The 68878-nt window shown below is 48.1% G+C and overlaps 10 protein-coding genes; 5 read left to right on the forward strand and 5 right to left on the reverse strand.

Annotated features, from left to right (window-relative positions):
• Positions 1-13213: 13213 nt before the first annotated feature.
• GSTUM_00006483001 (uncharacterized protein) lies at positions 13214-17063 on the forward strand (the record flags this gene model as incomplete). XM_002838678.2 has 13 exons in its annotated part: positions 13214-13431; positions 13556-14173; positions 14230-14453; positions 14553-14910; positions 14969-14985; positions 15037-15055; positions 15129-15846; positions 15928-15947; positions 16026-16146; positions 16333-16527; positions 16663-16758; positions 16815-16917; positions 16969-17063. Exons 2-13 carry the CDS (start codon positions 13833-13835, stop codon positions 17061-17063), a joined length of 2307 nt encoding a protein of 768 aa, XP_002838724.1. The 5' UTR covers positions 13214-13431; positions 13556-13832.
• Positions 17064-17073: 10 nt separating this feature from the next.
• GSTUM_00006484001 (uncharacterized protein) lies at positions 17074-18519 on the forward strand. XM_002838679.2 has 3 exons: positions 17074-17181; positions 17257-17305; positions 17359-18519. Exons 1-3 carry the CDS (start codon positions 17155-17157, stop codon positions 17958-17960), a joined length of 678 nt encoding a protein of 225 aa, XP_002838725.1. The 5' UTR covers positions 17074-17154; the 3' UTR covers positions 17961-18519.
• A 556-nt stretch (positions 18520-19075) lies between these two features.
• On the reverse strand, positions 19076-20992 carry GSTUM_00006485001 (uncharacterized protein). XM_002838680.2 has 5 exons: positions 20934-20992; positions 20838-20868; positions 20435-20753; positions 20365-20381; positions 19076-20319 (listed from the first exon to the last, which is right to left on the reverse strand). The coding sequence occupies exons 1-5, from the start codon at positions 20951-20953 to the stop codon at positions 19147-19149; spliced, it is 1560 nt and encodes a 519-aa protein (XP_002838726.1). The 5' UTR covers positions 20954-20992; the 3' UTR covers positions 19076-19146.
• Positions 20993-21605: 613 nt separating this feature from the next.
• GSTUM_00006486001 (uncharacterized protein) lies at positions 21606-23000 on the reverse strand (the record flags this gene model as incomplete). XM_002838681.2 has 5 exons in its annotated part: positions 21606-21880; positions 21943-22048; positions 22101-22382; positions 22440-22461; positions 22492-23000. The coding sequence occupies 5 exons, from the start codon at positions 22998-23000 to the stop codon at positions 21813-21815; spliced, it is 987 nt and encodes a 328-aa protein (XP_002838727.1). The 3' UTR covers positions 21606-21812.
• Positions 23001-24105: 1105 nt separating this feature from the next.
• Positions 24106-26828, forward strand: GSTUM_00006487001 (uncharacterized protein). XM_002838682.2 has 2 exons: positions 24106-24381; positions 24467-26828. Exon 2 carries the CDS (start codon positions 24731-24733, stop codon positions 26501-26503), a length of 1773 nt encoding a protein of 590 aa, XP_002838728.1. The 5' UTR covers positions 24106-24381; positions 24467-24730; the 3' UTR covers positions 26504-26828.
• Positions 26829-27217: 389 nt separating this feature from the next.
• GSTUM_00006488001 (uncharacterized protein) lies at positions 27218-29104 on the reverse strand (the record flags this gene model as incomplete). XM_002838683.2 has 3 exons in its annotated part: positions 28272-29104; positions 28036-28178; positions 27218-27975 (listed from the first exon to the last, which is right to left on the reverse strand). The coding sequence occupies exons 1-3, from the start codon at positions 29042-29044 to the stop codon at positions 27218-27220; spliced, it is 1674 nt and encodes a 557-aa protein (XP_002838729.1). The 5' UTR covers positions 29045-29104.
• A 269-nt stretch (positions 29105-29373) lies between these two features.
• GSTUM_00006489001 (uncharacterized protein) lies at positions 29374-29650 on the forward strand (the record flags this gene model as incomplete). The annotated part of the gene is made up of 2 exons (XM_002838684.1): positions 29374-29447; positions 29506-29650. 2 exons carry the CDS (start codon positions 29374-29376, stop codon positions 29648-29650), a joined length of 219 nt encoding a protein of 72 aa, XP_002838730.1.
• Positions 29651-30038: 388 nt separating this feature from the next.
• On the reverse strand, positions 30039-32329 carry GSTUM_00006490001 (uncharacterized protein; the record flags this gene model as incomplete). XM_002838685.2 has 1 exon in its annotated part: positions 30039-32329. The coding sequence occupies exon 1, from the start codon at positions 31917-31919 to the stop codon at positions 30039-30041; it is 1881 nt and encodes a 626-aa protein (XP_002838731.1). The 5' UTR covers positions 31920-32329.
• A 274-nt stretch (positions 32330-32603) lies between these two features.
• Positions 32604-35752, reverse strand: GSTUM_00006491001 (uncharacterized protein). XM_002838686.2 has 9 exons: positions 35433-35752; positions 35206-35275; positions 34903-35138; positions 34729-34845; positions 34352-34670; positions 33981-34288; positions 33815-33920; positions 33547-33753; positions 32604-33480 (listed from the first exon to the last, which is right to left on the reverse strand). The coding sequence occupies exons 1-9, from the start codon at positions 35480-35482 to the stop codon at positions 33004-33006; spliced, it is 1890 nt and encodes a 629-aa protein (XP_002838732.1). The 5' UTR covers positions 35483-35752; the 3' UTR covers positions 32604-33003.
• A 16194-nt stretch (positions 35753-51946) lies between these two features.
• GSTUM_00006494001 (uncharacterized protein) lies at positions 51947-55644 on the forward strand (the record flags this gene model as incomplete). XM_002838687.2 has 6 exons in its annotated part: positions 51947-52326; positions 52400-52445; positions 52761-52864; positions 53104-54467; positions 54535-55048; positions 55121-55644. Exons 4-6 carry the CDS (start codon positions 53178-53180, stop codon positions 55642-55644), a joined length of 2328 nt encoding a protein of 775 aa, XP_002838733.1. The 5' UTR covers positions 51947-52326; positions 52400-52445; positions 52761-52864; positions 53104-53177.
• Between the last annotated feature and the right edge of the window lie 13234 nt (positions 55645-68878).

A 68878-nucleotide genomic window follows, 5' to 3' on the forward strand; every position in this document is an offset into this window, starting at 1 on the left:
GCCATGTGCGGAAGCATCACAAATCCCACACATAACTAATCATATAACCCGAATAGGTCATATGCGTGAAACGATAACATACCTGTGACCCATAACCATGTGTCACGTGAAAACCCTTTCCTCGCTAAGCCACGTTCGTGACACGAAGTCTTACTGCCTACTCTATCATACAACCTCAGCCTAAAAGCCCGTGGAAGTAGAGATGGGAGGTGATATGGGCAATACTCCAGGTTTGGCAAACCGCTTATCGGACATTGAAAGGAATAGGAAGGAGGCGCTATGCATTGGTAAAGAATAAGTGGAGTCAATTTTACAACAGGTATACGATTGCCATGGCCATTTTGCTGGTGGAGGTTTATTGTGAACACTCATTATTCGATACTATTGGCCTAGTCGTACAAAAGATGTCAATCGTTACTGTATGACATGCCCCAGTTGTCAGCTTGTGGGACCACTAATGCCCTCAGTTAGCCCAATGGCAATTGTTCACTTGCAACCCTTAGACATGATGGGGTTTGATTTTGTTAGTCACATTCCGGAGACACCACGAGGCAATAAATATATTGTCATTGGTGTTGATTACTTTACCCGCTTTCTGTTTGGAAATCCTGTTCTGAATAGTCAAGGTGAATCAGCTGTGGCACTCTTAATAGAAATAGTCAAACAGTTTGGATAGCCCAGAGTAGTATATACTAATAATGGTGGCCACTTTGTCTCTGGAGAATTTGCCAAGTCCCTACGCAGTATGTCTGTTTTACATCTACCAGCACCAAAGTGACATCCTCAATCAATGGGACTGGCAGAATGTTATATTAAACTCTTGGTAGATGGATTGAGAGTTACAATTAAAAGTCAAGCAGCTCCGCAAACTGACTGGGATTTGTATATAGACTCCATTATTCATAGAATTAATACCTGCATTCTCAATATCCATAGATTTAGTCCTGCAGAGTTACTCCTAGGATATAATCTAAACAAAACTGGGTAGGATATCACTGCAAGCACAAAGAAGGCTGCTGCAATTGTGTCTATGACTATTGGAAGTAGAGAAAACCCATGAACTACAGAGACGGACCTAGCCGAATGCCAGTTGGAAAGACTTGTTCGCCTTGATCACAATCGCATAGAAGCTGCAATACAACTTGTCCGACAAGTAGATTTGCAAGATGTCAATCAAAAAGTCCAATGATATAAAGCACCAAAAGAGGGAGACCTAGTCCGGTTGAGGAGATTTCTCTTAGACCAGCACCGGGGAAGCAAATTATAACTACGGTAGGAAGGTCCGTACATTTTATCAGACCTTGCTTGGTATAGTAAGAGCAGTCGACTACTTGATATCCATAGAAAACAATTGGTTCGAGTCAAGAAAGGTTGTTAGGAATACCAGAACCCGATACCTAGGAACCATCCTAAGTAGGGTAACCCCACTCGAAATCGGAATCTCTGGTCTCCAACACCCCCCTCCGGCTCCCTTATGGGGCCCGCGCGTCATTATATATATTAATCTCAGTTGTGTCCTGTGACTATATTACCACAGAAGTGAAGGTGTTAGAATAATACCATATACATCGTCGCCGTCTGTCCGACCGGATCCTGTTCACGTGATATATGAGACGGGACCTTCGGCTAGGCCTGAGAAGTAGAACGGAGTAATTCCGTCAACTACTCAGAGAGTTACTTGGCTTCAAAGACATGACACCTTTGGCATGGGCTGTATGTAACAGGACGATTTCGCACAAAGAGATGATACCAAATGGTAAAGGATCTCTGCTAGAGACCAATATATTTACATACACCAGAAGAGTCTAGAACTCCAAAAAACACTACCAAAGAAGCCAACAAACTTCACAGAGTGTTGCAACTGGGTTTCGGAACACGTCGTAGTCATGGAGTGATTCCCAATACTATAATGATTACTGAAACCTACTACCCAGAGGGCAACCAAGCGTTGCCGACCAAGGGATTAATTACCAATCTGGTGGAATAGCTTCCTACGAGTTAATAGGAAGTCATCCAGAGAAAATCTATTGGTTGGGTATGAAGTTACAAAGAATTGGAGTCAGACGACCTACGATGGGTGTAATGACGACTACCTTTACAGATATAGCCGGGGATAAAACTGATCATTTTATCAATGGCGAAGACAATTGGAGCCAACTCAGTTTGACTTAAGAACTAGGCCATAAGTCTAAAGACTCTGCTAATCGGGATATTACTATTGGGGGTAGCACGCTTCCTAAGAAGAAATATCGTAATTACCGAATTGGGTGTAATGGTTTTCAGGGTCCACAGGTATTCGCACCTTGGAAGAAAACTTGATGTCGCAAATTACGATTGAAGAAGTACAAAGTTGTATGATAAATAGATACAGTCCGCGAACACTCAGACACGGAATATAAATATTGAAGTACCTCCCAAAAGCTTTAAACATCATCAAGCAACGGAGAAGAGACCATAGCAATATAATATTATTTTTACAATTCTACCCTACTTTACCTACTTTACTTCGCTCCTAGTAGTCATAAACGAAAGGAGCTAAGTCCGAGCCTACCTAGACAATCTCCGACTACAAAAATGAATCTCAATTGGCTTAGACAATCTTGAAGTCTATCAAGTTTTCTCCGCCTGGCAAAAGGTACTCTCAGAAATTGTGTCCACTTAAACGATCTAAAAGTATACTTGTAATGTCACTCAGAACCAGATCCTTGTGTGAAATTGGTGGACATTATGGAGTATGAGAGGAGAGTGAAAGAAGGCACGATACAACCAGTGGAGGTTTATAATTTGAATAAGAATATGGAGAATCAGAAGAGCAAGGAGAATTGGGTCTACTTGGAGATGCTAGATAGAGTAAGGGGAGTTAGATAATGAGAAAATAGTTGAAGCAATAGCTGGTCACTATGGGTTATCTACAAAAGGGATAGAAGGAGAAGGATGGTAGATAGATATCATGTTCAATAGCACTGTCTTCTTGGCCTTTGGGGGTGAAGGCAAGTGGAAGGAGGGATCCTTGAGGGTTTGTGAATTAGTAGGAGGAGTAAGGTCCTGTATCTATGGGGTGTTTGCTCCATAGAATTTCTTGTCACAGAAGGGGGCGAGTCGTGGAGGGAAAATTTGTCCTCTTAAGCACTCCTGCCCTCCCCACCTTAGTTTAGTCAAGCTACCCACACAGAACAACGTAATAGACAACACTTCCACCCTTACTTGAATGGGTCCACTTTTGTGTTCTTTTCCTGTCTCTTTACTTTCCTAGCAATACTACATACCGGCGAGTCAATTCCCTGTAACATTATCCTACAGTTTAACAGAAGGTCACAGTCACGATAATTTGCAAGTTCAACTACTGCAAGATCCCACAGTCGTCGGAGGTTTAGTACGAAAGAAATTCCACACCGGTACGATATTTACTTGTACTTGTACTTGTGTATTATAATCCGCTATCCCATATAGCAGCTCAGCGAGGCGCTACCCTCAACGAGGCTTGGCAAGACTTGGCATTACCAGAAGTGCATGTCCAGTACTATTCCAATAACAGTTTCTTTTTTTCTTTTCTTTTTACAAGCAATACGATAACGCTAAACACCATGACAATATCCAATACCACAAGAGCCCTCAATCCTACAAGAAAATCAATTATAACAACCACATCTCTTCCTTCATATGCCAAATTTCAGGAAATGTTAGCTTGAAGGATAGAGGAATATCGGGTTTAGAAGGTGTGGTTGAGGTTCTTCAAATAGTAGTATCAAAGTGGTGAAGAGATACATCTATTCATTTGGATAGAAGGTGGTCTCGAGTGGAGTTTTGCCAAGACAAATGAAAAGATCAGAGGCCTCTGTCTCCAAGCTGTACCAATATCAAGGACTTGTCAGAGGAAAATTGACAAGTCAACCTGTAATGTTCCTAAGTCTCTGTTAATATATAGTAATTGGCAATAATATCTTTTCTTAATATATATATCTCTTCTTTCTTCAAGAGTTCTTAGACCCTTTAGCCTATGTTACTAACACATGCTTGGATAATGCCTATCATTGTGACATATAGAGATATTGCCTTTTGGCTTATGAGAAATGTAAAGGATAAAGAGTGTAAAGACATCTTATTTGCTATTAGGCAGAGACAATCTGATAGACATCAGAGGTGTCTAGACTAATCAAGATTTATTTGCGTAGACGGAGACTGTCTAGGATGGCTTGGATTATACTCATTTTGTTTATAACTACAAAGAGCAAAGTAGAATAGGTAGAGTAGAATAGAATTATGAAGACAATATTATATTGTTAAGGTCTCTTCTCCGTTCCTTAATGATGTCTAAAAACTTAGAAGACACTTCAATATTTATATTCCGCGTTGGAGTATTTGCAGACTACATCTATTTATTATACCACTATGTATCTTGCTGATTATAACTCGCAACGTTGGTATTCTTGAAAGGTGCAATCTCCTGGAGACCCTGAAAATCACCACACTTTTTTTAGTAATTACGATATAACTAACTAGGCACCATACTGTTTCCAATAGTAATTATCCCATCATCAAAGTCTTTTGAACTTAGAGTCTAGTTCTCATGTTGAGCTGAGTTGGCCCCAATTGTGCCCATAATTGATGAAATGATCAGTTTGATCTGCAAGTTGTCTCTGCAAAGGTGGTCGTAACTGCAACCTTCCTAGGTTTCTTGACTTTAAGCCTTTATAACTCCCTACCCAACTAACAGATATCTTCCAGAAGACTTCCTACTAATTTGCAGGAAGCTATTCAACCAGATTGATAGATAATCCCTCGGTCAGTAACCCTTAGTTGCTATAGGTAACAGGATTTCAATCACCATTCTAGTATTAGAAATTATTCCTGCAGCTACAATGTGTTCTGAAACCCAGTTATAACCCTCCATGAAGTCTATTAGCTTCTGTGGTAGTGTTCTTCTGAGTTCTTGTTAGGCGGAGACAACCCGATAGACTTCAGAGTTGTCTAGGCTGATCGAGATTTGTTTTTATAGACGGAGATTGTCTAGGAAGGCTCGGACTTCACTCGTTTCGTTTATGACTACTAAGAGCGAAGTAAAGTAAAGTAAAGTAAAGTAAAATTGTAAGAACAATATTATATTGTTAAGGTCTCTTCTCCGTTGCTTGATGATGTCTAAAGCTTGGGAGGCACTTCGATATTTATATTCCGCGTCTGAGTGTTCACGGACTACATCTAACTAACATACAACCAGGTACCTTTTTCCAATATAACTCGCAACGTCGGGTTTTCTTCCAAGATGCGAACACCTGGAGACCCTGAAAATCATCACACCCTCTTTGATAATTATAATATGACTATTTGGAAGTCATGCTGTTTCCAATAGTAATTATCCGATAGTGAGAGTCTTTTTAGACAAATGGCCCAATTCTCAAGTCGAACTGTGTTGGCTCCAATTGTCTCCCTTGTCGATGAAATGATCAGTTTCGTCTGCGGGTTACATCTGCGAAGATAGTTGTTATTACCGACTTTCTAGGTCATCTAACTTCAACTCTTCATAACTCCATACCCAACCGATAGATCTTTTCCGGAGGACTTCCTACTTACCTGCAGGAAGCCTTTCCATAGGATTGGTAGATAATCCCTCGGTCGGTAACCCTTGGTTGCCGTGGGTAACAGGATTCTGGTTACTGTCACTGGTTTGGGAGTCACCCCCTCAGTTTTAGTATGTACCGGAACCTGGTTGTAACACTCCTCGAACTCCATTGGGTTCGATGGTAGTATTCTCAGGAGTTCCAGACTCTTCTGGTTATCGTAGGGTGGATGTGAATGTATTGGTCTTTCATTAAGATCCTTTACTATTCATTATCATCTCTTTACGCGAAAACGTCCCGTTACCTACGGCCTATGCCAAAGATATCACGTTCTTGAAGCCTAGTAACTTTCTGGATAGTTGACGGATTCACTCGGTTATACTTCCCAGACCTGGCCAAAGGTCCCCTCTTATATATCCTGCGAACAGGATCCAGTCGGACGGACGGCGGCGACGTATACGGTATTATTTTAACACCTTCGATTCTGTAGTATGATACTCACAGGACGCAACTTAGATCGATATGTATCATGACGCGCGGGCCCCGTAAGGGGGCCAGATGGGGGTGTTGGAGACCTGAGATTTCGATTTCGGGAGAGGTTACCCTACCTAGGGTGGTTCCTAGGTATCGGATCTCGGTATTCCTAACAGTTCTAGACTTTTCAGGTTATTTTAGAGTGGGTACGAATGTATTGGTTTCTTATTAAGATCCTTTATTATTCGATACCATCTCTTCTTACGAAAATGTCCTATTACCTACGGCCCATACCAAAGATATCACACCTTTAAAGCCTAGGTACTCTCTAAGCAGTTGGCTGATTCACTCTGTTCTACTTCCTAGACCTAGCTGAAGGTCCCCTCTCATATATCCTGTGAACAAGATCTGGTTCGACAGACGGCAGTGATATATACTGTGGTATTCTTATACCTTCAATTATGTGGCATTATAGTTACGGGATACAACTGAGGTTGATATGTATGATGATGTGGGGGCCCTGTAAGGGGGCCAGAGGGGAGTGTTGGAGTCCCGGGATTCCAATTCCAAGAGGGGTTGCCCTACTTAGGTTAGTTCCTAGGTATCAGATTCCTGTATTCCTAACATTTGTATAATATAATAAGTAAGGAAATTACTTAGAACAAGGCATGAGAAGCCTATCTGTTAGGTAGAGACAATCTGATAGACTTCAGAATTGTCTAGGCCAATCGAAATTTATTTCTGTAGACAGAGATTGTCTAGGAAGGCTCAGGTTCACTCTTTTTATTTATGACTACTAAGAGTGAAGTAAATTTGGTAATATAAAATAGAATCGTAAAAACAATATTATATTGTTAAAGTTTCTTCTCCATTGCTTGATACTGTTTAAAGCTTGGAAGACACTTCAATATTTATATTCCGCATCTGAGTATTCACGGACTACATCTATTTATCATACCACTATGTACCTTTCTAATTATAACTTGTAATGTCAGGTATTCTTGAAAGGTGTGAACACCTGGAGACCCTAAAAACCACCACACCCTTTTTCCTGATTATGATATAACTAACTCAGAACTATACTGTTCCCAATAGTAGTTATCCGATCTTTAAAGTCTTCAGACTTGTAGCCTAGTTCTCAAGTTGAACTGAGTTGGTTCCAATTGTCTTCGTTATTGATGAAATGATCAGTTTCATCAGCGGGTTGTATCTGCAAAGGTAGTTGTAATCACAACTCTTTTTTGGTCACCTGTTAGGTGGAGACAACTTGATAGACTTCAAGATTGTCTAGGCCAATCAAGATTCGTTTATGTAGGCAGAGATTGTCTAGGAAGGCTCGGACTTGGCTTGTTTTATTTATGACTACTAGGAGCAAAGTAAAGTAGGTAAAGTAGGATAGAATCGTAAAAATAATATTATATTGTTAAGGTCTCTTCTCCGTTGCTTGATGATGTCTAAAGCTTGGGAGGCACTTCGATATTTATATTCCGCATCTGAGTGTTTGCGGACTATATCTATCTATCATTCAATTATGTACTTCTTCAATCGTAATTCGCAACATCGAGTTTTCTTCCAAGGTGTGAACACCTGCAGACCCTGAAAACCATCACACCCTCTTCAGTAATTATGATATTTCTTCTTAGGAAATGTACTGTCTCCAATAGTAATATCCCGATTAGCAGAGTCTTTAGACTTATGGCCTAGTTCTTAAGTCAAACTGAGTTGGCTTCAATTGTCTTCGCCATTGATAAAATGATTAGTTTTATCCCTGGCTATATCTGTAAAGGTAGTCGTCATTACAACCATCGTAGGTCGTCTGACTCTGATCCTTCGTAACTCCCTATCCAACCGATAGATTTTCTCTGGATAACTTCCTATTAACTCGCAGGAAGCTATTCCACCAGATTGGTAATTAATCCCTCATTCGGCAACTCTTGGTTGCTTTCTGGGTAGTAGGTTTCAGTAACCATAATAGTATTGAGAATCACCCCATGGCTACGATGTGTTCCGAAACCCAGTTGCAACACTCCGTGAAGTTTATTGGCTTCTTTGGTAGTTTTTTTTGGAGTTCTAGACTCTTCTGGTGTATGTAAATGTATTGGTCTCTAGTAGAGATCCTTTATCATTTGATACCATCTTTTTGTGCGAAATCGTCCTGTTACTTATGGCCTATGCCAAAGGTGTCATGTCTTTGAAGCCAAGTAACTCTCTGAGTAGTTGACGGAATTACTCCGTTCTACTTCCCAGGCCTAGCCGAAGGTCCCCTCCCATATATCCTGCGAACAGGATCCAGCCGGTCAGATGGCAACGAGGTATACAGTATTATTCTAACACCTTCAATCCTGTGGTAATATAGTCACAGGACACAACTGAGATTGATATATATGATGATGCGTGGGCCCCGTAAGGGAGCCGGAGGGGGGTGTTGGAGACCAGAAATTCTGATTCCAAGTGGGGTTACCCTACTTAGGGTGGTTCCTAGGTATCGGGTTCTGGTATTCCTAACATCGCCTGACTTTAAACCTCCATAACTCTTTACTCAACTGATAAATGTCTTCCAAAGAACTTCCTACTAATTTGCAGAAAGCTATTCTACCAGATTGACAATTATTCCCTCAGTCGGCAACTTTTGGTTGCTATGGGTAACAAGATTCCATGACTGTCGTAGTATGGAAAGTTGTCTTTGTAACTACAACGTGTTCCAAAACCTGGTTGTAACACTCTATAAAGTCTAATAACTTCTATAGTAGTGTTTCTCAGGGTTCTAGACTCCTCTAGACATTGTAGGGTGAGTGTAAATGTATTGGTCTCTTGCTGAGATTCTTTACTATTCAATACCATCTCTTTGTACAGAAACGGCCCATTACCTATGGTCCATACTAAAGGTATCACATCTTTAAAGCCTTGTAACGTTCTGAGTAGTTAGCAGATTTACTCCATTCCACTTCTCAGACTTAGCCGATAGTGCCCTCTCATATACCCTATGAACAGGATCTGGTTGGACAGATGGTGGCGATATACATAGTATTATTCTGATACCTTTAATTCTGTCATATCATAGTCACAGGACATAACCGAGATTGATATGTATGATGATGTGCAAGTCCTGTAAGCAGGCTAGAGAGGGGTGTTGGAGACTAGAGTTTCTAATTCTGGGTCAGGTTACCCTACTTAGGGTGACTCCTGAGTATCGGATCTCGGTATTCCTAACACTATCCTCCTTGGCCATACTGGCGTCCTTATATAGTCCACTTCTCACCAACTCTAACCCTGATTACTCATAACTCTGAGTCATGTGAAATCTTTGTAAACAAGTCATATGACTTGCATGAGTTATATGTACAAACCTCATGACTCATAATTGAGTCATGTGTGAAATATAACAAATGTAACTGTTCACAAGGTGCTATTCACATTATTGGTAATAGATACAATAGTTGGCAGGTTGCCTGCTCTACTAGAGAGAAGGTGAGAGCTGAGAACTAAAAGAAGCTTGAAGGGTATACTGAGAAAACTGAGAAGTGACTGTTCAACCAAGTATATTGAAATACTGTCTGTCGAAGTCTGTCCCTTCTATCATGGAATCAGGCGGTCTTTAAATACACAAATCTGTTAATGTCTATCATGAACGAAACTAATCAAAGGTATCAAGCAATACACTCTGGTAAAATAACTTAAGTATCAGAATGATACTTAAAACAAAACATAAAACAAAACCTAGTATTAAATAATACTTAACACAAACCAAGTATCAAAGCAATACTTAAAACAAACCAAGTATCAAAGTGATACTTAAAATAAAACATACAACAAAACCTAGTATTAAACAATACTTAAAACAAACTAAGTATTAAAGTGATACTTAAAACAAAACATAAAATAAAGCCTATAACTGAGTACCCATACCGGTTACAACAAAGTATAACATAAACAAATCATAAGTCTCGAGTGAGTCATATGTCCGAGATCCATGACTTGTAATCAAGTTATATGCGAAATCTAGTCACATCTGTGACAGTATTAATAAAATATTTATTTATATTAGTCAATACTATTAAAAATATATAAAATATATAAAATAAGATGGAAAAAAGGACTGAACGTGAAAAAATAAATATAAAAAAAAAAAATCTACATTCACAGTTAGGATAATAATACCTCATTAAAGGATTGTATAATTAATTGTATATCATTTCCATGAAGATTTTGAATAAAGTCTGACTGTTTGCTGAATTGGGACTTTATTTCTGAATGCCTTTTCTGAAATCCTTTCTCCCAGTGTTGTCCTAAAACCTCATTTGGCTTTCATTTCTTTACAATGGTGGTAGTAATTTTTGAAATTGCCAAATTGTTGGAGGGAAACCAAGTCGGCAGCGAAAGTGACAACACGTGAGGACCAATATCTCCTCTTCTGATGTTATCTTCTGCCTTCGTGAAGCCTCCTCTTGCTTGTTTCTTCTGCCATGTCTTCAATGCATCGTGGTAGATGGTGCGGCTCCTACCATTTGAGCTGCAACAGTGAGGGTAGGGGCTGTCCCTTTAATAGCCATTTCAATGACTATTTGTTCTCGAAGCCATGTTGGGATCTCGGTATCTCTTGATGGCATCCTTTTGATTCATTGATGTTGAATGCATTTACTATAATCACGAAATTGAATTCTCTAACTACGACTTCCTGCCAAGCTTAGCCAAGCCTCATTGAGGGTACCGCCTCGCTGAGCGGCCACATGGTCTATCAGCCTATCAGCTATCAGCCCACGGTAGGTTTAGTTAGTTGGTTGGGTGGGTTAAAAGAATTGCGAGTATCATACCGGTTGATCCGGTGGGCTGATCCTATACCATGTCGGGAAAACACTATCCATAGCCCTTCTCTGGAGCCTTTGATTCAAAATCCGGAGATTACAGGGCGGCCGGAGATAGTGGATTGCACGGGTAAATATATACCGGTACCGAACCAGTCCTTCCAACTGGAGCCAGCCATGGCGATAGAGCACACGGCCCAATTATTTGAGATCCTGGGTAATAATGACATGCCGGAATGTCGCATGATGCCGATTCTCCGAAGCCAAATCCATCGAATGAATGAGTAATCAAATTGAATGGATCAGGGAGACTGCTTGTACTATGTACTCGAGGAGGGTGCAGTACTCGAGTACTCGTAGACATAAATCATCTAATGACTGGGGGCGCATAGTACGGCATTGTGCTCAGTATCATACCTTACGAGTACAACCTTATCAGTGCCCACCACAAATATGAGTGACGAACAGGGATCAGGAACAAGTAATTTTCTGTTACCCTACTTTGAATATATTTCCTTTTTGCCCACCAAATACCCGTGTTCGTCACGAGCCCAGTTTCGTCGCGGGTACGATTATGATTGTATGGACAGATGGGTATGGAGGGAGATATTATTATAGCATGATTTTTTTATGGAATTACGAACTTCAAGTCGGATTAATTGCATTGATTTGATTGAGACTATCGCGGAATGGTGCCGAAAGCGGAAATGGGATGCGGATGAGCGAGCGAGCGAGCGAGATGGCCGGTCAGACCGTCAGAGGGCCTCGCACCGCGAAACAAAGGCGTCGAACCGTAGTCTACAGTACTCGTACCCGCACTAGTACGAGCACCGTGCCAGCACTCGAGCGCCGGTCCCCTACTCGCAGCAGGTAAGAAGTGCCCGATAATAGGGGCGAGTTTGAATGGGTGCAGAGATGCCCACGGATCTTTCGCCGTATATTTTGCGAATCCCTGTTATCGGGCGCTGTGCCTGCCACGGGTACTCTAAGCCTGTTGTGGCCTCCTCCGAGTCATTGCCTGCTCCCTACCGACTTGCCGACCTGCTGGGCTTCACTGCCTTGCCTAGGTTGGCGGTTGGACTGTTGCAAATGCCCATATCGTTCAAAGCAGACCCCATTTCGTCGTACATTGCCTTTTTTTGTGCAACTTTTGGGGGCTGAGGAAGTGTCATGGTGGTTCAGCCGGTTAAGCCTGGGTAAGGAGTTGAGGAAGAACGTTTCTTGTGTCGATTTTGAAATGAGTGCGTATGGGGATGTTTCTAGGGAAGGTGGTCTTTTTTTTCTTCTTTTCTTTTCTTTTTTTGAGGTTTCACTGGTTGCCGTATCGCATCATCGGTTGCTAACGCTCCTCTTCCACCAGTCTGAGACCTTTTCGGTTATGCGCGTGGGTAGATGGGGGAGTGGGGAAGGAGGGGAGGAAGTGTTGTGTGATTGCGAGGTTGTTATGAGGCCGCTACCTGCTATCCACTGCATTTGTGTTTGGTTGATGGCAAAACTATGATACAGTACTTCGTTCAGCATTGGCGTCTGGCATCGTCGTTCGTGGATTTGCGTTTCTCCTCCTTTACCGGCATGCTACTTTCTTCCAGATCGTATATCGTAGTTTTCCAGCATATGGGTCACCGAGCACAAACCAACAAAAGCCCTGCCCACCTCAGGCCGCAGGCTGTCAACTGCATCTCATGTCCAAACCGTCTCCTTAGCTGATGCAATTACTACCCCCCCCCCAACGGCTGGATGGTCTGTGGTTTCCTCTGCCAAAAGCTTGACTCATTGTCAGAAAGATGTACCACTACGGTACTGCTGCGCCGATACGACCTAGTACGAGTATCAAATGCATGGGCCTGGCATTTGTTTTTCAAGAGAAAACGGCTCCACAAACATCTGGGTAGTGTGTTCGAGTGATGCTTTTTGGAAAAACCATTTGACGCCTGGCAGGGGTTCCCGTTGCAGGCGGTAGGATCTAGTGGAAGTGAACAAATTGGGAAGTCTGCTGCATGCACCGGAATCATAGGTCATTTCATCTGCAGTACGAGTACAAGAGCAATACGAGGGGGGGAATGTTCATATCATAATTGTTCACACTACTCGAGTACCGGTACAGTGCGGAGATGCAGCCCAAGGTAAAAGAAGTCGTGGGGGGGGGGGGCGTATATGATTGGAAAGGGAGGCGCTTTTGGGATGACCGGGTTGTGGTGGGGGAACCCAAAATTTGAATCAGTAAAAATTCATTGGTTATAGGAAGGGGGGCTTTCTTGTGTGACATAAGACTCGGAACTTCTCAATTCCGAAATTTCCAAGATTGGAACAGGCTTTTAAAAACCTTGATGGGGACCGCTTAAGATTTCCCTAAAAGCCTTGGTTTATTGTCCTAGCCCCCAAAAACGGGATACCATCACTTCCCCCCCCCCCCCCCAAAGGATATATATATATAATATTATATACGAACTTTTTGACGTTTCTCTCCGTACCATTTTTATCTCCCCTACACTGGCACTATCCCGCAGAGAGTGGGAGGATACCGGTACCTTCTTTTCATCCCTTCCTTTTCCACAAATACGGGATCTCTAGTTGGACAATTTGGTAACAGGAATTGGCATGTTTAACTCCCCCCACCCCCTTGTTGACTTCCCTGCCGAGGTTCAAAACCTCGCCTATGAAATATCTATTTTCCGCATCTTGCAAATGATAGCCGCTAACATGAATTTCCTTTTTGCGGCATAGGCTTGTCGAAACATTTCCAGAGCCTTGGGGACGACGGTTAGTGGCGTGGACAAAAGTCTTTATAATAAAGACCTCCCACAGTCCTCCGAGAAGCCTTTCTTTGGCGTCATTAGGAATTGCTCGTCCGCTCGCTTTTTCCCTACTACGGTAATCCTTCACAATGTCAGCCGATTCCGACCCCGAGAAGCTCGTCCTAAGTCAGGCCGCGTTAGCCAACAATCAGAACGACCGAGTTTCCGCTACCAGTGAGGGTAATGGCAGTATCAATAACGGCAGCATGCAAGGCGATTTGGATAGGCTCGACTCGCACATTGTCCATGTGAGTGAGGATGGTGGGGAGGATGATCCCTTAGGGCATTTGCCTCCAGAGGAGGCCGAAATCATTCGGAAGCAGCTTGATATTCCCAATATTGATCCCAACTACTTCACCCTCTTCCGCTTTGCTTCTAGGAATGATATTATTATCATTGTGATCTCTATCATTGCGGCGGTTATCGGAGGTGCCGCTATGCCACTTATGACAATCATATTTGGGCAGCTCGGGGGTACCTTCCAGAACTTTATCCTGGGCTATATTACTGCCGCTAAGATGCAATCTGAGCTCAATAGGTTTACTTTGTATGTTTTCCTCTTCACCATCATTTATTACCGTCTTGGGCTAACCTTGTCCTTAGGTATTTTGTATACCTCGGTATTGGTGAATTCGTGACGATATATATCGCTACCGTAGGGTTCATTTACACTGGGGAACACATCTCGCAGAAGATCCGCGAGCAATATCTCAAGGCAATCCTCCGTCAAAACATCGCATTTTTCGACAAACTTGGTGCGGGAGAGATTACGACGAGGATCACGTCGGACACTAATCTAATCCAGGATGGCATCTCTGAGAAGATTGGTCTTACCCTCACTGCTTTGTCCACCTTCTTCACCGCGTTTATTATCGGGTTTATTAAGTCATGGAAACTCACTTTCATCCTTCTGTCTACTGTGGTAGCCATTACTCTTATCATGGGTGGTGGTTCGACCTTCATTATAAAATACAACAAGCAGTCAATCGATTCGTATGCCGAAGGTGGCACCGTGGTGGAAGAGGTCGTTTCATCCATCAGGAACACTACCGCCTTCAATACCCAGGACAAGCTCGCGAAGCAATACGACGATCATCTCCAGGTTGCAGAGAGATGGGGTCTGAGACAAAAGTCCGCATTGGCAGTCATGCTAGGTTTCATGATGTGTATCGTGTATTTGAACTACGGTCTTGCCTTCTGGCAAGGGAGTAGGTTTTTGGTTTCGGGCGATACAAACTTGAGTGCTATCCTGACTGTGTTGCTGGCTGTAATCATTGGAGGCAAGTTGTAACTACTGCTTGCTGCTCCGAGCTATAGTACAAAAGCTAATTGTTTGTTACAGCATTCTCCCTTGGAAATGTTGCGCCAAATAGTCAGGCGTTCGCCACTAGTGTTGCCGCGGCTGCAAAGATTTTCGGTACTATCGACCGTGTGTCGCCACTTGACCCTGATGCTGATGGGGGTGAGAAGCTGAAGCATGTTGAGGGCACTATCGAGCTCAGGAACGTTAAACACATCTACCCATCTCGACCCGAGGTTCCCGTGATTCACGATATGAGCCTTATTGTCCCTGCTGGAAAAGTGACCGCGCTTGTTGGTGCCTCTGGTTCAGGAAAGTCGACTATTGTGGGTTTGGTAGAGAGGTTTTACGACCCCGTTGGTGGCAGTGTATACCTCGATGGACACGATATCAGCCAATTGAACTTGAGGTGGCTTCGGGAGAACATCTCTTTAGTTTCGCAGGAGCCTGTCTTATTTGGAACGACCATCTTCAAGAACGTCTGCCACGGATTGATTGGAACAGAATGGGAAAATGCCTCTGAGGAGGAAAAGCGGGAACTTGTCACCAATGCTTGTATCATGAGCAATGCGGACACTTTTATCAGAAGCCTCCCGGAAGGATATGATACAAATGTCGGTGAACGTGGGTTCTTGATGAGTGGTGGACAGAAGCAGAGAATTGCGATCGCCAGGGCTGTTGTCAGCGATCCCAAGATATTACTGCTAGACGAGGCTACTAGTGCGCTTGATACCAGAAGCGAAGGTGTTGTGCAGGCTGCTTTGGACAAGGCGAGTATGGGACGAACGACTATTGTAATTGCTCATCGTCTGTCAACCATCAAAACTGCTGATAACATCGTTGTCATGTCTGAGGGTACCATCGTCGAATCCGGCACCCATGACGAGCTTTTGGAGAGGAGAAGTGCATATTACAATCTTGTTGAAGCCCAGCGAATCTCGGCTGAAACTGAAAAATCTGCTGTGGCCGGTGACATCTCTCACGCCGACGATGATGAAAAGCTCAAATTGACACTTTCACGGTCTAAGACCAAGGGCCTTAGCGTTGCGGACCCAGGAGATGCGAGCATTGCGGATAAACTCAACAGAACTGCCACGAGCAAGTCGAAGTCCCACATTGCATTGGAGAATAGGGCACCGGAAGCCAAGCCCGAATATGGGCTTTGGGAACTTATTAAGCTTACTGCTTCTTTCAACTCGAATGAAAAGTTTTACATGTTTGTCGGTCTCTTCTTCTCTATCATTGCTGGGGGCGGCTACCCCACTCAGGCTGTGTTCTTCTCAAAGTCCATTGTTGCGCTTTCTCGTCCCCCTTCTGAATATGGCCAACTTCGCAAGGATGCAAACTTCTGGTCCGCCATGTATCTCATGCTCGCCATCGTTCAACTTATCGCCTACCTTTCCCAGGGCCTTGCTTTTGCTTACTGCTCCGAGAGACTCGTCCACAGGGTGAGGGATCGTGCATTCAGGACCATCATGAGACAGGATATTGCCTATTTTGATCGTGAGGAGAACTCTACTGGTGCCCTTACTAGCTTCTTGTCCACCGAGACCACCCATCTTAGTGGTATGAGCGGTGTCACGTTAGGAACGCTCCTCATTGTTACCACCACCCTTGTTGCGGCTATCGCGGTGAGCTGCGCGATTGGATGGAAGCTTGCCTTGGTCTGTACATCGACTATTCCGATTCTATTGGGATGCGGTTACTTCCGTTTCTGGATGTTGGCCAAATTCCAGCGTAGGAGTAAGAAAGCCTATGAGAAGTCTGCCGGTTTTGCTTGCGAGGCTACTGCGGCTATCCGCACCGTTGCTAGCTTGACCCGCGAGAAGGATGTTTGGGACCATTATCACTCGGAGCTCAAGAACCAGGCCCAGAAGAGCTTGGTTAGCGTTCTCAAGAGTTCTACTCTTTACGCTGGTTCCCAATCTTTTACTCTCTTGTGCGTTGCCCTTGGGTTCTGGTATGGGGGTACTCTAATCAAGACTGGAGAGGTAGACTGCCTTTAAATATCACTCGGAAGATGCGATGCTAACTTTTTATAGTACAACATGATGCAATTCTTCTTGGTTTTTGCAAGTATCATATTTGGTGCTCAATCTGCAGGAACCATCTTTTCGTTTGCCCCAGATATGGGTAAAGCCAGACATGCCGCTTCTGAGCTCAAGACTTTGTTTGATCGCAAGCCCGAGATTGATACCTGGAGCGACGATGGAGCGCCTGTTCCGGAGATGGAAGGTAATATCGAGCTCCGCGACGTTCACTTCCGTTACCCCACCCGCCCTGAGCAGCCCGTACTTCGTGGGCTGGATTTGGTTGTTAAGCCCGGACAGTATGTTGCACTTGTTGGGCCTTCTGGATGCGGAAAGAGTACTACCATCAGTGAGTTGAAACCCTCGCCCTGTGGGAGAATATGACCAACTAAAAAAATACAGGCTTGATCGAGCGCTTTTATAATCCACTTGCCGGTGGTGTCTACGTTGACGGCCGTGAAATCTCTACCTTAAACATTAACCAGTACCGCAAGCACCTCGCCCTCGTCAGCCAAGAACCAACTCTCTACCAAGGCACCATTCGCGAGAACATCCTCCTCGGCGGTGACCGCAACGACATCACTGATGATGAGATCACTGCCGCTTGCAAGTCCGCGAATATCTATGACTTCATCCAATCCCTCCCGGAGGGCTTCCAGACTGTTTGCGGTTCCAAAGGTGCTCTCCTCTCTGGTGGACAGAAGCAACGAATTGCCATCGCCAGAGCTCTCATCAGAAACCCGAAGGTTCTACTCTTGGACGAAGCTACATCCGCCTTGGATTCCGAGTCCGAGAAGGTTGTGCAGCAGGCACTTGATACCGCCGCAAAAGGACGAACAACTGTGAGCGTTGCCCACCGTCTATCCACTATCAAGCACGCAGATTGCATCTATGTCTTTGATGCCGGACGAATTGCCGAGAGCGGAAGCCACTCGGAGCTCATGGCTAAGCGTGGAAAATACTACGAGCTGGTCAACCTCCAATCACTCGGGAAAAACAATTAGCCTAGCATTTGCACCATGTGGTAGTTTCCCACTTGCCACCACCTTCTCCCCGTCCCTTCCTTCGTCATATCTTTTTTCCTTAACTAATGGTGGACATGATATCTTTTGGTTCTTTTAATCTCCATTTTGGCTTTTCTCGAGTTTTTTTTTTTTTCCACACTCCCAAAAATCTTTTTCAATTCAAATGCCTTATTACTATTATTGTGGCGGGTAGAGATCTCTTTTCTTTCTCCTGTTTTTATTTGTTGGCGTTTTGGTCCCGTAGATTTTTTTCCTCGCTATTTGTAAGGTATGAGTACTGTACACAGTACACACTTGTATGGATGATTACGATTGTTGTCGCGGCGGAATTTTTAACAGATTGGGTAGGCGTTTGATGGACATTAGTTAACCAAGTCCCGGAAAACAAGAGATTTTGTCAAGGTGTGGAGTTGTGGGTTCTTGGTGGGTGCCTCGCGCCATACTGGGCTGTAGTACCGGTAGTACAAATCTGGAAACACAATACCGGTACCGGTATCATATGTACTCACATTTAAGATGATGGAACGTGGCACAAGTATCATACTCGTACCGTAGCATAGCACATTACACGTGAGAACCCTGCCGCGTGTTACATCCCGACACCGGGAGCAACACACGTGGCGAACCATGAAACCTTCCAAAGTATGGTACGAGTACGTAACATACAAGTATATACCGGTACCGGTACCGTACCGCACTCGAATTAATTTACTCACCCAAGCTACCGTGTAACGCAATACTAGTACACATCCAGGTCCCTCCACCGTTCACCCACCCGCCCACCTTCACCCAACTACCAGCCACCGATATCCCAGCTTGCAACCCCCCAGAAAACCAGTAATAGGGAGTGTGGCACGAGCTCCCGAATTACTACGATAGGGGATACCGGTAGTGTCGGGCGGGGTATGCCGATATACTGGGAGAAGTATCGTGCCATATAATTTGATACGGATAAGGTTCCAACGGGGTTTTGGAACAGGTGGGTTGGTGTTTCGTGGTACTGGATGGGTAACGCCGTGCGCTGAGAGCATAAAAGCACGTGTGACTAGTATGCATATTACGATAGTACTCGTGCAGTACCGGTACTCGAGTACTGTGCGTGAAGCTTTTCTTTCTCCTTTTCTACACACCATTTCCGCGCACGTGACTGTGAATTCACGGGTGATCACTCGGTGGAGGGATATTTGATGTTGATAGGAGGAGAGATGGAATTGGCTATGATGTAACGCAGCGAAACGCGCACGCACACACTCCAGCCGGAAAAGAAATGAAAAGGGAAGGAAATGAAACTCTTGGGCGCGGACTCCAACCTATTTACAACTTGGCACCCAGTCTTCTTCTCGACTGGTAGTGCTATCACCCCCAGTATCATCAGCACATCCCAATTCAGCCACACTTTGAGAAGGCTGGGAAAAAACAAAAGGATACATGCCGGTAGCCCCAAAATCCCTTCTTTCCCATCCCGAATCTCCCTCTCCAACCTGCACTCGATAGGTACGTAATCCCTAACCTGCGGGCCTACGTAAACCTGCCTGGGTCTCCAAATCTTTGGGTTACTCGCCTCGATGGCCTGCTTCCAGTGCGCAAGCCAGCCTGCGACCCTAGGCACTGCAAATAGCACTGGGAAAAAATCCAGCGGAAATCCCAGACTGCGGTAAATCAAGCCGGACCAGTAATCCACGTTCGGGTACAGCTTCTTTTCCACAAACCAGGGATCTGCAAGGGCGGCGTCTTTGAGTGCAGTAGCGACTTCAATGAGTGGCTCGTGGCCGCAGGCTGCGAACACGGTTTCCGCCACCTCACGAATGATCTTGCTACGCGGGTCGGTGTTACGGTAGACTCTATGGCCGAAGCCGAAGAGGAGTTCCTTCTTGGCCTTGACGGCAGATATAAAGGCCGGGATGTTCTCCACCGCCCCAATCTTCTCGATCATGCGGATGACCGCCTCGTTCGCGCCGCCGTGTAGCGGGCCGTAGAGCGCTGCGGCGGCGGCCGAGACGGCCGAGTAAGGATCCACCAGGGAGGAGCCCACGTGTGTCATCGCCGCGGTCGAGCAGTTCATTTCGTGGTCCGCGTGCAGGATGAACAGAGCCTCCAGCGCTTTGGCTAACCTCGCGTCCGGCTTGTAGTTCTCCGCGTCGGACGTGGCGTCCATCATGTACAGCATGTTCTCGGCGAAGCCCATGTCCGAGCGTGGAGCGATGAAGGGTCGGTTCATGCGCACGCGCATGCTCGCCGCGGCGACGGTGGCAGATTTACCGATTATACGGATGATGTTTTTGTTCATTATGGCTTTGTCGTGGATGTACAGGTTCCGACCCTGCAGGGCCGGGTTTGCCTCCGGGGCGAAGGCGCCCATTGCTGCGAAGGCGGAAATGAATACCGACATGGGATGGGAGTCTGTCGTAGTGTGTTAGCGCTAGGGTAAGGTGGGAAGGAGTGGAGGGGCTAACCATATCTCATACTCCCAATAACCTTCGCAAGATCGTCCGCAATCTCGGTATGATGCATCACCTCAAACTTCCATATCTCGCTCTGGCTCTTACTCGGCAGCTCGCCGTAGATGAGCAAGTAGGCCGTTTCCAGAAAGTCGGATCTCTCCGCGAGTTGTTCGATAGGGTACCCCCTGTGCATCAAGAAACCCTTACCACCATCGATAAATGTGATCTTGGAGCTTATGGCAGCAGTGTTGAGAAAGGCTGGATCAAAGACACGAATCCCGTTGGTCGTGTCGTCGGTGTCCACACCATCCTTTGTCTCCGGAATCTCGCCCTTGAGGGCTTTGAAGGCGGTCGCGGGAATGGAGTTGTGCGTTATGGGGATGGTGATTGTTTTGCCGGTTCGATTGTCGGTTACTGTTAGGGTATTTCTATCCGCTGGTTTGGGGCTACGGAGGTATTAGCTTTGCAGGGTATAGTGTAGTAAATTGAAGTGAGGAAATAAATCTCTTACGCAGGAGGTGGAGGAGCCATAGCTGTGGTGGTAGAGGTGAGCGCAGCCAAAGATCCGCAGAGAAAACAAGGGGGAAAGAGGGAAAGGGGGAAAGCAAAGAAGACGCCAACAGATCTTTAATACTGTACTCGAGTACCGGTATTACTGTAGTACGAATAAGCCCCGGAGGAAGAAATGTGGATGTGAGGGGAGGGAAACGGGAAAAAGAGCGGACGAGAGGAACTCCTATGATATTATTATGTCATCCCTAGGCTCGTGATGGTAGCAGCAAAAGAAAAAGCAAATCCCAGTCAGGGTCCCAAGCAACGGGAAGTTACCGGCAATGGCCACAGAAGTCGGTCATAAAAAGCAAATACTCGAGTAAAGTGTGCCGAGGTCCAGCTCATGACGGACACTGCTGACTGTCGCCAAGACTTTGAAGGGGAACTGAGGAGCGGCGTAACTCTGGTCCCCAAAAGGATCTACCGATGGCCGTATGATCAGTTTCCTTGCTCGTGATAGTGGCAAGGATGATTTATTCCTCTAATTTGTACGGAGAGGATAGGGACCGCTCTATGATAATATATATCACACATAGAGTGAATATTGAATATTATGTGAATGTTTTCTGGGAGGCGGGGAAGTTGAAGACTGGCGGTCGCGAGTTCGCACAGGTGCGCGTCAAGGGGCGCAGGTATGGCATCATTTGGTGATGTGCCATCGTATTTCAACTACCTATAGCTAACATATGGCTTCCGTCCAAAGAAAAGTCTATCTTATCATCACTCTCTAAGGTATCTCCCGAAATCATATAATCTCACTCGCAATACGACATACAACGCAAGATATCCGTATTATGCTATAGCCCTGCTGGATGCGACCCCGTTCCAAGGGAACCCCCTAGGTCTCCTTCGTAGTCATCTCATTCACCCAAACAGCAGCTTTCTCCGCCATAATTTCCCCATGCGCTACCCCCGAAGCCATGTCAGTGGTGCATTTTACATTGCGAGCAAAACTCGGAGAAGCTCACAAATGCAGAACCCGTGGGGCAGCCCGTCCTCGCAAACAACCATCTTCACACCGGTACCTCTGGCTTCAAGCAGTTTCTCTCGCGTCTCTTCGGCAACCCAGTGATCCTACATCCGATCAGCTTCCATACCTGACACGTCGAGGGTGGCTTGTGGTTACGTTTCTTCCAAAATAAAACACGAGAGATGTATCATTGCATCTCCATATCTCCTCACCCCATGCGTCCTCGGTGATGGTTTCCATTTCTTCTCGTGCTAGCTCTAGGGCCTGGAAAACCATCCCAGGGGTAGTGAGGAATGTGCCTGTGATGCTAGCAGCAGAAGGTGGTTGGAGGGTCACTGCTTTCAGGATGGTGTTAAGAACTGGGACTGGGAGGAGGGCGAGAGCTCGAGCAGTTGTTGCAGCGATGGAGGGGAGGGGTGGGATGTAGGATAGGATAGACTACCGTAGGGAGCATTAGATCTTAGAACGGTAGTGGCTGATAGGGAGGGGGAAAACATATAAAAATAGTAATGGAAGCCTCTACTATTATCTACCATATCTCCCGAACAGCGCGATATCACTTACAGTTAGTAGCCGTCCACTAGGACTCTTCCCAATATCGACTATGGTAGGAAACAACCCCACCCCCCCAACAACCTCAACCTTCTCACCCTCTTGTTTCAATTGCCGAATCATCTCCATAAACACGTATCCACCCACAGAGTGACCCATCAGCAAAACCTTATCCCATCCCTTCTCCTCCGCCAACCATCGGATGACCTCAATCTTATGTCTAACCTGATCACCCAGCCCCCAATACCCCGGGGACGTCGGCCTTGCGCATGTCTGCCGCGGGCAGAAGCCACTATGCGAGACAGCGAGGATGGGTAGCTTTGCGAGCGCACTGAGAGTCGAAAGGTAAGCTACATAGTACTGTATCAATCCGGGGTTTCCAGGGACAAACAGAATGTAAGGTTGGGCAGGATTAGGGTTCGGAGAGGGGAAGTAGAGGGTTTCGAGAGGTGGGAGGTTTGTGGGGAGGGGGAATGGAAGTGGGGTTGGGGTTGAGGCTGACATTCTTGAGGAGGTTTGTTCATTTTGAGGGAAAGGGCGAGGATGGGAGTAGCGAGCTGGGTACGATTATCTTATCAGATCGGGGCCTTGATCATCCAACCTCACGAATTCTAGTCGATCATAGTCTACAAGTGGTGCATACCATAATTATACTTGAGGAGTACTGTACACCACTGGTACCGCGGTTTATCTGTAATTACAGGCCAGTACGGTACTGGTGTGTAGCGATAATCCTTCCTCTGCATTCACTCGGGTACAGCACTGTGTGCGGTGGAATATCCATAGGTCTTGACCTCCGAATTTTCATACACTGCATAAACTATTACCAACCTTGGCTCCATAGGTGGGGGATAATCTTGGAGGCTGGGAAATGTCGATCATTGTCCCAGCCTCATACTTCGTTCGTCACGTTATCCGTCCCTTATCCGTCCCCTTCCCACGAAGCTCATTAGAGCTGTTCTACGCGTTCACATGGCGGTTGGAGATGCCTTATGTACTAGCATACCGGTAGTGCCGAGTACGCAAAAACTATCGTTAACCAATGAAAGCGGGGAAAGATGGAGGTCTTGTCCAGTTGAAATCTTAATTATGATATCCTGTGCGGGGATGTGAAATGGGATACTTTCATATGCATGCTTGGTATTGCGCGTGGGGAAGCGTGAGGAGTAGCAGGAGTGCTGTGGAGAGAGGGGAAGGCAAAGTGATAATAGCGGTGATGTTTGGGCTTAGTTCACCTGAGTATCAGGTAGTGTGAGGCGAAGGAATAACAGAATTCTACATCCTGTATCATGGTGTATCATACTCTGCACGGGTATGAGTTGCGTCGAGGCTTCGGATGGGGGAGTGAAGGGTTCTCGCTCTTGCCAAGGCTTCGCCTCGCAAGGATGGCTGAACCCTTGCTTGGCTTTTCCTATCGTGGCCAAAGGTAAACAAGTGGGTTGTGGGACAGCTGGCTTGCTGATCCTGCTGCTGGTTGGCTGTATGTGAACCGCTTCTGGAAGCGTGCTGTCAGTCGTGAACTGAAGGTTTGTCAGTCTCGAAGCGGTGGTGGATTCTCTCCCTCACTCCTTCTCTCGCACGCACTTGCTATGCCCGTTCCCAATCATTTCGTAGCTCTCTGAACCCAACCTCCTGCTCCTCCTATTCCCCTTAATTCGTTTGCCATACAACCATCAATCCTTACTGCCATCATTCCCCCTGCTAAGCCAGCCTCCCCCGCCATCCAGTTTTTCTATAGACCCTGGATAGTCTATCTTCCCACCTTGCGGCAGGATTCCTTCCTTCTTTCCTTCAGCAATCTTCCAAACCATCGACCGACTGTGGTTCTTTCAAAGGTTTCCTGAGCTATTGGTCCTTGACCCGGTAGCCCAAGGACACCTCGTAGGTAACAACCATCCTTGATCCGCGAACTCCTTTTTTACTTTCGAAAAAGGTATCCTCGTTAATCATTGGCGTTTTTTTTTTTTTAGGTGCGTTCAGCGTACTTACCATTTAGGTAGTAGATTTGTTGTTCATTTCCTGTCTTCCTGTGTGGAGTGTGTACGGCAGCTCATAGTTTACCCACGCACCACGGGTCCGGAACAACTGCTCAGGAGATAGGTCCTGGCGGTTGTTGAAATTGGGAGAATAAACGCCTAGACTTGCACCCTATAATTTTTATAGCCAGTGGGAAGTTCTCACAGGCTCAACAGAGACGACGTCGTGCACGTCGAAGTCTACCGCCTAATTTCATCATGGCTACTCGTCACCTCCCAATCAGAGACCTCCACCGTACTAATGCTATCATGTTACCCGACAATCCTATACCGCTCCCCCCTCCCGATGATACATCCGCAACCGCCACAACTGCTTCTATCACTCCCACCTCCATTTCCCCTTCTGTAGACTCACCTTCCCCTACCGTCCAGGTCACCCCGAAGAGACCGATAGCAAGCATTCCCCCCGCAAGCCTTGCACCAGCTGTCTCATTCACTCGGCCCCCGGCGACGGATCCACCTATCTCATCCCCTTTAGCGCCCCATCAAGGAAATTCTTGGGATCTTGAAACATCTTATCCTGGTAACGGTGCGAGATTCACAAGCATCCCCATCACTCCCCCTCGTGGCTCAGCTCAAAGCAATACTCGACGTCTCCCACCTGGCAGCGTGGGCCAGACCCCCCTCGCTCCTGGCAGAGAGTCTTCACCGAGTCGTCTCTCAACAATATCAGCTCTTGCTGGATCACAATTGTCGCGGGTAGCTTCGGTGAGGCATACTCGGTCTCATTCAACTCCAATGGGATTCACCGGGGATAATCGAGGAAAGCATAAACGCCAGCAACAACAACAACAACGGAACACCGCTGGATTATTCTCCTCCATATTCACGCCGTCGGCTAAACAAAGTCCTCCGGAGAGACAGGATCCTCCACCTTCGTCGTTACGGGCTGTTGCGTCATCTGCCTCTGCTTTAGCTTCAGCAATGGGAACCCCAAAGTCTGGTAACAAGGGGTTCTTCAACTTTGCGTTTGGAAGCTCGAATCAGCCAAATTTATCGCCGTCGTCTCGCTCGTCCACTCGGGCGCTTTCGCCAGATCGTGATACATGTCTGGTCGATGAGTTTGCTGGTATTTCCTTCCGTGCATTGCTACAGCCGTATACTCTTGAGCCTCTGGGGACACCCGAGACTCCTGAGGAAGCGCTGAAGCGAACCCCCGAGGGGCGTTTGGGAGAGCTTTGCGAAACTGCTGGGGATTTGCTGGAGCGGGTTTATAAAGCGTACAAGGCCCGGACGGATGCGCTTTCGGATGTGATGGACCAGCAGGCGGAGGATCAGGATTTGTTAGAGGAGTCGAAGACGAAGACGGCAGGATACAAGCTGCAGTTGGAACGACTCACTACGGAGGAGAGATTAGCAAGGGAGGAGCAACAGTTACGGCTCGCAGCATACGAAAAGCGGATAAGAGATCTAGAAGATGAACTATGCCGCGAAAAGGCCAAGGTGCAGGACCTTGAACAACGGGCTGCGGTGGCCAACCGAAAGAAGCGCACAAGTGCAGCCAGCGACTCTGGCTTTGAAAGCGACGCAGATAGCCTATTCTCCATTCGCGAGAGGGACCGCATGGCCAGTCCCGTAGACTCATTCCTGGACACTGGCATCGATGAAACCTCCTCCACAACCTCCACCTCAACAGTCACAACTTCCACTGCCTCTGCTGCACCATTAAAATGCGACTCTTGCGCCAAACTCCTCCACCCCATCTCCTCCGCGTCTTCCACTGCAAGCATGAGAAACCCTACACCGCTTAGCCAAGCTTGGGCCCCCTCGAACAATAGCAATAACAATAACCCAACATCAAAATGGGGCTTCGCCGCTGCCCTCAGAGGGAATAGGCAGACGGGTGTCTGGGGAGGAAGTGACGCGGAAATTGTCCGTCAGGAGAATCGTATGCTTAGGGCTCGCGTGGGTGAACTTGAAGTTGTAGTGGACGACGTGTTGGAAGTTGTTGCTGGTCGTGGTGTTTTTTAAATTCCTTTCTTTTCCAGTCTTTCATCGAAAAGTAGTAATGACACTACTTTTTTTACCTCAATTTGTTGGATTTTTCTTTCTTTTTTCCCCCTACATTGGTGGTTACGGAGTTGGGGTCTTTTCTTTCACTTTTTTCTTTCTTCCTTTGGGTGAATTTGCTTTCTTCCGCCCTTTCACCTCCTAGGAACACTGGGGTGGATGGATTCTTGTGCATAACTTTGTCTTTCCCGGCTGTGACCTTTTTCCTTCCCTTGTCTGTTGCTGGGTATTTGGATTTTCCGTCATGTGATGGATTATCTCAATTATTTTGATCAGAAGTGCTTAAGCATAGTTCCTATGGTGCCACTGGTACGGTACGGAGCGCCTAGCTTGGATTTCCTCTGATTTTGAATTGGATTACGTTGCAACTGTTTTTTTTACTTTGACGAAATTGACAGCGAATTGGGGGAGAGGGGTGCCGGTGCAATATATTTGTGGTGGGGAATTTGGTTATAATACTGTGCTAGGGTGGGCTGGGTTTTGTTTCGAGGGTGTGGAACTCGGGAATATACTCTATAGATTATGGCACAGGCAGGGTCTACACGAGAATAAAAAAGTATTTTTTCCAAAAAAAATAAGAGAAAGAGAAAGAGAGAAAGGCATTTAACAATCCCCGAGTGACACAACAACACAACATGCCCCCGAGTGATCACGCATGTCCCTCCAACAAAGACTCTATCTCCTCACCCGTTTATTAGTTCCTGCCCCCACCTTCCCTCTTACTCTATCCTGTTCCCCGTCCTCCCCTTCCTCCTCCTCAACCTCCGCATAAATAGTCCTTGGCTGTGTCTCCCTCCACGCAGCCGTAAACACCGGCTCCCTCTCCGCCACATCCGCATACTTTAGCAACGCCTCTCTAGGATCCTCATCACGCATACTACTCAACCCAATACTCCTCTCAATATGCGCCTGATCCGGCTGGCTCTTTCCCCACGGCGTCTGTGCCGGCATTACCGGTCTACGCTTATCCATCACCCCGCCCTTCTTTCCGAGCAGAGCATTGGGAAGGATCACCGAGTCGCCGGAAATGGTGGTTAAATCTGTTGTTGTGATGCTGGAGTTGTTGTAATCGTCGATGTGGCGCTTCCGCGGGGCGCGCGCGAGGAGGGTTGTTGCGCCCTTGCGCGAGATGGTGGGGGAGTACAGGATGTGCAGGTGCCCGTGGCCGGAGCCGGTTAGGATTTGGTTTATGTGGGAATGCCAGGTTATGCTAGTCAATGGAGATGGGGTGGTGGGGGTGGGGGTGGGGGTTGAGAGGGGGTGGGTTTGCTCGGAGGTTAGGGTTGCTGAGGAGAGGATATGAAGGGTGTTGCTAGTATCGCCGGTTAGGAGGGTGGTGTTGTTGGTTGGGGAGAAGATTATGGGGGTAGGGGTTGGGGTAGGGAAGTTTGAACGCGTGGTTATGGGCGTTTTGAGTTTGCGGGTGTCCCAGACTATATCATTGGGCATTTGTTAGCTTTGTTAGTTATGAGGAGGTGGTGGGGGCAGCTAACGTTTTATGTATTGGTCTTCACCCATCGTCGCGATCAATCTCCCGTCGCTAGAGAATGTTAGACCCCCGGTCCATGTCTCCTTAGCGTGTGCGTCTCGCACTTCCATTATCGGCCTGGAATACGGACCTCCGGCGTTCCAGATACTCAGTACCCCATCCAGTGCCATAGTCCCAATCATCCCCCCACCCGCACTCCCCACACCCCCGCTCCCACTGCCACCGGTAACCCCACCGCACCAGGCCACGGCACAAATCCTACTCCTCCCGCCCTTCCCCCTGCTTTTATGAACCATAACATCCCTATGCCCCCTGCGGCTCTGGACATCCCAGATCCTAACCGTCGAGTCCGTCCCCGCCGTCACGACCACGCCCCTCTGTACAGGGCTCCAACACCCCCCAGTAATCTCACTGACGTGTCCCTTCGTATTGTGCATGTCGCGGAGGTACGGATCACCCTTGACGAACTCCAGCGCCGTGTCTCCGTCCCGCGTCAGTATCTTTGCCTGCGGTGCCGCCGGCACGACAAGTAGGTGCTGGCCGTTGTCCAGTGGGGAGAAGGCTACAGAGTGGATGTGGTGCGCTTCGCTCGGTTCCAGCGTCTTGAAGGAGTGCAGATGCGTGGTCGACATGGCGTGGAAGTCAAAGAACTTGATTGTCGTGTCATGGCTGCTTGTCACAAAGCGCGTGCCGGATGGGTCGAGGGTTATGCTTGAGATAGGTTTCGTGTGTGCTGGGATTGTGAGTTCGTGGGAGAGGGGGTATTCTTCTTCTTCGCTATCGTCGGAGTCGGAGTCCGAGTCTTGTGGTGGTTTGGCTTTGGGGGGGGGAGGGGCGGCTCGACGGGTCTGCTCGACGCGGGCTTTCACATCCCGCTCCATCGTCTGCTTTCCGAAGGACTTTGGCAGAAAAGCGCGCATCGGGTCGTCTGGCGCTAGGCCTGGTTCTTCGATTGTGGGTTCGTTGTCGCTGCCCGCATATTCTTCTTCGCCGGGTATGGGCTTTAGTGACATTTTTGCTTCGTGTCGCAGTATGTACCGTATTGAAGTTGTAGTTTTTTATTATTATCGCTGTTGTGTCCTCGTCACGTTAAGATGGATGGAGGTGAAGGGAGCTCTCGCAGCTTGTCCCAAGTTGAGTTAGCTTTTAACCTTCGAATTTAGTATCGTACCGTATCACGGACTAGCTCGGTATCATCAGCTAAGCCTTTTCCTCCCACCAGCCGGGTAATTCCCCGACCAACCTGCAACTTTCCCGCACCCATAAACATTACGGTAACTTAACTATTGTATCCTAGAAGTCCTCCAAAAAATCCACCCTATCGAAATCACCAAATCAAACAATGACACCCCGCCCCCCCTTCGACCCACAAATCCTCTTAAAAAAGCCCACCCGGCCAGATCCTTGGGCCCGAGCGTCCGTTCCCTTCCCCGCCTCCAACCTCCAAAAACTAATTGAGATGAAAAAAAATTAGGGAAACATGGCGCTACACTGGCCCCTTCACCCGCTGGAACCGATTCAAGGGTGCTTTCCCTGGTCTAGGTATTGCTACGGTTGCGTTCGCGACGTATTGCGCTTACGAGGCGTTGTTCTTGAAGAAGGATGAGCATCATGGGTGACATCGTTCGGCGGTGGAAGAAGGGGTTGTGGGGTTGGGACTGCTTGAGCTGCTGTGGATGCTGTTGCTGCTGGGGGGATGTGTGTATTGTTTGGGGGTTGAATTGAATTGGATAGAATTTGGTGATTTTGCGGTAGTCATATCCGGGGGGTGGAAGTGTTGGTGGGGAAGGGGGAGGGAGGTATGATATTAAAGTGGATATCGCCATTCCATAGCTATACATATGCGGCCTAACAATTTGCAAAGGCAGATGCATAAGAAATAAGAAAAGGAAGGTTTGTCGTAAACTCAGGTATCTACTAACCAATACTTTAAAACACGCAACAAACGCCCGCCAAAAAAAACCCCAACAGAAAAGAGACCCCAACCTCTGTACAGAGAGGCAGCAACTAAAGACCTGTCCAGGCAAACCAAGCTGCCATTCCCAAAGTCCATATCCACCCCCCACCCCCAGAAATCCAATTCCATTTCCTCTCGGCAGAACTCAAGAAATACACCGCCCCGAGGAAGCTACAAGTCACGTCCCCTTTCAAGTCCCTAGCGCCATAACTCTGCATCATCCCCCAACTCTCCGATCTAGGGCACTGGAAGCCCAAACTGCTGGGGCAGCTCTGCACAAGTGTCCAGCAGAGGTCCATACATGGCTTAACCTCCTTATACGGCCCCGGACGAATTATCTGGTCGATTTTAGCGTTCCGGGAGGACTTCGTGTGTGTCGTGTTCGCACCATCTAGTGGGAGAGGGATATCAGTGATGTTGAACGGGTGCGTCTGATTTTTCCCCGAGGATGCATTGTAGAACATTTCACCCACAGCGCGTTCGGCTAGGTACGGTAGTTTAGAGGAAAAGTCCATGCACCGCGGGATGGTCACTGCGCATAACCAGTTTTTGTACGCGGCGTCGCAGTCTGCGCAGCTTCGGGCGAGGGAGTACTGTGCGGAACTCGATGCGTTGCACTGGATTTGTTGGAGGGAGTAGGAGAAGTTCTTGTACCAGCTTTTGGCGATGTCGTCGTAGAAATTTGTTAGGTTGTCCATGTTAAAGAGTGTGGGATTCGAAGGTACCGCGTAGGCTACCTCGGAACAGAACGGGAGGTTGTATATGATCTGGCAGTTTCCGTCCTTCTTCGTGTTGATACGCATTGCGCGCCAGAGGGTCCCCGAGGTGTCAGAGGGGTTTGTAGAGTTCGGCCGGGCGAGATACCCAAAGTAAGCACTACTCCTATTCAACTCCTTCAAATGGAATTGCTGCTTCGGAAGGTTCCCGAGACCCCGTCTGGTCATGCTGACATCTAAGCTTCCGGGGCGAACCTGTGCCAACTTCGTGACGGCGCAGTAACTCCTCTCTAGGCCCTGAAACCTACTACTCACACCCCTATTCTGAGCATACATCAGGTATGGCGGTGGTCTCCCCATCAGTTCATCCCCTCCGACCTCTTCATCTACACCTCCATCAGCAGCAGATCCCGTAGTCATGTTCCCCGTAATCAACAACGCAGCTTCATTATCTGAGTCGACAAGGTAGAGGAATTGATCCTCGATATATCCATGATACTGTTTTCTCGTAGATAACACCAGTTCATAATTCCATATCCCACTCCACTGAGTCCCATCCTCAACATCCGGTGCATAAACCCCGACCCAGATCGACCCAGCTGCATTAAACGTGAAATTCGCATACCCCAGCATCACAGGAATTGAAATCTGCGGTCTATCCAGAACCCCCGGACCAGGCGCCTGGTTTGAACTACTATTCGACAAGTACAGCGCCAACTGCGGCAGCTTCGGAACGTCCTCGTCATTATCACCGCCCCCAGCTGTTTCGCCGGTGTTATTACGCTGAGGTTGCAGGCAAGTGTTGAACGTGAGATAGACCGTCCGTGACCTTTCCCCCCCCCCGTTGTCGGCACCACCCTGCCGTTTCCTCAATTCGCCCGCAGGCCCTCCCCTCTTCTTAGAACTAATGCTGTCGTCATCGTCAATGAACAACTGACTCGGCTCCAACACCCAGTAATTTATCTGTCCAAACTCAAGATTGTAAGACCCCGGTACACTATTCCCTAACCCCCTGACTATCTCATTCTCTCTTCTGAAAACCCCGGCTTCCCCGCCAAAGGAGTCGAAGCCGAATTCAAAGTCAGAGTGGGAGTATGCTGAGCGCGGGTATGCCACGAAGAAGAGTATCACGACCAGCAGCGTTGTCGCGACTAACGAGGCGGCGAACTTGGACTGTAGGGGGCTGAGCGGTATGCCCCAGCTACAGGATGGCATCTCTAAGATCCGTAGAGCAGTGGTGGTGGTGTAGTGGTGGTGGTGGTGGTGGGTAGTAGGATGCCCTGATGTACGCCAGCGCGGTAGGGGCTAGTCGTTTTTTTTGTGCTTTTTTTTTTTTTGCGGGTGCGGGATGCTACGTCAAAAGCATTGCCGATAGGGGAGGGATAGTTATTGAACAGAAAATTGGCGCAGTGAATACTTGGAGGTCTCTCCCTGCTCGAGCACAGACGAAGGAGCTTGGCGAGGACGGACGGATAGTAGGGAGGTCGGCACCTGGACTGGTTTATATGCACATAAACCACACCCGCAGATAGACAGCACAATCCAGCTGAACCTTCTCTTTCGCAATCGGTTTGGATGGCTCGCTCCGCCAGTAAGTCTTGTGGAATCTGACAGGTTGTGGGAGGACCTTCTTGAGTGATGGGAAGTTTAATAGGGTAGGTTCCTTCTCGCGCGGTCAGTGTATGACACGATAAAATGTGCATTCGATCTGCCAAGACATTCTCGTGCTCGTGAGCCGCTGGCTGCTCTCTGATCTCCTACATGGAAATCACCTGTGGTGTGAATACCTACTCGGGTACGGTACTCGAGTACTGGAGTTTACCATATCCTACCAATACCAGCGGCTAGGTTGCCATTACGGTAATACACCACTGTATCATACAAACATTTGAAAATGTTCCAAAAACGTTGAGTTTCATTTATTCGAGTTCGCAATTGATATCGCTTCCCACATTGCAAAATAACCAAGAAAGTGTAAAGAAAGAAGAGAAAGAGAAGAGGGTGATTATTACACTACAATACTCGATACACATTTTGGAAAGGGGACACAAACCAGCCTCCAAAACGTGCGATTCGACAGTGGAAAGGGATATGAGAAAAACGTAGTTGACCGGGCTCCAACCTGACACCTTCCTTCCCCAAGCTGTGCTTGCCCATGCCGGCGAGGGAGAAGGGGAGGGGAAGGGAAGGGAAGAGAGAAGGGAAGAGAAACTTAATCAGAATAAGAGAAAAGAAGAAACCCTGTAATAGCGCAAGGAGCGGGACGTCATGAGTTATGACTCAGACACATAGAGAGAACTCAATGGTGTACTCCGTTAGTATCTAGCTTTTTCCCCATCAGGCCCTCCATGTACTTTTCGTAATCAAATCCTACTTCACCATCTTCAGCCCGGACCTTTGGCATCGTCGAAACCAGCTCCTCGATCATGCCGTCCGGAACCAAGCTGTGCCTCAGATCAAATTCAGTGACATAAGGCTTTCCATCTGCCACTTCCTTAAAGCTCTGATATACCTGTTCAGCGCTATTCTGGTCCTCAGTAACCTCAACCATGAACCTGATGAACTGCTCGAACGTCACACTGCGGCCTCTAGCAGATACTTCTTTGAAGACTTCGTGCATTTCCTCCTCGTCATACACTAACCCGAGTGATGCCAGGGCCGCTGAGAACTCTATTTCTTGTAGCGAGTTGGAGAGGTCGCGATCGAAGTGACGGAACACTGATTCAAATTCCTCCAGCTGGATTGGGGTCAGGTTGGTCATACTTCTTGCTACGATCTACCTCGCCTCTTAGCTTTCTGGCCTCCTAATAGCCAACCCCCCCCCGGGGGGACGGAGACATACTTGGTTATCCAAAAAGCTCAACTTCTTCGCCACACTCTCTTTCGCAAGCCCATACTCATACTCAAGTTCGTCATAGGAATAAACGGTGTAGTCGTTTTCTTCGATATTGGCCTCTTCACAATCGTCCGAGAGCTTCTCGATTCTGTTCAGCTCTAGTTCCAACGGTATTATGTTCCGATGCAATGTTCGTACGATGCGTAATTGATGCTATAGGTATATTAGCCTCAACCACAAACATGAAGAATTTTGTCCCAGCAGCCGTGCATACCTCAGGATCCCCGTCTAGCTCGCTAATCTGCAGTGAAACGGTGTTTAGGCATAGGGCAAACTCATTGGCTGCATCTGCAAATGACCGTCTCAACCCCTCCTTGATACTAAACCCATGAAATTAGAACTGCTCAGTTCATTGTGCGACCGACCGAAATCGTACTTACTCGCGAATCTTTTCGTTAATCACAATACTCCGTTTGTTCTCGTCTTGCAGCAATTTCTTCCATTCCAGATCCAAATTGGCCAGACTCAAGTGAGCCGGTGGTTCGTAGTCCTTCAGTCGGTACGTGCTAAGTTTGGTCTTAATATTTCCCAATAGGGAGACAAGATCTGCCTTCTCGGCCACCCATGCTCGCTTTAGAGTACGCTTGTATGATGAAAATTTCTGAGATTGTTGCTTAGCGTCGAAATATGTTCCAACGAAGGTAGCTGTGGACCATTGCTGTTTCATCTCGTGCATTTGCCGCAGTAACTAATGCCTCATAACCCAAAATGTTAGCACCCGATAATTTAAAGGATCATTTGGGGGGTATACCTCAGCCATTCTCTTTTCATAGCCGTGCTGCATTTCCCAAGCTCCCTGCATTACTTCCACAAACTTCTCCACTCTTCTTCCCGCTGTCTCAATCCTCTCGAGTTGTGAAAATGCATGGAACCAGTAGGCGATATAGGTCACCAAACTGCGCTCGTCAGGTTTCGCCACATCACAAACATCCTCCACATCGAGCAGTGCAGGAATTCCAATCTCCTCGGTGGCGATTTTGAATGCTAACGCTGTATTGCCTTTGTGATCTGACTTGTCAAGAGCATCGTAATCGATTAGATCTGGCCGATGGAAATCTAAGAGTGCACAGCTAAATTTTCATGTTACGTGAGTAGTCGGGAATCCCGCAGGAGCAGGGCCAGACGTACAATGCTAGGCCATTGTTCCAGCTCGTAGAGAAATCGGTTATATCAATTTCTTCGTAGCATGCAGTCTTGCGCTTACACCAAAGCAATAGGCCTTCCTTTGCGGTCAAGCCTTCTGCGCTAATTTCCGGTGCGCTCTCAGCATCAACTCTCTCATTCAATTGTGCGGACACTCACTTGATGTCGGCGATGGTAAATCTCAAAATCAAGGTCCACAATAAACCTAAAATAAGTTTCAAATTTCCGTCTACTATATCTTCTGCTCCAATGTTAAACAGTTGAATCCCTCTGCCACGAATATATTCGAGAGCTTTGTGAACATTCTCGCATTTTTGAACCCGTAGTCGTGGATTAGACGCATATTTTCCTAGAGACTCATTGCCGAGAATTTCGAGGAGATGGATCAATAGTACCTTCAAACCGTCTGCCGTTAGTGGTAGCTCCGGGGTTAGGGGTGGTGGGGGGGGGGGAAGGTAGTACTCCAGTAGCTAGGTCCTTCTGCAAAGATTGTGCGGGGGGGATGTTTCGAGCAGATAGCTTTGTATTGAGCCTGTTTTTTGTCGATGGATCGTCAATGTCAGTGAGTGTGACTAGCAAAACATCTCATATCGCGCCGACGCCTCCCCTGGATCGGGTAGTGGGGGGGGGATAGACGGGGAGGAGGCACGAGGCTCACAAGTGAGGGACGGATGGAATCGCCGACTCACCACTTCCTGAACGTCTTATCCTGCGTAGTGATCCACTGTTGTTGAGCCATCTTTCCTTTCTTTCCTCAACAAGAACTTCTCTGTAAGAATAGGTACAGTATTCCCTCTTCCCCCAAGGTAGCGGTGATGGTTAAGAGGGGAGTGTGGGCGAACCAAGGTGAATGAAGAGCTTCGTTCGTTGCTGCTGAAATTTCCGTTGTCGCTGGCAACCGTTTCAACCTGCTTTCTGGCCGCTTCCCCTGAAAGAGAGTGTTTGATGCAACAAAGCAAATAAATTTAATCGCGACAACATCCCAATAGGGAAAAGGTTACTGTGGAGCACAGGGCCCTACCGGTTAACAGAAGGGAAGAGGGGATCTAAGTGGAGAGTGTCCTCGCCTGAAATTAGGATCGACCGAACCGAATGCAGCTGATCAAATCCCCGTTTCCGGAGTGTAGGCTGGGACCCGGGCGACTTGACCGGTTGGCTGGGGGGGGCATCTTGAGCTGACTTTGGACCCTAACTTACCGCATTGTGCGTGTGCCCCCGATTAGACTATACTTGTACGAGTACTGTATTGACGCAAGATGTCTACCGGTATTATCATACTCGTACAGCACATTGGACATCTAGTGTAGTTGTAATTTCTCCGCTCTTTCCTCACCAACCCTATTACGACGGAGCAACATCATAAATTTTCCTATATGCCTTCAATCAAACCAATTTTTAACAAGCACTGTACTTGTATGACCAGAGTGGGGGGGGGGGCACAGATAGGCACTGTGCCACCAAGGACTCGCACCCCGGATCACACTGCGACACTGTATTGTTAGTATCATACCGGTATCATATCCTGAGACATGGATTCGCTGGCTGCCAATACCTTGTAAACACCCAAGCATCGGTTTCTTAGGGATCACGAGAAACATTGGGTTAGGGTTTTATGGTCAGTGCACTATTCCGGTCCGGTGCATACCGTGCCGTATGATACCGGTGCTCGGGTACTGTACTAGTACACATATTCGAGTACTTGAGTATCACCGATGGCGCATTTGAACTGGCGCTGCACTGCACCGGTAATCTGAGGCGCGGGAAACCCATTCGCAAGGCATTGCTCCAAGCATGCCCCGCACCACGATGCTCTTCATACCCCCACTCGTACCACTGCGCATCATGCTTGGTTCGCGGATAAACGCGGTTCCCTGCTTTGGGCGATGAGGGATGGCTGACATTCCGTGCTCGAGCTTAGGCTCATCCAGCAATTTCGTACTGAGAGCCAATGCTGGGTTTTCCTTTGAGTAGTGGTGCGTGACAGTATCGCGCTCGAACCTGTCTGCTGCGGAACCCATTGCTGGGTATCTCTAGCACGGAGTTACCGCATCTGGATGTTGAGAGAGTATTTGTCGGTATGAGTTCTTCCTGGCATCAACCGGGGGCATAGCAGGCGAAATCTCACGACGCTGGGCGTTCCAATCCCAAGGCTGAAATTGATAAACCTTTCCAAGAGTCGCATTTACAAGCACACTACGAAGATTTACCTAATTTTCTTCGGAATTCAATTACTCCTCGGGGGCCCAGGTTCATCCCCTCTCTGGGAATATAACATTATGCACACCGTTTGATACTAGAGACCAATAGCAATGCTCCAACCACGCTTAGGAAGGCGAGCCTATCAAGTCCAGAAAGACTATCGAAGGGAGCTTCCTTAAAAAGGCATTCGGATGAAGAGAATTGTCTAAGATCCAACCTATTACACGCTTTTCCTAGGATGTTTCAATTCTCAAGAAAACTCCAAGAACGATACCAAGATCCTTAGCTCCTCCCCTCCGATCCTGAAACCCCGGAATGCGGGGAAAGCATGGGGGCATCGTTGTTTAAGGCAGAGGAGCTCACTACCCCCGCACGATACGTTACCTGAAGAGCACTTCTAGCAGAAACCCTCCAAATACGCGCACGTTACCGGTCCAATGTACCGACATTGTATGTACGCAGTGTCCATATGATGCCCCGAGTGTCAGTGGTGTACTGGCAGCTCCGAATAAACCATCTCTCTTGTTCGTGATTGGGGGTGAATCAGCAGTCTAAGCTACGATAGGGTATGTTTCCCGGGGAAGCAAGCGAGATGCGGCAACTTATCAACCAATCTATGCATGGCAATAGCAACGGAGTTTTTTTCTTTTCTTTATCCTCCTTGAACCCGCTATCGGAACAGCAGCTTTATCGATAACTTTGGTTCTTCTATTTTTCCTTTTTCTTGTGACGTGAAAGAGTGTGCGGTGCACAGTATTAGAGATAGATATCATGGGCTAGAGAACTTTCCCTACGTTGGGGAGCGCAAGAATATAGTAGTACCGTAGTCTAGTGACGGGTCACTATAAATCCTTCAATCACACCAAGATGCCTAGCAAATCCACGGTATGCCGCCGACCTTTTTTCTACGGCAAAATGAACGTGGGACTTTGAGAAACACGGTACCGATAGTGCTCGGGAATATTACCTTGGGAAATTTACCAACCTCAATTGAGCCCCTGGAGTTCGAGCCCTCCATGCCTCCTCAAACACTCAAGTACGTATATATAACCAGTACTGTACCGTGATCTCACAGCGTAGCGCCGGCCCGGTATGATGCCTTTCTGTAAATTTTGACCACTACAAGTATTACCGTGTAATGTCTTTCGATGGTGACCAGCCTGTCCGCTGCACATTATGGCAGTGGGATCACTTAGTCGATTGTTTGCCGGGTGATCTAACTCAGGCTAACTCTACTTCATCTGGTATTAGAGAGTACTCGTTTATTATAATTTTTAACCCTCCATTCCACCAGTTGGGTAGAATGCATCTTCTCCCTGGTCGTGTCGCTGTGCGATTGGCTACGAAATTAAGTAAAAGTACATCTTGGTGTGAAGGTGAGCATAGGCTACGAAAAACCGGGGAATTCTCGGGTTTCTTAGACGGTAGGAGGCGATAGGTAGGCAGGGTTCCGCTCGTAGCAGTGACTCCAATGGTACCGGTCTTCTACCAGTAAATGCGGGCTAGTCCGGGAGTGGGGAGCCTCTCCTGGTGGGATGAATAGAAAATGGAATATATAAAGCCACGGCGCAACCCCGCTGCCCATTGGGAAAGGAGAGGGAAGCGTAGAATCTAATATCATACGCCTCCAATTATCATACTCAATCAAACCTCCCTTGTTACCCCCCCCCCTCCTTATTTCTTCCTCAAAGCTAAGAGACTCCCATTTCTCCCTTCTTTGAGATCTCTAGACCTTTAGGGTCCAATTGCCTAGAGGTTTGCACTATTTATCTTCCTCCCCGCCCCTCTTCATCTATATCCTCATCCCTTAGTTTATCTTTTGCTCTTGCGGTTCTCGCCATGTCAATTCTTGAAAGACTCAAGCAACTCAATGCCCACCTTTATGGCCTGAACCAACCACCATATCCTTTCGATCCATTGTCAAACGCTGAGATCGAATATGCCACTGCTGTTGTCCGCGAGAAGCACGGCCAGCTCAAGTACAATGCCGTCACTTTGAATGAGCCCCTGAAGAAAGAAATGCTTGCATGGCTAGCTGATGAGAAGAACGCGCCGAGGCCCCGGCGAAAGGCGGAGGTTGTAGCTATTGACAAGTCATTCGTGCTTTATGATGGAATCGTGGACTTGGTTGATGGAAAGGTTATGGCATGGGAGAAGCTGGAGGGTGTCCAGCCAATGGTATGCTGTATTAAAAATCTGTTTTAGAATGGGCTAGAACGAGGACCAACTAATTCATGGCAATTAGATCACTATGGAAGATCTGCAGGCGACTGAAATGCTTGTGCGCAAGGATCCGAAGGTTATTGAACAGTGCATGATCCTAGGAATCCCTGAAGAGGACATGGATAAGGTTTACTGTGATCGTATGTTTTCTCGTTCGGGGGTTATTGCAATCGGATAACGAATTAACGAGAATATTTAACGCAGCATGGACAATTGGGTATGACGAGCGGTTTGGAAGCAACATCCGTTTGCAGCAAGCGTTAATGTACTACCGTCCTAATATTGACGACATGCAGTATGCATATCCGCTCGACTTCTGCCCAGTGGTCAACACGGAAACCGGCGAGGTCATTCACATTGATATTCCTGGAGTTCGCCGGCCGGTCAACACTTTTGGCAGTAACTACAATCCTGCGGATATTGAGAAAGAGGGTGGCTATCGGACCGATTTGAGGCCTTTAAATATCACTCAGCCAGGGGGCGTCTCCTTCACAATGGACGGGAGGAAAATCAGCTGGCAAAACTTCAACTTTCACATCGGTTTCAATGGTAGAGAGGGCATTGTCTTGAACAACATCACCTACAATGATAAAGGAAATGTTAGGCCCCTGTTCTATCGTATGTCATTAGCAGAGATGGTAGTGCCATACGGTAATCCGGAGCACCCACATCATAGGAAGCACGCCTTTGACCTGGGTGAGTATGGAGGTGGCTACATGACGAATTCACTATCGTAAGAGCCATGAACTTCCACATTCCGAGCCTTAACTAATAACAGCCCGGACAGTCTTGGCTGCGATTGCAAGGGCTGTATCCACTATTTGGACGCAAACTTCTCCAATAGCGCCGGTGCTGCCGTGACCATCAAGAATGCAGTCTGCATTCACGAGGAAGATGCGGGCATTCTTTTTAAACACACTGACTACCGGGACGACTCCGTGATTGTCACTCGTGGGCGCAAGCTTGTGGTTTCGCAAATCTTCACCGCCGCCAATTACGAGTATTGTGTATATTGGATCTTTCACCAGGATGCGTCTATTCAGCTTGAGATTAAACTCACGGGTATTCTGAATACTTATGCTATGGGCCCCGGGGAAGATACAAAGGGATGGGGAACAGAGGTTCACCCAGGCGTTAATGTCTGAACCCTAACCCTTGATTTCTAGTGTGTTTAACTGACGTATGTCTTATCATAGGCTCACAACCACCAACACCTTTTCTGCCTTCGTCTCGACCCTCAAATAGACGGTCAGAAGAACACCGTATTCCAAGTCGATGGGACTCCCAGCGCCGCGCCGGTGGGGAGCGCCGAGAATAAATACGGGAATGCCTTTTATGCTAGTAAAACAAAATACACTAAAGTGAAGGAATCGCTATCGGATTATGAGGGTTCGACAACCAGGACTTGGGATATCTGTAACACAAACAAGGTCCACCCATACTCTGGGAAGTTCCCTAGCTATAAACTCGTCTCCAGGGAAGCCCCAAGATTGCTTCCCAAGGAAGGTAGTCTTGTCTGGAAACGTGCTGGATTCGCGAGACATGCAATTCACGTCACTCCCTGTAAGCATACGCCATAGTTACCCAGCCTGCACTCTCTAACCCATAACTTGTATAGACGCCGATGGCCAACTTAATCCCGCCGGCCGACACGTCTGCCAAACCTCCGGCGAACCATCCCGCGGCCTGCCGGAGTGGATAGCAGACGGCAACGCAAATATCGAAGACGAGGACATTGTCGTATGGCACACCTTCGGTCTAACACACTTCCCCGCCCCAGAAGACTTTCCCGTCATGCCGGCAGAGCCACTGAGTCTGCTGCTCAGACCGAGGCACTTCTTTTTGAGAAACCCAGCGCTGGATGTTCCACCCAGTTATTCTTCAACACCAAACCAAGTTGCTTCACAATGGAAGGGCGTTGTGGATAGATCGGATGAAGCGAGTATGCTGGCATTTGGGCCTGCGGAGGGGTGCTGTTCAAAAGGTGGCCCGGGAGTGACAGGGTCAGTGAATAGTGCGGGGCCATTTGTGTTTAAGAAATTGGAGTAGGAGTTGTGCTCGGAGAAGGATGTTCCTTTCTTATGTGAATATTAGGGGTCACTGTTTATTGCTTTGGTTTTGTTGCTAGTACCGATGGTTTCTTTGTATTCATTTGTAGTGAGGGCGAATCCCGCAACAGAAGGTTAGAGAGTTATCATCTCTTACCCCCCCATCCCCCCCCCGGGGTAGTAGTCATTAGATGTCACTCTTTCACTATTCTATTCTGTACCTACTTCTATCTACTCTAACATTTTGTAACTTGCGGTGCGATACCACGTTTAACATCCCCAACTGATTTCCCTGTAATACCACCGATGGCATGACAGCGTGCTCGGGTGGGGGAGCTAATTCATGAAACACCGTGGTATCGGCCAAACCGCCACAGAAACCCCTTCCAGCTAACAAAAAAAAAAAAACAAATTTTGTAACAAATTTATCCCAACTTACTCGAATACCAACCTGGCTTCAAGCTAAAACAGCACCCGCCCAACCAATACATCCCCACAGTAATACACCTCTGGTACGGACCGCGGTACATGTACTGTACCTGTACCAACCGTACAGCACAACCGTAGCAAGCCGAGGATCATACGGTTAGCCGAGACCACCAAAGCTTCCAACATACAAAAAAGCACCAAAACAGCAAAGAATCATCTTCTCTTTACGATCGATAGGGCTTAGCCGCATATCAGAAACGACCCATTCATTAGGAATATTTGCGGTCCAACCCTAGTAATCCGTGCGCAGCGCAATATGCCAGAGTGCTGGAACCCTGGCTTACTCGCATGCATGATGAGCAACTGTACGAGTACTGCGCCGGTTACCATATCATGTTGCGGGGGTTATCATATGATGCCGGGGAGTTTTCCTGGCCAGTTGTGCTATTCCCCCCGCCCCGCCAATCATGTACTGGTTTTCAAGGGGGTATACCCGGGATACAAGTACTGTGAGTTGTTGTGCTGCACATAATGTTTCTTTTGGTTTAGTTGCGGGTGGAATTACTATGTCGAGATTGGTGTACCGATTTTGGGTGTGATAATCCACGAGAGCCAGACACATTTGCCAAGGATCCTGCCGGCTAGGGCGCTAAGGCGCGGTAGCTGCTGGTGACCTGCCTGTCCATCTACGAGGATTATCTTATTGATCATAGGTGCTCACTCGTAAGTGGAGATGGGCAAGGCTGAGTAGGAATTTGAACACGAAATAAAGGCCATATAGGGTCGGAACGGAGGGTCCGTGAACTTGATGTTGTATTAAACGCAGCCCTCATTTGCTTCTATAACGCAGCCCCCACCGCTTATTCCCCCCCCCCCCATATATTACAATCCCACCACCCTAAACAACGCTAACGGTCAGTCTCGCTATTACCCGAGTCTGTTCGTGAACAGAGCTTGAATATCCCTAGCTGTTAGTTATCGAAAATTTCCAATTCGAGGGGGAGGGTAAGGTACGTGTAAAGCCAATAGCCTGGTTAGAAGCCCTTATAGTTTGCATTATCGACGAAGAAAGGCCGAGGTTATCGCCGCTAGAGCTAAAGTTTCCCCAGCTTATGTGAGCTTATTAGAGGCTGCCGTAGCGCACTATCCAGCCCATTTTGTATTAATCACATAGTAGGTTAGGAGAATGTACTGGGCGGAGGTGCTGTCTTTAAGATAGACACTATTCTTTCTAACAGACTTCACGGTGGCCGGGCTTGCGCCGCTAGATGTTATTAGGATTAATAGAGCGTTTGTAGGAGCTGCCTGAATGCTAGTTGCTGAGACCAAGGTTTCTCGTATAGCCAGGCTTGAGGCGGGAGTTGAATTCCACAAGACCCGATTGTCGGCGATGTTTTTGAGCCCAGAAGTGCTACCGTTGAGAGCCTCCTTAAAACAAGATTCCGCAAACATGAATCCTTTATCATAAACCACACAGTCGGTTTCTAGTTCGAGCGCCAATCTTTGATCGCCTGCTATACTCCTGGGAGCTCCACTGCCAAACGCCAATTTCATTTCCTCCTCCCCTTGCGCTAAAACCAAGCCCTTAACCATACTATGGTGATCTGCGGGGACGCGAACAGTGTGTTCGGGATACCCTTCATAGAGTTCGTGATAATGCCTAGCTTAACAGGATCACGTCACATCTTGTCAATTCAGTCCTCTTTGTTATCCTGTATCTGATTGTAAATTTGGTACTTCTTTGTAGCGCGGACGAAGAAGTGAGGCCAGTCACACATTATAGTGGATTCTATGGCTTTGGGGCTTTGAAACGGTTTTGCGATGTGATGAAGGTGTCCTCGGTTTGTTTCTTGCCTTCTGTGGAACTCCACGGGGCTCTGCCCAGGAGGTTCGGGAAAGATGCTAGTTGGGTGCTAAGTTGGGGCTGGAAATTAGCGGGGCAAAATTGGCGGTATAGATCCCCATGTGCCACAGTTCTGTGTGAGGGCCTGAGTCAGGAGAGGCTCCTTTAAAACTTAAGGATGGGTGGGGAAAGCTTACGTGGATGGGAAGAATGTAGCTGCCTACATTTGCCGATTCCTTAAAACTGTGATGACCAGTTTGGACCCATGTAAGTGGGGCATAAGCTACGATCCAATCGACGGTTCCATACATATCAGTGTTCGGTCCTGGAGTTGTCGGAAGTCTATCTTTGTTTGAGACCCCTGGAATTTCGAGCAATGTTAGTGAAGCGCTGATTGGCGTAATCGTATCCGCGCCAGGTTATTATATATGAGTGAGCTCTATAAGCCTCATCACTGGGGTGGCCCACTGATCTGTATCTCCCCTCTGCCGCTTCCGGCGGGTTCGCCCAAGGGCTCGAAAATCAGCTTATCGCTCTTTGGCTTGAATCCATATGCAATCAGAACCCGAAGTTTCTCAAATTTAGTCCTTCTGGCTTCAAGCTCTGCCGGCCGGGTAAAGTTGGCCCATTCCAGGCTATAATGGTGCACTTTTATAACCACCCACAGTACGCTCTCCAGAGCTCAGTCAACACCGGTATCTGCTCTACTCATCTAGATCGCATTGGCAACATCTGAGCCATTGGTAGGCGTAACCTGGAAGGTGAAGAACACGCAACCCGGAGCCTCAGAAAAAAATGGTATATTTACGTAACAGGGAATCGAACACTCTTGAACCCGCCTTCTGACCCCCGAAGGCGCTTTCAGTAACTAGGAAAGGCCATTTGTTAAACCATGTCCCGGGATACAATACCTGGAAATAAATACTAGGAGGAACTCTCTCATTAGGGATTGCGTCCAGAGCGTTCCCCAGCCGCAGTATCTTTGGTACTCAATGCAGCATTTAAGTGGGGTCGGGGATCTCGTGCTCCATCCAGGGCTCATCACAGCCCGGGATACCTGTGTAGTCCACTTCCTAACATCCCGGAAACAACTTATATCGGTCAGCACCATCACCACCACTATCACACTCGGGACTTAGGCCTCTCAACCTACCTGTCCACTCCCAATAGCGAGCAGCGCAGGTGCCTTGAGAGTAACATATCCTTAGAGTAGAGAAATCGCCCGACAGATGAGGCACCGAACGTGCCTAGATATTCCCAACAGGACACCTTCCTACCCTCCTATACCCAACCCTTCAATCATCCATCCCTCCACATCGATTCCATCACATAGACCATGAACCCGTATAATCTCGGCATCGGAACGGCATATTGCGATACCCTGGGGTTTTTCGATGCCTGGTATTAAACCTCAACTAGCGGGAGTCGAGCTAGGAAGCCAAGATCTTATGGACCTAGGGGTTGTATGGTTTCCACCCACAGCTAATTGGGAGATTTTCCGGATTTTTACCTGAATCGCCCGGGAAGGAATTGAATATGATGATTGGTTCTGATTCTTGAAGGTGGAGGGAAGAGATGGATGGGGTAAAACGTTTGTCAGATATTTCTGTTCACCCGGAGTAACGAACCGAGAGGGCCGACTCCAGATTTTTCGTGGGGATAAGAGGGTAGGGTGGACCCGGACTTGTTGCCTGCTATTTATTTCAGGGGATCAAGCACAATATATTAATGATAGTAGGAGGAGTAGTACTGTAACCGATTAATCGCCTTTTTCCTCTTCTCTTTCTTCTTGTGTATTCATTCTTTCACATTTCCTTCGCCACCCTACCATATCACGACTCTGGCCGTGGTATCATATGAGAGGTGGTGAGGTAGAGTGCCCACACGAGTTTCTACCGGTTGCTAGGTTTGAACTTTCGAGTTTTTAGTAAGCCACAATATCTTGGCAAAAATCCGAAAGGGGTTAAGCCGATCGTTTGCGGTGAAATGATTGGCTCTCCCCGTGCCTATTCGGTGCCAGCATCCGTTCTTGTCCCTCAGTTCAATGTGCCTGATGGGATGGATGCCGTGCCCTTTAAACATCGACACCTAGCATATTACCAAGCACGCCCTCTCGTCCTCCTTCTCTGCTCCCTCTGAATGGGCGCCTTTGCTGAGCTTCCCGGGCTGCCTTGCGCCGAGCGTCCTATCGTCGTAGGCCTCTAAGCTGTGGGTCACAGTGCTGCAAACTATCTTGCGAGCTGTCTTCTACTATCTCCCGAGTTGCGATACTGTAACAGGCTTGCTATTCTGAGCCCCGAAAAAACACGGCGATTACATGTGTCGTTATCCGACGAGTACTGTGTTCGAGGCTTCACCAGCTGCCGCGCAAGGCTGCTAACTAGGAGGGGAGACAGAGAGGGAGGAGCAGCATTGCTCGTGCTTAGAAACCCGCTATAGCAGTCTCCCGGTCTGCAAACTTCCACCTGTTCGGTCACCCACTTATTTCATTCATAGGCTCAAATAGCGTTGGATTATTACATATGAATAGACTCACACGCGGGAGTCCCCTAGGCCCGCTAGATCTCAACCTGACATCACGAATTCGGGGGAGAAAACGAATAAAAAGGTTAAGGGATTGAAAAAATCTGCGATAACAGGGGTTCCAATCCACAAATTAAATGCTTACCCCCAGCCTGTTAGCCCAATTACAATTAGACATCATCCAGCTCATATGCCAATATCAACACGAAAACTGCCCCTTCTACAAAATTTCTGCAGCGGCAAACGAGCCTACGGCAGATGCTCCACTGGCAACACTATTCCTCCCGGCTGCGTTTCCGACGGGTGCATCGGTACTCGTAGACGAGGCACCAGCAAGATCGCCAGTGCTAGTGACAGGGGCAGAAGCGGTAGTAGGAGACTGGTGGCACAGGTGCTTCGGAGCAGGAGGAGGTGCTGGATGAAGTGCACTAGCGTAACGTCAGAGGATTTGTCTCACCCTCCCCCCCTCCCAAAAAAAAAGACAGTGAACTTACAGTAGTAGATCCCTTTGTCAATCAACCTGAGCGTCTCAATGCACAAGCCGGGGGATATAGGAATCAAAGTCGCCGTCATTTCCGGTATCAGCCCTTGCGCCAGCAGAAACAAAACCGATAGCGAACAGGGTGCACAAGATAGCTAGCGGGCCGCCTAGGGCACTTCCACTCTCAAAGCCAGAGGTCGTTCCACCCGAAGAACCGGAGGCAGACGGAATAGCTAAGCTAGTACTTTTCTCCAGGCCAGATTTTTGCTAAAGGAACACTTGGAACGGTTGCGGGAACGACAGCCCCAGGAGGAACAGAAATACCAAGGATCTTGGCAACCTCTTTTTATGTGAGGGGAGGTTGTCAGCAAAAGAATCATATCGAAATAGAATTAAAATAAATAAAGATAAAAAAGCTGTCATAACAAGAAGATCCCCGCCGAGGCCGCATGGGTATTGGATTATACTCGAGTAGGGTAGATGGTCCCACAGATTTATATTGAACATAGCAAAGCAATATGTTTAAGCCCACCGACCTAGAAAGATAACTGCAAGGACGGAGTGCCACAGTTCGGTAATGCTACGAAGGTACAGCGCCTAAGTTTTGAATATTTTGCTAGCAGGGGGTATTCCACTAGCAGGGATTAAAGTGATGAATGGGGAAAGGTCGCTTAGGACTACAGTAGTGTGGAACACAACACGATTTTCATGATCTGCGGCAATCCTATTGCCTGATACTGACACTCTCTTCTACTCCCTTCAGATATCCAAGTTTACAACCGCTTTAATGGATCAAATATTTCCAACTCCTCTGCCGACTATGCCCCCTGGTCCTCCGATCCTTTAGACTTCCAGTCCCCTACAGCCATAAATCACCCGCAAACTTGAAGTAAGGTAAGTGAGAAATGCCCAGAACATGAAAACTCTTCGTCTCATAAACAACCTCAAGGATGACCATCTAACTAAAAAATAGTAATGACAGGATATATATAAAAAACAACAACCACATCCTCCTGTCCTTCCACAGTACTTCTGTGTATACAGGGTCCTCCCAGGTACGTCCCCCTGTGCTTTTAGAAATATGATAACTAATAAAGGAAAGACAAACTTCAGCATTGGATAGCCTCTAACTATCGTTCTCCCATCTCCCCCACTTACCAGCTTCCCCAGTCTCCATCTCTCCCGGTCTCCAGCTTACCCATATTCCCCGGTCTCCAGCTTCTCCCATCCACATCTCCCCCTGTCTCCAGCTTCCCCCATCCACATCTCCCCCAGTCACCAGCTTCTCCACCTTTCCTGGTTGCCAGCTTCCCCATGTTCCTCGGTTACCAGCTTCCCTGGTCTTTAGCTTCCCCAGTCTCCAGCTTCCCCGGTCCACAGCTTCCCCAGTCCATAGCTTCCGCGGTTCCTAGCTTCCCCAGTCTCCATCGTCCCCAGTTGCCAGCTTCCACAGTGCACAGCTTTCCAGCTTCCCTTATCTACGACTCTCCAGCTCTCCCTGCTCCCATCCTCTCCGACCCACAGCTCCCAATCCTCCCTGGCCCACAGCTCCCAACCCTCCTCGGTCAAAAGCTCCCACTCCTCTCCAGTCCCCTGCTCTCCCGGCTCTTCACCTTTCCTACTCTATAGCTACTGTGATCTCTCACTCTGTGTCCTCAAGATGAGAGTGGTGTTTGGCCATAGCTGTGTTGGGAATGGGATGAAGGAAACCCCGGGAGTGTTTAATACTTGGTGAAAAGGCCGTTGGCATCAATAACGGCCTGACATCTAGCAGGCATACTTTCAATAAGCTCTAGGAACTCGTGCTCTCCCACATTATTCCATGCGGTCTTGACAGCTACTCTCAATCTGTCATACGACATAGTCTCTGGATAGTTATCTTGGAGATAATTCTTCATGGTATGCCATACTTTTTCGATAGGGTTTAAGTCAGGTGAGAATGCCGGCCAGAAAATAACCTCGATTCCTCTCTCTCTTAACTCCTGAGAGGTATTGCCTGCTGAATGTCCCGGTGCCCCATCCTGCATGAGTCTCAAATCTATCCCATCTTGATGACAGAGCTCAATGTACCGATGAATAACAGGTACTGTATGTGCGCAGTAGGTTTCTGAATTGATCGGACCCCAATCCTTTTCCCAAAATATTCCGGGACCTTGTGTACTACCATGAAAACATCCCCAGAACATCCATCCTTTCTTTCTCTGATGTCTTTCAACAATACAAGTAGGGTCCCACTCTTCTCCTGCTCTCCGTGTAACCCAAGTGCATGTATGCCTTCCACCCGTAATCCATGTTTCGTCGGTCCACAGTATGGAATTCCACTCTGCCTGTATCCAGTGAAGATGCTCCTGAGCCCAGTTGAGTCTTATTACACGGTTTCGTTCAGAGATTGGTGGTTTTCTCATCGCCAGCCGTCGGTGAAACCCCTCCTTAATGAGTGCTGCCCGTATTGCTTTCTTTCCTACCCCCAAATCCAACTCCTCAGCCAATTGTTGAAAAGAAAGCCGTCTATTCCTGGCTGACATACACACATATCCGATAAGGTCTTCAATCTGTGCTTGGGTAAGAGTAGGAGGGCAACCTGGTTTCTTGGTTGGTGTTGGTGGCGATGTGCATGCATACTGAATCTGGTGTTGGGAAAAGCCTGTTTTTTCCTGAATTTGCTTATACCTCCAGCCTATTGAGCGTAGGAGCTGGCAGTCACGTCTTTGGTCCCGGGTCAAGTGCGGCATATTGGTTGATAATTAATTGTGAAGTATCATACAAAAAAAATTACTCTCGTGAAAAACCTTTCATCCCCCATTCCAAGACTTCAACCCACCCTCCTTCTACTTACAGTTTACCACTATAATCCCTGCCCGCATAACACCCCTGCTAGCAGAATATTCAAAACTTAGGGGCTGTACCTTCGTACATCTACCGGTTGGATATGGGAAAGTAATATAAACATGCAATGACAGGCTTTATACCCGAGGTAAATCCCTTCACAGCTGTAATCGGTCTTGTATTAGCAGTTAAGCTTTCTCTCGCTTTCATCTCCAACAAACACCACGTTAAGGACTGCCACATTTGCATGGCGGTATTGTTGCCTGCGCGACCGCAAGGGTACAGTACTGTATTAGTAATCATTTCTCAGTGACACACGATCCCAGATTCAGGAATACGGTATTCTGGGGGGAAGTTATCTTACCCTACGAACAGACAGTTAGCGACCTCCTTAAAAAAGGTTTGTCTGTGCAAGCGCAGCTTTGCTTCCAATCTGGGCCGGGGATATCTTTGATGCATTGCACCTGTGGAAAAGCTTGTTAATATCGGGTCATCTGTAATACCCTTGTTCGGGTTTCTGATAAATGTGCACAGTACTCGATCGAGTACTCGGAGCTAGAGTACCGTATCCCCAAGGATCTTTCAAGCACAGATTCTCTAACGCTACTTTCCCACTTTCTTGCGTAGTCACAATCGAGAAAGCATTCCGGACATTCCCCGAAATGTGCATTTACCATTGTTGCGCTTAGGTTGAGAAGTAAAACAACTGCTGTGAGAGTAGTTCCCAAGGAGGATGGAGATGCGTCCAAAGACGCAAGAAAAGGGCGCGGGGATGGGGCCATCCCGCTCCCAGCGACCACGACATCAGTTTCTTCGCGATTAAAAAGGGACTGGGGCGGCGGCGATTGACCAAAGGAAGTGGCGGAAGAAGCCGAGTGAAAATGGCAACCGTGCTAGAGCGAAATCGACCGAGTGGAATCAAGCTGTCCTTTTATCAACGCCCCCCCCCGCGCTGCCTCACTGCCTCACACGCCTCGTACGAAGCATACAAGAGGCATTCAGCCCCAGGACCGAAAGAGCGTTTTTCGGGTGCCAAGTTTCCAGATTTGTATGCGAAAAAGGCGTTACACGCACCCAAGTTTTTCAACCCCGGGGGCTGAATGCCTCTAGACTACCGTATTGTGAGCGCAGGCTGACACAACCAATTAAATGGGATATCAATTGTCTGAACCTGCACGAGACTACTGGTAGATCCAGTGGTACAGAGCTCAACAAGCGCAGTATATATGCATATCTGAATTGACGGGATACCGGTAACTCGCCCATCTTGTGCCAGTATCTTCTTCCTGAGCGAGGCTGCAGGCCTCACCTCCTCCTTGCTGTTAGGGATCAAAGCCAGGCCGTTGCGATAGTAAGGGCAAATTTTACTTCCTTGACCGTACTGCGCAAGTCTCATAACGAGACTGGAAGACAGTTAGACTATCATGGGGGAGGAAGCATCGGGACAGAAGTAGTTTGGATAGGCGCTTTGTTTCTTCAAGCGCTTCCATCAGTGCCCGAGTGGAGTACTGTAGACTCCCTGTATGCGATACCGGTATCGTGCGCTTAGGATGATGGGCATCGTAGAGTAAGGCGCACCTAGTATTCTTTTTACGCATATATGCAGACCACACGAAGTGATCCCCTCGAGGGGTTCCCGGTTAGATCCGAAGTGCTGAGCGTTCGCACTCTAGTCCCAAGGATTTCGCTCCCACAAGACGACACTTGAGGGAAAATAGGCTAGATGGTATCGAGATCTAACAAAAGTTCCTGTCGGGATTTTTCTTTTGCACCCAGCCATTCAATCATTTTACGGCTATTTCACAGATTTCGACATGCTAATAGTGGGGCTCTTAGAGATTATGGTATAGTACTGGTACCGCACTCGAGTCACGGTAGCATCGAGGAAAAAGAAATTAACCATCTCAAATGGAGATTGACGCTATCATTGTTTGGGACCGATAGAAGCCTCAACGTCAGACACTTTTAGATAGAAAGGGGGGGAGCCCTAGAGGATGCTACCGGTAGCAGCTAGATTCAAATGGCTTGTAGTCGAATACAAGGACGAGGACCTAGTGAAGACTCCCACATCTATTCTCGGGACCGCATAGCAGGTATGATATGTCAATAACACTACGAGTACAAGGGCAGAAGCAATCAAATTCCTGAGACCCATGTCGTGGGGTGTGGCTTTTCCTCTTCATTTTTTCGAGGGAAGACGGGAATGTGGCTCGTGATTGATGGCCACCTATGCGAAAAGGTTAGCCCGCCTACCCTACCATACCATACTATACCTGTAGTGCTATATTCTGTCGAGCAAGGTACTCGAGTATATTAGGAACCGTCTCTTCCAATAGACCATTTACATAGCGCGCCTGGTTGACGGTTCTGCTTGCAAGGCCCTTGATAATCGCATATTGAAACAAGGCTACTGAAATCGCACGAATGATGGGTTATCGTCAAGATATTGGATAGGGCAGCTGTGTATTATTTTTCTTTTATTTCAAACTGGCCCGCCAAAGGCGTCCCGATTCGACAAGGTCGTATAGTTTTTCCTACTCCTAATGACTGGTCGTTGCTGCTGCTGTAATAGCAACCAACTTTCTTCGCTGCTTCGACATCGCTATACAACATTGTTTCCTCCATCATCTCTCCTCCTTTCCCACAATAAACCGGCTAATCTTCTCCCTTGGTTCTTTCACTCCTCCCTCTCTACCCCTTCACATAGCTGTTTCTTTGGGGGGGCTTTCGAGTAGCGGCTCAACCTGTGTTTTTCGGTACATACCGGTACAGGGGAGCTGGGTTTTGAACTCCGGTAGGGCAGCTGCACCTCGAACACCTTTCTTCTCACAACAACTGCAGAGAGTAAAAATCTCTTATACACCAACCTGCTGGCATCAGTCTCTTTTAAAAGGGATTTCATCTAACATTTCCACTTTGAACCGTGGGCTCTGGGCGAGGTATATTCCGTGGAATATTTTCGCCGGGGGAACGGGGGCTGGACACAAGCTGCGCGCATCGCCATTAATCGTGTGCGCTATTCTTCCTCCCTCCCTCTCCGTCCCTCTCCCTCTTCCCACGACACTCAACGCCCCATAATCACAGATCGCAACAACCTATAGTGGTCACTTGAATTACTTCCGCTCTACCGGTATTCTTCCCCTATAACTTGATTGCTCTTGTTGATTCCATTTTACTTCGTGAGAAACACCGCCTTTGCCTTATTTTTTTTTACCTGACCCCCAACGATTGGTTGAGTGTCATCACGCCTATTTCCTTCCCCCATTCCCACTTGCCTCCCTTCCTTCCTTTCTCTTTTTGATCAAATCACATCGCGAACCGACCCCCTCTGAAGATTTAACCCAAACCGGCAAGGGTGGTAAAATATTAGTTTTACAGTTCCTGCGGTGTTTATCGGTTTTCACCTGCTTCTGTAGAGAGACATACCCTAACTAATCCCGCATAGAGAACTTTGGCCCAGACATTGGGGACTTTTTCTTTGCAGCTGTCCATCGCATCACACCCTGGGTGCACAACGCTAACGACAATCGTCGCTTCTGAGATAATCCTGTAAGTTCATCTTCACCCAACACCGTTTCTTGCACCCCCCGCTCTTTGCAAATAACTTTTTCACACATATACTTTTACTATACCCCCCCCCCCCCACTTTGACGTTCCCCATATTTTATCCACCCATGATCGCTTGCTTGCCCATGGTACCCCTTTACTTACCTTTCACGTCTCATATCATATTATTATGCATTTTCCCTGGTTTTCGATACCTTTCTAACTCTTCCACACATAACTAGCTTAAGGTATCACGGCCCCTATATTATCTGTAAATATCTCTTGTTTGTTTTTCTTGGCCGAAAAAAATATTATAATGAGCCGAGCGAAGCAGCGAGGTAGCCAACGTGGCCCGCGCCCCAGGGTTGGTCGTCCTCGTGGTAGGGGAAGGAAAAGCACCGATCAAGGGAGTATCGCCAACGGTTCAATAACTCCAACACCCCCTCCTCAAGAAGGAGAGTCTATGGAAGCTGAAGAGGCGGAACCGGAACACATTGTTCCGACCCCGGCCCCTAGAACTTCAGCGCGACAACCAACAATGCCCTTGCAAGCTACGCTCCGGCGGCGAAAGGGAGCTCAAGATATCTGCATAAGTAGTAAGGCTTCAAAGGAGAGCCCAGTGCATATCGAAGCTCCAAATAATCCGGTAGCGGAGGTGCCAGGAAATCAGGAGCGCCTTGATGATGGCGGAGGTGAAGGCGTTAGCAGGGCCGATAATGATGAATTGGGAGGCGGCGCTGGGGGGGACGGAGGGGGCCGCGATGGGGGCGAGGGTGAAGGTAGGGGTGTAGAGGTGGATGAAGGTGAAGTGAAGGATGAACAAGGGGAGGATGAAGGGCCTAATATCGAAGAGCGACCGCTTAAGAGGAGACGCACCAAGCCGGATATAACCCAGGACGGTCTAGTAGGCACCTCTACTAATACAGATAAATCACCACCCTCTAGCACGAAGACTGGAAGAGCTAGATCACGGAGCAGAGCTCCTGTGACAAAAAGCAGGGGAGGTGTAGAGGGAGTAAGAGGCAGAGGACGGCCCGGGCGGGGAAAGGGCAGTCGCCAGACCGGAGGTCCAGGTTCTCGGGGGGGGAAAGGCGCATATCGGCCTCGGAAGCCAAAAATCGCGCCTCCCAATGGAGAAAACGCTGTTAAGACGGTTACTGCTGCTGCCCCTGCAGTAGAGCCCAAGACGGCGCGGGTTACTAGTGATGTAACAAAATACGACTGGACTTCGGAATTGCGAAAGGATGTATCGATTGTGCGTCCGACTAGAGATCTTACGCTCGCACAATTGAGTGTAACAGTTACCGAAAAATCAGCTTCTCTTGAACAACTGAAGGAACGTCAGTACGCTCTGAGAGAAACCGCCAAGACTTATGCTAGGACTATGGTGAATTTAAATCGCGAGCGTGCAAGCCAGGCCCTGAAAGACCTAAAAAGCGATAAAGATTACTTCTTTAAGACGCCCTTTTACCAGCAAATCCAGGAACGGTTAGAAAAGAAGGTAGATGATCGCATCTCCGTGCTGGAACGAACACTCGATTTTAAAAAAGAGAATGCATCAAAAGTATTGAAGGCTGAGGAGTGGGCTGCCAGAGAAGCATTTGAGGTCGGTATAATTTCCTTGGAAACCCCTTTATAATATATAGAGGCTAACAAATTCATTTCCCATAAAGACGAATTTTGTTGAGTTGTGTGAGCATACAATCCAAAGATTTTTACGGGAAGGGCACGAGCTTTCAGAGTTATGGGCCGTAAAGGACCCGTATCTGAACGAACATGTGCTGCGGAGGTGTAAACTTGACCATATTGATGAGGTTACAATGACAGACCTCATCGAAAACTTCATTACACGTGAAGGCCGAAACCGCTCAATTTTAGACCAACCGCAGATTGTCACTCGGTCCAATCAGGGATTGTATGATCGAAAGGTTCTCGAGACCACGGCTGAGCGATATAGGAGAGCATTTAGCGCTATTGTCTTAAGCGAACTTAAGGGGGTGGAGGCGCCCCCAGTGTCGCCGCCGCCCGTGGGACCCCCGGAAATCACCCAGTGGGGGGTTTCTGTAAGCAATGATGAGAGCACCGCAGGAGATAACAGTCCTTCCGGCACTGAGGCAGCTCTGCCTGACAACGAAGAAAACTCGGATGGACCGACTCGGACCAGTGGTCTCCAATTTGTGTTGGATTGTAAGATCCTACTGTCTCTTGTTTGCTTTTATCCGTACTTTCTTTAGCTTTAACTGACATGCATGATGCCAGCCCGATTTAGCAAAAGCGACCCTGCGCAATTCCCCCGCCCGAGGAAGGTCACGACACGCGAAGGATGGGCTGTGGAAGCACTGGTTCAATTCCGCGATGGAGTAACTGAACTTTCCCTAGAGGACGAACCCTCTGTCGATGACATCGAGTGTACCAGTCAAAAAGACCTATCGGATATCGGGGATGAGCCAGAACCGGGACCGCCAGTCAAGATATCACCGAGAAGAAGCCTTTTCTCCCTCCATGCTGGTGGGATATGCTCTGAGCTAGGACCAAAAACAGGCATTTTACAAACTAAGACACTCCCCCCCAAGAACTCCATGGAAGCTAGCCCTACTCCGTACGGGTCCGATGCTAGATCTCCGGCTCCACTATCAGCAGCTGTTAGACATTCTGGCTTTGAGGCGCCGGGAAAGGCTGTTCGCAATCCTCCACCGCCTGCGGCAATTAGTCCGGCTGGCGAGCCCCAAGTGGTTCAGAACGGCTTCCTTGTCGATGGCCAAACTTGTGACTCACATGGTTAGTCTATCCCACCCACATCCGATCCTAATCCCTCTCCTAGCGTAAATAATGAAAACTTCCCCAAACCTAATATCTATGTTACCCCGACACGGCGATATGAGGAAGGCTGACGTAATTGGGATTCCCTTTCCCGCATGGTGATTTAAAGACAAAACGGGCAGCACTCTGGCACCAGCTGATAGGCACATTAAGGCCTCAACGCCGAGTAAACATCCCGCATCAACAAAACGATTGCGAGATGGTACGAGGAAGGAGAATCCAGACCCGCTATACGGCACCGATAACCCCCAGGATGCTACCAACAGCCTCCCGGCACCCTCTAAGCCTGCTCTAACAGAGGGACCCAAGCTAATGGCCGAAGCTGAAATCTCTAGTGGGCATGTGAATCCGCTGAGGGAGTCTTCAGCATCGGATGGTGGACCTTCTATTGCGAATATCTCACCACCCAACGGGGATTCAAGTGGAGACCGGCCTAATGGAGCTGGCAGAAAATCGCATACTTCCTCTGCGACGGGTAAAGCTGATGGTCGAAGACTTCCCAATTCCCCACTCTCGAAAACCATCCGTAGACAGGATGTCACGGCTAATGAAGAGGCATGTCACAACCCATTTGGCTACAAACTAAACCATACTAACTTTTCGCAGAAGAGGCGGGATACTGTTAATACCAACCACCTCAAAGTCGACCCCCCAGCTAAGCACACTAGCGATAAATTTGGAACAAGGCCGCCTCCAGGTTTGACTGAGGACCCCCAACTGGGGGTTAAGTCTCCCACAGCTCCTAAATCATACAAAGGGGCTCATCCAGATTCGAATGCGGCTGTAGTCAGCTCACCTATCTCTCCTAGAGCCTCACGGAACATCAATAATCCACCGCAGGCTGGCTGGCTGGGTAAAGGGGTGCAAAGGGACGTTTTTCACAATATCCCACAAGATCACCATTTATTCCCACCTGCCGCAATTTCCGCAGCACGTAGTCAGCAAAAGGCGGCCGAAAATAGTGCTAGAGCAGCTGCCAATAGCTTGGGTTCTTCAGGGTATCCTCATATAGTACCGAGGCCCCCTCCCTCAAAGATCGCACCAATGAATTACCCAAACTACGGCCCTTCCAACGGTGGCTCATCGGTTAACATTCCGAACTTCATCCCACGCTCACCTTATCCGGTCAACAGAGGCGCCGCAGTTCTACAGCCACCTGAATATGCCGCTCCAAACTCTTCAGTTGCCCGGGGTGCTCGACCACCTCAGCCTTCCCAGCCTTCTCACCCTCCTCCTTGGACTGACGTGGGATACACGTATCCCGGCCCCCAGCCGCCTTCGGCACAGCTCCAACCACCTGTGAGCAATAGCCATGATAGGGCCCCGGCGCCGCCTTCTGACAGCAGGACCCATATCATTAACAGACCACTTCCCCGGCAACCGGCTGCATCTTCCACGGATTACCGGAGCTACGTAAATAATGGCTACCCGGGCCCCAGCAACAACGGATCTCACACGCCGCAGCAGGGCCATCAGTCGTATGTTCCCCAGTACAGCGGGGGGGCCAGACAAGATTCGAGCCATAATAGGCACCCCTACGGTAGCCTACCATGGGCCTCTCCCGTAACTCCAATGCCTATATTGAGCGGTGACACCTCCCACACTCATTCTGCCTCGCGGGCTCTTCGGTCACACGATAACCTTTACTCTCGCTCTACCTCCAGTGCTTCGGCGGAGGGCAAAACATCCAGTTTCAGTACCCCCCAACCGATCAGATATTATATTGGCGATGGTGTTTACAAGACGGCGCCTGCCCCTATTGACAAACCACCGATGCCACACCGGCCGCACGATACTGTTTTTGAAGAGGATGTCTATTCGAAGGACCTCAACCTGATGGCTAGGAACGGAACTTGGAAAGGCCAGCAACAGCATCTGCCACATATGCCTACTGAAGATGTTCGAAGGGGAGGCAATGGGGGTAATTAATTGGGTTTGTGCTCTTGGCAGGTTTGTCTGGCTCGAGCTCCCTCAATGAAAACCGATAACCTCATATTTTACCCTATTTTCCAGAATTACCCTCTTGGTGGAGTTGGATATTTGTTATTTTTTTGAGGGTTGCTCATCTTTGGTTCCTACTGCATTTCCCCCCTACTCCCTTTCCCCATTTACCCGTCATCGCTATTCACACCTCTTGTATTTTTTGGTTGGAGCTTTGCCCTCTCTCTTTTTCTCGATATTGGGCGCCTTTCGCCTCACTTTGCTTATTTTGAAACCGACACTATTGTATGATGCTCCCCAAATGGTTTTTTCTAACAAGGGGGGAAAAATAGGGAAACGAAGAGGGAAAAAAAGGAAAACGGTTTCGATATTTGGTTTTTTTTCCATAGGCGTTTCTCATAGATGTTTGCTTTTTGGGGGGTCTTGGGTCTTCTTCCTTCTACACTAGTTGATAAGTGTGTCAATCACGATAGGGTAGCGAGCAGTGTTTTTCATTCAGATTAAGCACGGTATCTCTGAGGAAGGCGATGGCGCTCGTTACCCTATGGTGCTCAGCATCCTATCAGCTAACCTACCTTCTGTCTCTTTCTTTGTGGTGTAATGTACGTATAGTTAGTGCAATTGTTATGAACTGGAGTGTCAGCTATACTCTTACAGTATGGCATGTCTTGTGTGGGTGAAGTGATGGTCGGCGAACTCTACCACCGAGCAGTGCGGATAAAAGCGAGGAGGCGCGGAGTAAGCGGTACGACACCGACAAGTGTGATAATAATATTATGATATTATCATATAATAAAGATTATTATGGTTAGGTTAGGCCAGTGGTTATGCTGTAACCAAGTGGTTGTATACAGAGAATACCCTTAAACAATCGAAGGTTGGGTAGAGTCAAGTTACCGTAGGTATGGAGGGAAGAAGGCTGGAGCTTGGTGATGAGCGATTGGTAATGATGTAGTGTACCCGGCACCCTCCAGAGAAAGGAAGTGGAGAGCATGAACAATAACATCGCGACGACACCAGGGCATCGGTACTCGAGTACTCGAATAGAGACGAACGAAACCACCAGCCAATACTCGCACTTTACGAGCACAGCACAGTACTCGTACTTTCCCCATTGTATTAGAACAACGGTAGGCCTAAAACCCGACACGACCGCACAACCACATATCATACTCACCGTCTTGGCATGCCGAGAACAATCTCGCAGCCACCAATCGCACACGATCCCGGCTCGCCAGGACACGGAAAACCCAGTCCGAGCCCCTGACGGGTATATTAACTACGGTACGCAGAACCGCTGCGCTATCGTAGCGGGGGGATCGCCGAAGTGGCCTTGCTCGCTGACCGATTTTTGGTACGATATCCGGATTGCCACGGGCAGGCAGGAGCGAACGAACGAACGAACGAACGAACGAACGGGCGCAAGGTTGAACTGGAGAAGGGGAAAGGAAGATATCTGTACTATACAAGCGGTGGGGAGAGTAGGGGGTGGATGAGCATGGGATTTTGATTTTTGTCGGATGTCGTCATCCAGCCTACCGTAGGTTGTGTCCAAGAGATGTCTATGTTGTAGTGTGGTGTCTCTGAAAGAGTTTTTTATGTATTTAAGAGACATGTTTATCCCGCTTGGGGAAAGTAAGCCGCTTGAAGATAAAATTTTCTGCATACTTTTGTCTTCCGCTTGTCCCGGTTATTACGACTGAATTTTTCTTCACTGGGTTCGAGTGATTGCGCGTGGCGCGTGAGGGGTTTGGTCGAGAAGCTATCGTGCTATCGTAGTTGTCGAGCTGGCGGAGTCTATGCTCCGGTGGATTGTACCGGTGTATTGAATGGCTGAGATTTACGCTCATGGGAAGGATGGGAGTAAATCCGTTCTTGACAATTTCGCCGCTGGGTATCAGCTGGAGTATGGTTCGTGATTTTCTGAGGTTTCGCGGTCTAAATGATGTCGCCGAATCGATGATATGGTTCCTGGGGCAGGTTGGGGGTTGGGTTAAATGTTATACTATAATAGATATGGATCGTATGAAGAACCCCGGAAGATATGTTTGAGAGCAAGTACTACCTATGGTCGCACTTAGTGCCCAGGCCGACCCAGCTCTCGCAACCACGGACGAACTGAAATCATCGGTAGCCTTGGTGAATCCTATTCGAGCATAGATTGAAGCTTTTGGGCATTGGTACTTTCGGAATATGAGACTTAAAAGCAATTGGGTCCTGTATAGAAATTGTAGTGTAAGACAGTGCTCCACCAAGAGGCACGAGAAGCACAGTTAGTTCATGCATTCGTAGAGACAGTTTTCGTGTGGATCAGACCCCAGAGGAACAGAGCTTGCTGGGAAGTTAAAAGATGACAATAGCAGAAGAACATGTGAGGGAAGGGGGTTTGCGGTCTCATCGAAAACATTCTCCAGAAGTGAAATTGCCAGAGGGAGGGAGTCTATTAGTGGTCGGAAATACTCGAGATAAACTTCGTCGGGGTCAGACAGAGTGTGATACGAGTGATCATGCGTGAATACCCGGCTTCCCAACACATCCTCCCTTTGGGGAGGGGCCAACTTGAGTCCGACCTCAAACTGTCTAACCCACCGCACGCCAGGCAGTACCCCCAGTGGGGTATCTAAAGGCTGCGCCTCAGCGAAACGTAGCGCTCGCATAGGTCGGTTCGGGACGGGCCAGATCTTAGACTCGATCCAACAGGCCTAAACTCCCGGCTAGCAGGTCGGGCATGATCCGGCTCAAGCTCTCATGGTCTCATGCACAATCGCTCACGTAAGGTGTGGAATTTTATGGTCCACCTGCTTTGCTAGGCGCAGATTTTTCCCCTCCTCCCCGGTTCCGTCAGGCAGGACCCAGGGCAAGCCAGACCCCATCGCGGATGGGGCTGTGTGGTTTGAGCCACCAAAGAGCGGTGAGATTGAGACTCTTTTTGGAATACTTGGCCATCCTTGTGCGCAGGGCAATGAGCCCCAGTGCTTAGCCACAGCCTTTCGGATCCCTTGAGTGATTAATTCAGTAGTAGATCCCTTCGTTAGTACTTATGGCCCCGTGTTTGGAGATAGTGGTGTTCTCCTATCCCCGTTTATCCCATAGCTATATATGGTTTAAATCCCAGGTATTTGATATTCCATAGTTCATGGAGGAATTACCTTTCATGGCACATCTCATCTCATAATAACCCGGAAGGCAATGCAGGTAATCCAGATGTCGTCTCTTACGCGAAATGCGGCTCTCGAGTACGGAAGAAAATTTTCTGGCGCATGGTGGAGTCTCTTTATGTCGGTCGCTGGAGCCAGCTTGTCGTTGGGACTCAGTATTAGCAGAAATATTTCCACCACGTTTTCCCGGTATTGAGCACTTTGTAGATGACACCAGCGTTGCCCCCCCCCCCAAATATTGATCCACCCTCTCCGCACCACTCTGGCATAACATATAGGAGAAGGGGAACATGGAGATTCATATCACGTACAGTACACAACTGCCCGGGCACTGTCGGAAAACCAAATCTTTCGACCCCCCACCCCCCAAATTGCCATACAAGTATACGAACTCTGCGATGAGAGTTACGTGTGGTGCCTGCCAGTGTCATAGAGGTTTAACATTCGGTCCCACCGCAGCCCAAGCTATGGGGGCCAGACTCTTGATATCACAAATTAGCCACAGGAACGAGTCCATCCGGGACGGCACAGTGCTTCGTGATACGATACGGTATAGTCCATAAAAGCAAGGCCGTAGCGTCCGTTTGCACGGGATTCAATTTCGTGCTATCTCCTTCCTTGTGGGAGATCGGTAGTTGACTTGCAGGTGATTGGATGGGTGGCGTTGCTGTATTCACGGAGGAGCTCATAGGGGGATCTATGGTACAAGGAATTGAAATGGCCGCGACGATGGGGGAGGATGAGGGGAACGGAAGGAGCGGAAGGAATGTGTACTGGGGTTCTTTGAGGATGGGGGGGAAAATATAAAGACAATAGGGTGGAGCTACAAAAAAACGTACTCGGAGAAACCAAAATCCGTGGTCAAGTGTTCGTCCAGGAGCAGCACGAGTGATCACTGATGAGTGCACTCGTGTCGACAAAGGACTTGTGATATCTAATACATTGCTACGACCTACCCCCTCCCGGAAAGGTTAACTTTGTGTTCGTGTTTGAATAGACGAACGGATGAACCGAGGACGGAGCAAGAAAGCGTCGAAACATGGGAGAAACAAAATCATCCAGATTGAGGAATTAAAGGCGAGAAACGATGCGGTAGATGCGGTAAATAAAGTAAATCCTGTCTACACCCCCAAGGCAAAAACGGGATACCAATTATTTTTGAAGGAGAACACGATGAGCCACTTTATTCCCAAGCACTCGAGCACGCACCAGCACACGCCAATTACATAGCTTTCATAAAGCTGTAAAACTCTTGTTTGGCATGTTTGTCACCAGTAGAAGAAACCACTCAGCTCCACACCGCTAACGTACGGCCTATCCTACGAAGGGTACGGTACTACGTCTAAACGAAGGAACCAATAAACAGACGGCAGAGCAAGAAAGCTTCGAAACATGAGAGACACGACTCTCCGGATCCAGAAGGGGTGGACCAGAATCGACCCAGAAAACAAACCCTACCAAGGCACTCAGGGGAAAAGGGGACGTGACACCAGCACTTTACCAAGGAGGGCATACTCGATGAGCCAACTCACTCCAAACACTCGAGTGCGTACCGGCAGGTCTAACTGCACAGCACGCACACACCGAAGTCTATGCTGTCTGGCTAGACGGGTTCACTCCCAGTGGTGGTAACCAATCTGCTCCCCACGGCGACCGCACCCCAGCCTCGTGAGCGGTGTTGCTCGTGCCTGAGTTGGGTGCCGAACGGGAGCAAAGGAACACGAGAACGCCAGAATCGCTGCAATGCCTAAGAAATGGGAAACGCTAATCACCTAGATCTAGCTATAGAAGGCGAGAGTCAGCCCAGCGAGCAATTCCGTAATGAGAACTGGGGGGGTGCCACGAATGAGTTCGTTAAGATAGTAATCCAATTGTCACAATTAAAAAAGCGATTGATGATCGGAAAAGCCGCGAGAAGAGCCTTTCCGAGGAGCTTCACGATTAGAATACTGAGAAAATCCCCAGGAATTAGAAAGCGGCATATGAGACCAAGATATCGTATCTCCAGCCCGTCATATGGTTTCTCCAATAAACCGCAAGAGATAGAATCTACCGATGTGTTAATCATCATAATTTCTGGTAGATGCTGTCTATGAACATTTTAAACGGGGAGTATATTCCCATGCCGAATGAACTCCAAAGCGACATGGGATACTGTGAAATACCAGCTTCGGTGAAGCCGGCAAACTTGTCCCATTGACATTTAGAATCTGGATCTTTATGTACCCCCTCCCAGTAAAACTCATCATGAATTTAAAACGATTAAACCCAAAAAAAAAACGGCCTCCAGTGCTGTGATTTGGTGGGACCTGGGGGTCTAAACCGTCACATACCTTAAACAAAGATTAGCATTAGAAAGGTAAGTGGTCCCAAACCAGGGGTGGCCTCACAAGAGTAGTGAAGGAGTTGATATGCTTATATCTCAGGACTCTTAATCTTGAGAGTTTGAACAGGATTGCATCACATGTATCGCAGACTGTTGTAACCCTCCTTAATGACATTAGTTATGTCAATCCGCCAGCTGAATGCCATCGTTTTACGGCGACAAGAACCCGATGTTCTGCTTCAAGATTAGTTTTGATCAGAACCAAGGACAGGATCTCAATTTCCCTCTCGTGAATTAGTAAGCTACTCAGACAGAGAAAGGGCAAAACCGCAGGGACCAGACTTCCCAGCGAGAGCACACAACCTCGCTGCCATCGGATGTTCCCCCCTACCGTCCCCGGTCACCCCTGTCGTTTGTGTTCGTGTCGGTTACGCAGGAAGTGACTATTATAGGATGGTTTGGCAAATGTGTTTCTTTCTTTTTTCTCTCTCTCTCTCTTTTTTCACTTATTTCTTCGCCTTGCACGCGCTGGGCGCGTGGCGTGCCTTGGTACGAAGCTTGTTTTTGTGAATTGTGCGACGGTGCGGGCGGTTAGGCTGCCGGGGACTTTTTACTTGTATGGTTTTGGTATTCCATGGTTTACCGGTGCCGTATATTGTTGCGAGTGTGAATGGATTCAGTTATTGGCTGTGCTGTGCTCCGCTGTGTAGTACTGTACTGTGTTCGGGTGGAGTGAGTTGTGTATCGGTTTTCCCGTCTATTCACTGTGTTGACTCTCGTGTTTTGTTTGTTGGTGGACCTTCGCCCTTTGCACGGGCTGTTGCTCTCGTTCGTTCGGGTATTGGTGAATGGGTGAGCAGTAGTAGGTTTGATTGGACGGGATATTTACTGATAGCATGGTCCGGTTACCGCCACTGGCGATGGACTTGTCTGACTAGAGTTGTACTGGACAGATGCATATATACTGCACGATTCACGTGCCAATATTGCACTTGGGTATGATACTGGGAGTGAATTGATTCATCGAGCACGTTCAATTACTGGCGTGCCGTTTGTTCCGTGGTTCTCCTTACCAGTGGGATCTATCTAGTGCATCTTTTGCTACTAGATCGGCACGACTGTTTTTCCTTCCTCCCTTCCTTGCCCTGTACCTGATATTGGCGTTTTTCCTGCCCCCTCGCTCATTTCTCGGGGACGGGTAGTAGTAGGTAGCTTGCACGGAATGGGCCCTTGACGACGAACTTGCTTTCCAGTTTCAAAGTCGCAAGGTTCCGAGCGATTAGCCTACCGGTTCATACTTGTATCACCCAGCTATTGGGAGTGAATCTGTTCAGCAGGCGTGTTCTCCTTTGGATCTGCGATTATTGGTACCATATCCCTTTCCTCTGCCCCCGGGTCCTCTCGGCGGGACTTGCTGTGTCCGCTGCACTGCTTATTGCCTTTTGTTCCTGCATTAGGAGGGCTATCTTTTTCCTTGTTGGGTTCGAGACCCTCGTGCTCCCCCGTTCGTTCAATCGTCCTTTCAAACACGAGCACCGGCAGTCAAAGTAGTACTACCACCACACCATATATATACGGGACACCCATACAATAGAAGTGCGGTGAAGATTGGTTACCAATATTATTGGTTAACCTGTCCACGGTAGCTAGAGTCTGAAAACTGCATGTATGTTGTGTGAGGGGGGCACCGACAATCGAATGTTTGGGAGTGTAGTGGGTCTCCGGATATGTTCTCTGTCGGGCCACCCTGACGTCCTGATGGGTTGTCAGCTCCAGCTCCAGAGATAGTTCCACTCTCGGCAGGAGATGTGCTCGAACGGCGATACCAGTTCCCTAGCGGTCACCAACCCCGGCTCGGGCTCAGAGGCCTCAGGTGAATGGGATCGTCCTGCGACGACGGGTGCATACTGTAAGCCATTTCCTTCTTGCGCGAATTGATCAAATGGCGGGGCAAAACGCCCTGATGGAAAATGGGAGGATTCGTTGAGGATTGGCGCCGAGGGCTGGGTTGAGAATTGTTCGTTCGAGTGGGTGAAAGTGAATGCATGATACGCTACCGCACCCATCGATTTCCCAAGCATGATATGGCACCCAGACACTTTTCACTGTAATGCCGGGTCCAATAGAGGCCTCTAGATGGATAGACTAGATATCGGTAGATATCTTGGTATCATACTGCCGCCATCCGAGACACGAACTGACAAACGAGAAATTATCAAGCCCTGTACTGTACTGTACCTCGACACAAGCCATTCTCAGCACATCATGGGCACGGGCCATAAAAACATCTACTACCGTACCGGTATCAATCATCCGAAAATCCGCAGTACGGTAAAGCTGCGCGAAATCTCGACCACGGCAACAAATTTTTTTTCTTCTTTTCTCTTTCTTTCCCAATCACCCCTCTCCGGCAGCGGCACATGTACTTGTAACTTAAGGAAGGAGATGCCATCACCATCCGCATCTGCACTCCAAACGAGTGCAAAAAAAACGCATGCAAGAGTGTCACTTTTTTTGTCACTTTTCCTTGCCCCACAAGCTACGGTACTCGAGTACTCGAGTACTCGTACACACATACACAACAGCACGGTAAGGGGCGCTATGCCACCCATCCTCCCCAACAAGCCAGCTAGCCCCACAGTTTCAACCCATGATGCTGTACCCCACACATTTCTTCTTCCTCAGCTCTTCGGCCTCCCATTCTCGGGTGATACCCCGTGAGCATCGCGTGCGTGCAACTCTACAACTACTGTACAGTACCAGGGCACAATAGAGGAGCTTGGCCCCTGTGGCCGGGTACACTTTTCTTCTTTTGCTCGGATAGACGAATGGCGGTTACTAATTCTTTTGGATCGGGCTCTCATCGACTGTTGGGTAAATAGTACAAGTATTGTCTTACTACCCTACTTTTGGGGGCAGACACCAAAGTCGCCTCCCGGGAGATGGAAATTTTGAATGAGTACGAGTACAGTACGGTTATCGTACAGTCAACACATAGCATAATTTAACGGCCGGTCCAAAATGCTCAGATACCAAGAGAAAGGACATCACGGTGTGCGCGTTGTGAAGCATGGGTGATATATATTTAGAAGCGCAGAGAAGTGGAGGGTTATAGAGGGCCAGTGATATGGTAAATGAGCAGAACTGGGTTTCAGATTGTGCCCGTGTGTGTACAGTACCTGTACTCGTACTGAGTATCGGTAGGTACTCTCGTAGCGGGAAAGAAGTACTGTACAAGTACTCCGTAAGCGAAAACAGGGGTCACGGAATTTTCGCCATACTGTAGTTCATCAATCCCTGTTTCCGGGTACCTCTTTTTGTCTGCTGCGAGTAGGTAAACCCGGGCTATAATATCCAAACGATCTACAAGCACTGGGTTAAGTTAATCGCCGGGAGAAACTCCGAACTCTAAGATTAAAGTTTCGCGGGTTAGCAGGGGAAGAGAAGAAAAAAGGGAAGAATTGGGAGGAGTATCCATCAACAAGGAACAAACAAACCTCTCATGACATTTTGCACTCTTGTCCCGCGATTTTCAGAAACCATTCCTTTCCGCGCATACCCCAAGCCCCCATTAGTCCTCCCGATCACCGAATTTTAAGGGCCATATCATATGTGGAGAGAGAGAGGGAGAGAGAGAAAACCTATCAACCCCAGCCCCACATCCCTAACCTCGTTAAACTCGTGCAAAAGTTTAATATGCCCTTTCACAGTTTTCTCCGCATCTTTTTCACTTCAGACACCCCCACATGGTCAGCCCAAGCCCAGCCAAAGACAAAACTGTTGGTTTTTTCTTTTTTTTCCTTTCAATGCACTTATCCTACGATAAAGCTGCACGGTACTTACTTGAGTCTCGCCAACACCACCGCATGTTCGCTTTCTATTTTCTCGATTTGCGATTCTAGCGAGGTTATGCTTTTTCGTAGGGATGCCTGCACTCGAATTGTTAGGGAGCGGGAAGACGGGTATCCGGGTGGGGTGGGATGGAGGAGGGGGAGTACCATTTTGCGTTCCTGAGGAGTGGATACCTGCTGGGGTGGGTTTGGATTTCCTGGATCGGACATTTGTGTACTGGTATTAGAAGGCGAGGGGAGGAGGGGGATTGTGTGCGATCAGTATTTGAAAATGGATGGTGGTGGTGGTGGTTAGGTCGCGGGAGCGAGGGAGCGAGGGAACGGGGGTGGTGGGTTCGTTCGTTCGTTGGTGATGGTGGTGGTGGTCGCTGGATGGTAGGTATGATACTCGAGTAGAGAGGTGTTGTGGACAGTAGAGAGGTGTTGTGGACGTCAGTCAAGCGCATGCAGGCCAAACCAACGAACCCAGCAGCCGGCCAGCACATGTTTCTCACGCCTTGATGATCCTTAAGCGAGCTGTTTACTTGGGCGAATGACCACCAGCTATGGTAGGGTAAGGGGATCCGAATTGTTCGTTCGTCAATTTCAACTGTTGCCCCCCCTTCCACCACAACAGGTTCTCAGTTTATTTCTTCACTTGCTTGCTGCAGGTGCTAGATTTCTCATTGCATGCGATCCAGATCCGTGCGGAAAGGCCAAAATTTGGCGTAATGCAATAGCGGTCGTGTTCACAAACGTCAAACCCACTTCCACCTTCCCCGCCAGTGCCTGTCGTATCAGCCCGAACTTCTCCAATACCAATGCCAATGCCTAGTGCCCTGGCAGCGAAGGCTTATGCGGCCGTTCCAAGACCAAATCGGAGTTCCCGGGATATAGTGGTCTGCGATATCAGAGCATGGCCTCTCCTGGTCCGATTGGTTCGTAACTTAATTCAAAGATCGTACTTGTATATTGTATAGTTGGAAGGTATAATACTCGTACTACTCTCCTTACCGTATTACCTAGAGTCTACCATGTCTGTACTAGTAAGTACATTCCAAATCAGGAGGGTCGAGAAGGAGGCAAAGACGGAAAGTGGGTTCGGCATCGACGGGGCGTGACAAGACAGGACGGGACAGAGCGGGACAGTTGAACCCTTATGCTGGAGGAACGATGGGAAGGGAGGAAGAAGGAAAAACCCCCAACCCCTGGCGTGGTGGGTACTCGAGTACTCGAGTACAGTACATGCTGGTGGTACCTGTATCATAGTAGCTTTGTACTAGTACAAGTAATAAGACAATTCTGGGGTATCATAGAATTGAAATAATATTATGAAAAAGGTACGATATTAAACTGCCGGTGTTGCCAATGACCGAGTGTATTATTAGCTGTAGGTAATTATACGGGAATCCTCTTTGTCCCCCTATGTGCTCGTAAAGTGCTCCTACACAGGCGTAACAATCGCCTACCGTAGTCCATGTCCCAGCATACGAGCACCACCATCGAATATCCATTCAGCATTACCAGTATAAATTAGTATGACGAGGCCCTATATGGAGGACCCCTTTACAGTACCATACCCTGACCAACCAGCCCTGCTAGCGGGCGGAAACAAGTCCACCTCCGATCCCGTGGAAACCGTGCGCTTGTACTACTCGAGTGCACTCTCCCCCTGGCTTAAAAATTTACCATTTCAATGATTTCCTTCCTTCCCTACCCCCCTGCCCTCGTCTCTTCCCTGCCTTGATAATATTATGATAGCATATAACATAACTTCCTCGCTCTCGTTTAGTCCACCCTGCTCTAGCGAGTGGGGAAATATTTGCCATGTCGGGAATCCCGTACGATAGATGCTATGATGATGATGCGGATCGTGTGTGGTTTGGTCTGGGCTACTTGTAGAAGTATCATGTGGCACAAAGCAAAGAAGGGGCCTTTGTTT

The sequence above is a fragment of the Tuber melanosporum genome, assembly GCF_000151645.1.
Source record: "Tuber melanosporum whole genome shotgun sequence assembly, scaffold_27, strain Mel28".
NCBI classification, from domain to species: Eukaryota; Fungi; Ascomycota; class Pezizomycetes; order Pezizales; family Tuberaceae; genus Tuber; species Tuber melanosporum.

What these genes read in the sequence shown, in the direction of transcription:
- GSTUM_00006484001 (XM_002838679.2), top strand. Translation starts at nt 17,155, where the DNA reads ATGGAAGGTAATATCGAGCTCCGCGAC. An exon ending in GTAATATCGAGCTCCGCGAC is followed by an intron (nt 17,182 to 17,256) that starts GTTCACTTCCGT and finishes AAGCCCGGACAG; the next exon opens with TATGTTGCACTTGTTGGGCC. An exon ending in CGGAAAGAGTACTACCATCA is followed by an intron (nt 17,306 to 17,358) that starts GTGAGTTGAAAC and finishes AAAAAAATACAG; the next exon opens with GCTTGATCGAGCGCTTTTAT.
- GSTUM_00006485001 (XM_002838680.2), bottom strand. Translation starts at nt 20,953, where the DNA reads ATGGCTCCTCCACCTCCTGC. An exon ending in ATGGCTCCTCCACCTCCTGC is followed by an intron (nt 20,869 to 20,933) that starts GTAAGAGATTTA and finishes ATACCTCCGTAG; the next exon opens with CCCCAAACCAGCGGATAGAA. An exon ending in CGGATAGAAATACCCTAACA is followed by an intron (nt 20,754 to 20,837) that starts GTAACCGACAAT and finishes AAAGCCCTCAAG; the next exon opens with GGCGAGATTCCGGAGACAAA.
- GSTUM_00006487001 (XM_002838682.2), top strand. Translation starts at nt 24,731, where the DNA reads ATGGCTACTCGTCACCTCCCAATCAGAGACCTCCACCGTACTAATGCT.
- GSTUM_00006491001 (XM_002838686.2), bottom strand. Translation starts at nt 35,482, where the DNA reads ATGGCTCAACAACAGTGGATCACTACGCAGGATAAGACGTTCAGGAAG. An exon ending in GATAAGACGTTCAGGAAGTG is followed by an intron (nt 35,276 to 35,432) that starts GTGAGTCGGCGA and finishes GACAAAAAACAG; the next exon opens with GCTCAATACAAAGCTATCTG. An exon ending in TGAGCTTTTTGGATAACCAA is followed by an intron (nt 33,481 to 33,546) that starts GTATGTCTCCGT and finishes GAGGCGAGGTAG; the next exon opens with ATCGTAGCAAGAAGTATGAC.